General features: G+C 42.9%; 1 protein-coding gene across 1 annotated transcript; it reads right to left on the bottom strand.

Moving 5' to 3' along the window:
- Nucleotides 1-27,248: 27,248 nt before the first annotated feature.
- Nucleotides 27,249-50,457, bottom strand: LOC136450274 (homeobox-DDT domain protein RLT2-like). The gene is made up of 18 exons (XM_066450657.1): nucleotides 49,351-50,457; nucleotides 48,741-49,253; nucleotides 45,754-45,830; nucleotides 44,376-44,894; nucleotides 44,197-44,289; nucleotides 43,960-44,124; nucleotides 43,657-43,879; nucleotides 41,209-41,309; nucleotides 39,632-39,718; nucleotides 38,573-38,704; nucleotides 38,289-38,444; nucleotides 37,475-37,684; nucleotides 36,672-37,385; nucleotides 36,044-36,592; nucleotides 29,703-30,323; nucleotides 29,504-29,608; nucleotides 28,637-28,882; nucleotides 27,249-28,373 (listed from the first exon to the last, which is right to left on the bottom strand). Exons 1-18 carry the CDS (start codon nucleotides 49,595-49,597, stop codon nucleotides 27,549-27,551), a joined length of 5,583 nt encoding a protein of 1,860 aa, XP_066306754.1. The 5' UTR covers nucleotides 49,598-50,457; the 3' UTR covers nucleotides 27,249-27,548.
- Between the last annotated feature and the right edge of the window lie 21,632 nt (nucleotides 50,458-72,089).

The following is a 72,089-nucleotide window of genomic DNA, read 5'->3' as shown; positions in this document are numbered from 1 at the left end:
GCACCTCGAGCAGCGACACTACCTATGGCAAGGATGTCGCTCTTAGATCTCCCCGATGCACATCCTCGTCCAATGGCATCACAGTCGACACCACCATAGTGCGAGCCAACCAACATCAAGGTGGCATGAGCACCCTGATGAACCCCCTCAGAAATTAGGGAATCCACTTGGAGACGAGCCCTGTCAAGGCGAGACGCCAGCTGGGCACTCCCCCGACCGGCACCGAGCATGATGTCATAGAGGATCTATCTAGAAGCGGTCAGCATTGCTAGCTGGTTGTCCATCTCCAGCACCTTTTGGTTCGCTGCTGCCTTCTCTTCTTGGTCGGAGAGCGCCCTCGCGTGCAACCCTGAAGAAAGACATATCGGTTCACAAGCACATCGATAGAATAGAAGCACAACACAGAGTCGACAAAGACTCACCACTATAGGAGGAGCGTAGCCTTTGGCATTCAGCTTAGAGGCCCTGGTGCCCCTACTTGGCCGCATCCCGAACAGCACCTGTCGAGATGAGCTTTGCCTCTTGGGCAGCCATCATGTCCTACGCCTCTCGATGGGTCGATTCCTCCCTCAACCTCTGGGAGGTCTCCAACTCCCCACGCAAACATTACACCTCGACCTCCACCGTATCCAAACGGTCATGGTCAATGGCACCTCCCACATGCACTTGATAGGACAGGTGCAAGAATCAAGATTTCTCCATTGAAATCTCCATCAACTCCTACAGAAAAGAAAGACAATCAAATGATCATAGCAGGAGCAGAGCAGACACGACGGGGATAGAAGGCTAGGAGACTCACCTATGCTAGGACCGCCACTTTGTTAGCCATCTGACGTTGGGCCTCCACGCCCAGCCGAGCAACCATGATAATCGCATCGCACATCTTTGCCAAGATCACCTCAACCCCCTCACGGCCTCGAGAGGTAAGTTCCCCCATGGCTCGCTTGGCTACGTCATCCACCACAAATAGTGCCTCATCGGAGCGCACGGGATGAGGCCACATGAAGGAGTCCTCGTCTAAGTCAAGCCCTCCCCAAGGAGCGAGCGTAGGGCCACAATGGAACAGAGCCCAACCACTGTTCTAGGGGCAGCGCCGCCGCCCAACAACTATGGCCACATAGGAAGGCACACGCCACCCACCAAAGGTCTCAGGATAGAGGGCCCTAGAAGGGGCTCTCTATGCCATAAAGATCGATGAGGATTAGACAACCCAGCATCATCAACAAGCACGATGAGAAAGAAATCGAAAAACAACGTACCTAGTGGAGCGTTCCACAAAGGGTACAATGATCTGCCTTTCTACAAGCAACCAAGCGAGGCACAGGCACCAATGCCGACACCATTGGACCAGAGGCTAGCGAGGCATCCCCGGCAGCGTCAGCGGCATTGGTCTCCTCCAGGCCATGGCCTCCAGCAGCCATCGCATCCCCAGGCTCGAACATCCCCACGCAAAGCGCTAGGGACACAGGGCATCGCATTGATTCATGAGTATGGGGTATGCATAAAGGTACAATATATCTACTATGGCTATTCCTATTGCCTATAGAATCAGAACCTCGGGTGCGCAGTCGTGCGTTAAAACTTAGACAGACACTATGAGACTAATACTAGCAACTCATTCTTTACGTCTCCAGTTCATGGTGCTGCCTAGGCAAGGCATAGATGCAATTCTAGGAATGAACTGGTTGAGAAACTTTGGGGTAGCCTTGAACCTTAGGTAAAGAATTGTTGAGTTGAAGCTTCCTTCTTCTAAAGATAGAATGTCTCTCCTTATGTCTTTAGTTTCCACCCTTCTAGTTATTGCTCATGCTGAAGCTTCTCCTGATCTTGCTTCTATTCCTATGGTCTATGAGTTTCTAGATGTCTTCCCTAAGGATCTACCTAGGTTACCACTAGATAGGGATGTGGAGTTTGCCATTGAGTTAGAACCTGGTACTGCTCCTATTTCACGTCGTCCTTACCTCATAACTCCAAAGGAATTGGCTGAGATGAAGAAACAATTAGAGGAATTGTTGGAGAATGGATTCATCCATCCAAGTTCTTCACCATGGGGTTGTCTAGCTATTTTTATGAAGAAGAAGGATGACACTCTTTGGATGTGTGTGGATTATCGTCCTCTCAATGCGATAACCATTAAGAACAAGTATCCTTTACCTCGTATTAATACTTTGTTCGATCAATTGGTGGTGCCAAGGTATTTTCAAAGATTGATCTTTGTTTTAGGTATCACCAAATTAATATCTGGCCACAATATATACCAAAGACAACTTTCTCTACTAGGTATGGGCTGTATGAGTACCTAGTCATGTCTTTTGATCTCATCAATGCTCCTGCATTCTTCATGTATCTCATGAATTTAGTCTTCATGCCGGAGTTTGACAAGTTTGTAGTGGTGTTTATTGATGACATATTGATATATTCTAAGAACAATGAGGAGCATGAACAACATCTTCACATAGTCCTGACCTGATTGCGGGAACATAAGCTATATGCCAAATTCAGCAAGTGTAAGTTTTGGTTGGATCGAGTGTAGTTTTTGGGACATGTCCTAACACCCGAAGGCATACATGTAGATCCTTGCAAGGTGTAGGATGTGTTAAATTGGAAATCTCTAAAGTCAGTGCATTAGATTCGTCAGTTCCTTGGTCTTGCTGGTTATTATCGGCACCTCATCCTTGAGTTTTCTAAAGTAGCTCAACCAATGACCAAGTTGCTGTAGAAAGATGTTAAATTTGTATGGAGTCTAGCTTGTGAAGAAGCTTTCCAAGCCCTGAAGAAGTTTCTTACCTCTAGTCCTATTCTTGCCAACCAGATATTGATAGGCCATTTGATGTGTATTGTGATGCCTCTAGGATGGGACTAGGATGTGTGCTCATACAAGATGGACGTGTGATCACTTATGCTTCACGTCAGCAGAAAAAACATGAGTTGAATTATCCCACCCATGATTTAGAGCTGGCCGTAGTTGTGCACGCTCTAAAAATTTAGAGACATTACCTATTGGGAAATAAAATACATATTTTTATGGATCACAAGAGCCTCAAATATATTTTCACTCAATCTGAGTTGAATATGAGGCAATAGAGGTGGCTTGAGTTAATCAAAGATTATAACTTATAAGTTCATTATCACCCTGGAAAAGCTAATGTGGTAGCTGATGCCTTAAGTTGGAAGTCATATCAAGTTGTAGAAGAATCTTTGTCTCTCAACCATTCTAAGGTGTTAGCCCATATTGCTCTAGTCTCGGAATTACTTGAGCAATTTATTATAGAGCAAAGGCAAGATGCTTTGGAAATTCCACATATCAAGAAGTTAATTGCCAAATGGCGTGGTCCTCATTTCAATATTGATGATCAAGGTGTGGTAAAATTCAAGAACCGATTGGTGGTTCCCTCAAGTGATGAGCTTAGGAGAAAAATTTTGGATGAAGCCCACAACTCCAAGTTATTCATTCATCTAGGAAGTAACAAGATGTATCATGATTTGCGTCACTTATATTGGTGGCCAAATATGAAACAGGATATTACCAAATACATCTTAGAATGTGACATTTGTGGAAGGGTTAAGGCGGACCATATGCGTACGCCTATATTTCTACAGCCCTTGCCCATCCCTATTTGGAAATGGGAGGATATTTCCATGGACTTTATTGTGGGTTTGCCCCGCACGACAAAGGGGTATGACTCTATTTGGATCATTGTGGATCGCCTTACCAAGTCCGCTCATTTCTTTTCGGTGGATACAAGGTATTCAGCCAAGAAGTATGCCAAGTTGTATTTTGATCAGGTTGTGACCCTACATGGAGTTCCTCTTACCATTGTTTCTAATAGAGGGTTAGTCTTTGTCTCTCACTTCTGGGAGCAACTCCAGAAATGTCTTGGTACTCGTCTCCTTAGAAGTTCAGCTTATCACCCACAAACTGATGGTCAGACAGAAAGGGTCAATCAAGTACTTGAAGACATGTTGAGAGCTTGTGCCATTTCTTATCCAGAAAAAAGGGATGAATGCTTGACTTTAGCTGAGTTTTCCTATAACAATAGCTATCAAGAGAGCACTCGAATGGCACCGTTCAAGACCCTATATGGTAAGAAATGTAGAACACCTCTTAACTAGGGTTGAAGTGGGTGACCGTGGTTACTTTGGACCTGATTTTATCAAAGTGGCAAGAGAACAGGTCAGTGTTATTTAGAGTCATTTGAAAACGGCTCAGAACCAGTCAGAAAGCTTATGCCGACAAGAGGAGAAGGCCCTTGTAGTTTGAAGTTGGTGACCATGTGTACCTAAAGGTATCCCTGATGAGAGGTGTGCATCATTTTGGAGTCCATGGAAAGTTAGCTCCTTATTATGTTGGACCTTATAAAATTTTGGAGCGGTGTGATTCTGTTGCTTATCGTCTCTAACTTCCAAATATTTTATCAGCAGTCCATAATGTTTTCCATGTCTCCCAGCTGAAAAAGTGTTTGTGAGTTCCCGATAAAGTGGTGGAAATTGAAGGACTCCCTCTCCAACCTGACCTTTCTTATATTGAGCACCCTATCAAAATCTTGGATGATAAAGAGAGAGTCACTAGGAACAAGGTGGTAAAATCCTATAAAGTCCAATGGCAAAATCATTCGGAGGACGAAGCAACTTGAGAATGGGAGAGTTATATTCTGTAGCATTATCCCATTCTCCTTTCTAGTTCACCAAGGTAATTATGTAAATTGAAATTTATTTCTTATCTCTTTCCCACACTAGGCACACATGAAATCTTGGGACGAGATTTTGTTTAAGGGGGTAGAGCTGTAACACCCTCGGTGTTATGCTCTAAAAAAAATTACTAAACCATATCATGAGCATCATGTTTACGTGATAATGCATATAATGGAATGAATAGATGAATTATTGCAACCTAAAATGATCAATAAAAATGTTAAATGAGAAACTATTACATAACTCATGTATATCAAGTACGGGTTTAAAACCAATTTTTATTGAACAAAAATACTATAGAACATATATGTGGCACTTAAATAGAATTTAGAACATAAAATTTGTAGATGACAATAAAATACTTGTTGTGGAAAAATAACATTGCTAGCCAATATTTCTAATAGCCTAAAAATGAAACATGAAATCAAATTTAGCTCAAGGACTTAGAAGAATTTAAGTATATATAAGTAGCAAGACAGTGCAATGTTTGGTGATTTATTTTTTGAAATCGAGTTAGGAGGTGGTGTCATGTTTTAGCTTGGGTTGGTAGCCTCATAGGCCATCTTGAGCATGGTGAAGATGATTTAGGTTCTAGAAGCAACCGTTTAGTTGTTATAGGTGCTTTAAAATGTGTGCACGATACGTTCATGGCCTAACTCACCGGGTGGACGCGATCACCTAGCTCGGGCGCTCAGCGTCACCATGCTGGTCGCACGTGCATGCACTGCCATGCATGGCTAGCCATGGCTACCTCTAGCCTGGCTGTGGCCTGGCTGCCGCTGGCCCCGCCGCGCAGAGCTGCTGCTGCCACTAGCCCCCCGCGTGCGGAGCTGCTACTGCCGCCTGTCCTGCCCCATGCTACGACGAAGCCACTGCCAGCACCGTCACCTCATCGTCGTGTCCGCGCACTGCTACCATGCCTCGTGTTGCCGCTACCAACACCATCGTGCCGCCGTGCTGCGCTGCTGCCGCTCGTAATTCCACTATGGGCACGTGGGCTATCCCACCGCACCGCTGACCCGCCCTATGCTGTGACATAGTCACTACAGGTGCCATCACCTCACCATCACATCTGTGGCTTCCTCTACACCCTACCCCACTGCTGGCCCAGTTTGGTGCTCGCCGCAGCCACATGCACGTGGTAGCGGTCGCCATCGCCTTGCCATTTATGGCACTACAGTCGCGTGGGCCATGCCGGTCGTGGACGTGTGCTCTTGTCCTCCGCGCCTGCACATGGGCCTCCATGATCATTTTGACCGCTTCCTACCAAGGCGAGGCCGAGCCGAGCCCACCTACTACGCCCCATCTCTCTCTTTCTCTCTTTCTCCCTCTGCTGTCGCCGTCGAGCCACACCATCAAATTACCCAGCGAACGATCACCTCCATTCAATTTAGTGCATCCACGGTTTCAACATCACGTCCTCTCGCTGCCTGACCCCACCTAACCTTGAACCGTGCAAGGCCAAGCTCCTATTTGGAGTTTTTCCCACCACTGTGCCATTAAGGCCGCGCTCGGCCATGGTTGAGGGCAGCCCTCCTACCGCCCATCCTGAATCAATTGACCTACACCACTAGCATCACCTTGACTCCCTCTTCACCTTGCGTGCCTTAGCCAAACCGCTACCACCTCCCCATCATCACTGACATGACCGTGCTACCATGGTACGCCATCGCACGGCTCGGCCGCATGTGGCTAGCCCTTCTCCATCACTCTCTTCTCCAACCGTCAACTCAGCTTGGTCCATGGTAGTCTACTGATGCTCACTCGCCAGCCAATTAGGTCCTTAGGTGCCCTTGTTCATCGGAGTAGTCATGTCACCATCGTGGATGGTCGCGTGCCGTTGTAGCTCTCTCTAGTGCATCTTGTCGCCCCGCGTTGCTGCTCGGTGTAGGCGGTTGGACCATAGTTGAGTGTCGACCTGACCGACAAGCTAGTGCGGGTCTCTGGTTGCCGGCGTGTCCACCCCATTGTAGGGTCAAGATGGCGACTAGAGGGTGGTGAATAGTCATTTCTAAATTTAATCATGTCGGCTAACCGAAACAAATACGGAATTAAGACAATTCAGTCTAGCCAAGACTACACCCCTTTATCAAAGTTCACAAAGCACCTTATAAAGATTCTAGTTAGGCAACACAGGTGCCAGGCTAGCTAGAGCTCACCTATCCAATTCTAGGAGCAAGGTCACACAAACCTAAGCCACTAGTATTTCAAGCAACAAGAGAGCTCCTACACATGCTAGTAAGCAAAAGCACAAAGCCAACTAAGCTCACTAGCAATGTTGAATAACAAGGCAACCAATGCTAAATTAGAGAGCGCAAATTAGTTAACTACACAAACTAAGCAATGTGACTAACAAGGTTACACAAACCAAATTAGCCACACAAGAGAGCTACTTCTATGCTACACAAGTAAGAAGGTAACTAGTGAGCTACACAAGCTAACTAATTACAAGAGCAACTACACAAGCATAATGTATATGAAAGTAATTACAAGCTTGTGTAATGAGGATGCAAACCAACGGGAAGAACAAGGATGACATGATGATTTTTCTCCAAGGTTAACATGGTTGCCAACACGCTAGTCCCCGTTGAGACAAGCTCCAAGGTTGCCGTCAGTCCTCTTGCTAGTGGTGACCCGTAAGTCACACTCTCCCACATGGAGTGCTTACCACAAGCTCTAGCACTTGACCCGACCGGACCACTTGTCGCCGTTCACGTCTCGTTTTACTAGAGTTGCTCTTCACGGCTCCCGCGAGGCGAGCACAATGCCCATCACAAAGCTCTTCTCCGGAGCACCGCACAAGCTTCTTGTGGGCTTTGATGGAGACCACCACTAAGCCATCTAGGAGGTGGCAACCTCTAAGAGTAACAAGCACCACCGGCTTGCAAGACGACAACCTAGTGCCACTCGATGCAACCTCACGATGCAATCACACTAGAATCGCTCACTCACTCAATCAGATGAACAATATCAAGCTAGAGTGAGTTAGAGGGCTCCCAAGCACTCTCAAGCATGGAGACAAAGTCCCCTAAGGTGCTCAACACAAGCCATGGCCAAGACCCCTACTATTTATAGCCCCATGGGCTAAAATGTCGTTACCCCTTCACTGGGCGTTTTTTGGGTTGATCGAACACTGAAGGGTCGAGATGGCGGACTAGAGGGGGGGTGAATAGTCCTTTCTAAAATTAATTGCGTCGGCTAACCGAAACAAGTGCGGAATTAAAACTATCGGTCTAGCCAAGACTCCACCCCTCTATCTATATTCTCTAGCACCTTCCAAAGATACTAATTAAGCCACAAAGGTGCCAGGCTAGCTAAAGCTCACCTAACCAATTCTAGGAGCAAGGTCACACAAACCTATGCCACTAGTAATTTAAGCAATGAGAGAGCTCCTACACATGCTAGTAAGCAAAAGCACAAAGCCACCTAATGCTCACTAACAATACTCAATAACAAGGCAACCAATGCCAAATTAGGGAGCGCAATTACTTAGCTACACAAACTAAGCAATATGACTAACAAGGTTACACAAACCAAATTAGCCACGCAAGGGAGCTACTTCTATGCTACACAAGCAAGAAGGTAGCTAGCAAGCTACACAAGCTAACTAATTACAAAAGCAACAACACAAGCTCAATATATATGAAAGTAATCGCAAGCTTGTGTAACGGGGATGCAAACCAACGGGAAGAACAAGGTTGACATGATGATTTTTCTCCCAAGGTTCACGTGTTTGCCAACACGCTAGTCCCCATTGTGTCGACCGATCACTTGGTGGTTCGACGGCTAATTGGCATCACCCACCAAGCCCGCACGTCAGGCGCCACAAGAACCTACCCCAGAAGTGAGGGTAGCTCAATGACATGCTTTACTAAAGTTGCTCTTCGCGGCTCCTGCGGGGCGAGCACAATGCCTCTCACAAAGCACTTCTCCGGAGTGCCGCACAAGCTTCTTATGGGCTTCGACAGAGACCACCACCAAGCCGTCTAGGAGGTGGCAACCTCCAAGAGTAACAAGCACCACCGGCTTGCAACTCGATCACCTAGTGCCACTCGATGCAACCTCATGATACAATCACACTAGAATTGCTCTCTCACACAATTGGATGATCACTATCAAGTATGTGTGAGCTAGAGGGCTCCTAAGCACTCTCAAGCATGGACACAAAGTCCCCCTAAGGAGTTCAGCTACATCCATGGCCGAAGGGCACTTCTATTTATAGCCCCAAGGGCTAAACTAGCCGTTACCCCTTCACTAGGCAAAAATCGGGCTGGCCAGACGCTCCGATCGTGTTGATCAGATGCTGGACCTCAGCGTTCGGTCGCCCGATAACAGCCACGTGTCACCTACGTTCAACGGCATTCTTCCGATCTCAATGGTCATCTTCTGACCAGACGCAGCAGCTTCAACTGACCGGGCGCTGGACCCTTAGCGTCCGGTCGTTTACAGTAAGGTACCGACCCCGACCAGACGTGTTTGGTCAGACATGATCAGACACAGCCCTAGCATCCAGTCACTCTCTAGTGACATTGCTTCATCCGACAATAGGACCGGACACTGCCTCCAGCGTCAGGTCACTTTCAGAGCCAACGTCTGGTCGACTGACCGACGCTGCATGCTGACTGCCACCACTGACCAGGACGTTGAGCCTCAGCGTCCGGTCACTGCGTGACCAGAGTTCGGTCCACTCTGTGGGACCTTTCTCATCTCCGTTTCTTCATTGAGTTGATCCACATCAACTGCAACTTCATTTCCTTTATAAATGTGCCAACACCACCAAGTGTACACCATCATGTGTATGTGTGTTAGCTTTTCACAATTATTTCCCAAAGGGTTAGCCATTCAACTAGTCACGCCACTCAATCCTAGCGATGATGCAAAGTTAGGTCACTCGAGTGGCACATAGATGACTGATATGCAAACAAGTTTGCTCCTCTTGATAGTACGACCATCTATCCTAAACCTGGTCATCAACTTCTCTACACACCTATGACCGGTGAAATGAAATACCCTAGGTTATACCTTTGCCTTGCGCATTCCATTCCATCTCCAATATCGATGCAACACATGCACCAACACGATCAACAATGATATGATCCACTTCATATCATCACGTGATCATATTGTTTCATCGATCTTGACTGTCACTTGCTTTTCACCAGTTGCCTTCGTCCATCAGGCAGCCAAGTCTTGCTCAAGCTTCACTGCCACTGTGGTCCATCGCTCCAAAGCCTCCTGACTTGCCCTTCACGCTTGCAACCAGTCCTATCAAGCCAAGTCTTGTCTTGATCTTCTCCACCTTGATAACATGACTCAATGTCATGTCTCATGTGCAATGAGCTCCTTCATCATCACATGTGTGAGCTTTGCAACATCTCCAAGCCATTTTCACCTTCATAGCATATGTTGCTCACACACATGTACCTAGTGGACTAATCACCTATGTATCTCAGATAAACACTAATTAGTCTACCTAGGTTGTCACCTCAATTACCAAAACCACACAGGGACCTTTCAATCTCCCATTTTTGATAATTGATGACAACTCTACAAAGATATGGAAATTAAGCTATTTTGTATTCATGTTGCTTGCCCAAGCAATTTTACCATGTGAAAATGAATTTTAGGACAAGTACCACAAATCCCGAGATGGATAGTATTAGCTCCCCATACATATGTGCTAGAGTGTTTGATTTGAAAGGTCGCACATATGCATAGATTAAAATTATGGGAGAGTAATTACTATAAAATGATGCTATGGTGTATAGAATAAACCTTTGAAGCGTGTACCAATCAGGAGTTGCACTTTTAAGTTCATCCTTAGCACCATGGTTAGCTAGATATCACTTGGAAATAAAAGCACTAGATACCTTGTGAGATCAACATTAAAAGCAAGGTACTATCATTACTTGAAAGGACATACCAAGTGTCTAGCTATCATCCTATGCATGCTAGTTATCAAATCATCATTCAAGTTCTACAACTAGCAGTACACCACACAAGCATGCATATTGAATTTGGAAAGCTTATGCAATGCAAGCAAGCAGCATGAATATGCACACATCAAATGCAATCAATCAAAGTTCATGAGCTTGCTCCCCCTACTTGTGTGCTTCTCTTGTCCAAGAATTTTGATCCATCTCTTTTCTTCAATGTTGCTCCCTCTTTGTCCATGTCCATGTCCAACCTCTACTTCTTTGAGCTTTTATATCTTATCTCTCCCCCTTGTATAATCTCAATCTCAAAGCTTTCATATCTTTGTACAATCTCTCCCCCTTTGTCATCAATTTCTATAAAAGGTGAGCTTCTCATTGATGCAAAGGTATACGTTTGGGGTAGATGGTTGAGGCTTGAATCTTGCATTTTTTATGGACATTACTTATTTGTTGGAATGACACCACTTGTAGATACCACTTGTAACTTATACCCCTCGTATCTTGTGTAGGGCTTCTTGAGATACCACACATAGGATCTTTGATCTTGATATCAATTTGTGGGACACCTCCCCCTCCTATGTGATAGCATGGGTCATCTATTTGATACACTTGAGCTCTTGTAGGTGAGGGATGCATTCTTCATTTGATGATCACTTAAAGTTGAGGATCACTTGTGGAACCATCGTCTTTCATGGTTGATATCATATATAGATGTAATACCACTTGTATGAAGTAGATACCACTTGAAAGAATCTTCTAGTATGGAACCACTTGTTGGATTTATCAATAAAAACCATTTCTTGAATATTTGCTATCTTTATGAGTACCACTTATAGGATATCACTTGTGAGTTGATCTAGACATCACTTATGAAATCTTGATGAAATACTTGAGTCTAGATACCACTTGAAACATACAAACTAGATATCCATTTGCATTGTTGTCTTGTGCTTGTACTCTTATCACTATCATGAGCTTCTATGATTGACTTGAACTAAATTGATTTGCCTAAGCTTCCAAGTCCGGTTTGAACCAATGACAAGCTTCTTCACACCTCTTGCAAGGGTTATCTTGCCAAGTAGTTGTACTTGTCACTTGTTAGCAATCCAAATTGAGTCAAGTACTTGGGTTCACTAGCTCATGAACAAATTCATGTACTAACCACTAGATCAAGTAATCATTCAAACAATAGTGGTAGGCTATGAATTTAAGTATTTCATTTGTTATGCATGATCCTATGAAGCATGTACTATATGCACTAACCGCATACTAGTAAGGGATGAAATGATCATGCACATTACAATGATACCTTTGCTATGTTGGAGTAGAGGATAGTCACATAGATTCCAATTTATTACTCCAATAGCAATGTGAAGTCCAATTATAAGCTTAGTGAAGACCAATAGATACCATGTTGAATTTTTTTCTTCACCCATATGAAATGAATACCATTTATGATCAAGTGCACTTTCTTGTTGTGGTTGGCTTGCTTCATCTTTTGATCAATGCTTGTATGAGAGCATCAACGTGAGAATACCACTTGAAATATCATGATTAGCTCTCTTTTGAGTGTTGCTTGCTTTTCTTGATCAACCCTTTTGATTTCTTCAACTAAGAATCTCAAATGTTCCTCAGATCATCACTTCCATGTTAGCCTTCCAAGTACCATACTTGGTTCACCTACACATAGGTGGCAAGCCCCTACACTAGGGAGAAGTGACCTCTCTCCAAGAACCATTCTTGATACTCACTTGAAATGACTTGATTGATTGATCCAAGTGATGGACTTAACTTGATGAGTAACCTTGATTCATTCTTTAGGTCCTTTTCTTTCTTTTTGTTTAAGTCCTTTTCTTTCTACCAAATGATTTCCAATAGTCACTAGAACTTAAACTTCAACTTCATCTTGAGTTTGATCTTGATCTTCCAATTTGAGTACCAAATATATGCAAAGTACACTTACAATCAAATGGCTTTGTACTATTTTCTTGTCATGCTTCTAGATCATCTCAAAACCAAACTTAGGTACCTTAAACACTTGTAAACATGTTTCCAACTTGAGGACCTTTCAATCAAAGTGACTCTAGATTAATCCAACATTTGTCACTTTTCTGACAGATTTTGTACCCTTCAAAGAAATAAGCATATCTCCCAAAGTACAAATCCAAATTCCACGAAATTTGGTGGATATGTGATTAACTAAGTTATCTAGCAGACGTAAAAATTTGAGCTTCATTTGACTTCTAGATTGCTGCCATATATCAATTCTTCCACCACTGCTACATGTTGAAAACTACTGCACTATAGCTGACAAGATCCACTCCAAAACCGAAGCATTTCTTATCCAATTCTCATGAAAATAGTATAGCATCTTATACCATAAGTCTAGAGCATGTACACCAATTTTTATGCCAATCCAATAAGTTTTGATCACTCAAATATGGCTAAGATCATAGCTAGCTCAGATTTTGCAATATAGGACAGATTTCAAAAATTGAGCTATACTTCATCAAATATGAATCAAACTTGAAGCTAACTTGTTTGAATACTTCCATAAGACATATATCCATTCAAACCACTTACTAAATGTCATCTTATGAACTTATCCAACACAAATCAATCCAAACTTGATTACTAAGCAATTATCCATTCAATCAACTTATAGCAAGCAACTTTGCATATTTATCCAATTCAATCAACTCATATGCACCCAAATGAAATGATCAACAAGAGATATACCTTAGTTAGCTCATGATCATCCAACTTAGCAAGCTTCTACTCAATTATTTGCAAGTCATCAAATATATCCAATGAATCACCAACAACTTGAAATATAGCCTTGTATGTTGATAGCACTTGGACTTCACTCAATTTTCACTTAGTATTGGGTTTGGATGCGCACTAAGCTTCATAACTTGATTCAACATATGATGAATAATGTGAGATCAATTGAATCAAGTCTCCAATGCCGATGGTACCTACAAACAATCATCCACTTTTTGATGGTACCCAAACAAGTTTGGGTCCTCTCAAGTTAGGAGCAACATACTTAGGCATAGCCTTAGTATGAATAGCGGGATGTTTTGCAATTGCAACCAATGAGGTACCATTGCCATCCTTTCTAAGCATATTATTATCAACAATTGAAATAGGCTTAGAAATATCACCTAGGGGACATGAATGTGCCATGTGTCCCCTTTCCCGGCATGAGTAGCACTTTCTCTTTGCTTGAGCATTCTCTTCTTTGCTCATATGGTGCTTCTCATTACCTTGCCTCATGGATTGCTTGAGCCTTCTTCTCAAGCTTGGTAGGACACTTAGAGGCAAAGTGTCCCACACTTCCACACTTGAAGCACTTGATGTGAGCATAATCTTTCTTCTCATCTTTATTCTTGCTCATCATCTTGGCATCTTGAGTTTGTATTGGATGCCTTACCTTTCCACCCCTTCTTGTTTTCTTCTTCTTCTTCATCAAATCACCACCATCTTCATGGTTGATCTTGATTTGCTCTTGGGGTGTTTTCTCTTGCTCAACTTGTGGCTTTGGTTGAGGCTTCACTTGTTGCTTCACCAAATGCTTGGTTGGGCACATTGAGGTAAGATGACCCCAAGTGCGGAACTTGAAGCACTTGACATGCTTTAGCCTCTCTTCTTCTTTTATATTCTTGAGCTTCTCAATGTTAGGGCAACCATTTGCAAGGTGTCCCGCTTCATGACACTGGTAGCACATGGTATGAGAGAGCTTTCTTTGTTGTAGTTTCTTCATCTTTTTTCTCTTTTTCTTTCGCCCTTTGTCATCTTGTTCTTGAAGCCAAGGCCACACTTGTCACCAAAGTTTCTTTGAGCCTTCAACATGTGCTCAAAGGTGACTTTTGAGTTGTAGCACCTCTCTAGCTTGTTGCTCAATTTCTTCACTTCATTTTTGAGCTCATTGTTCTCCTTCAAAAGGTTAGTTTCACAAGGCATAGAAGTAGAACAAGCATCTAATTGTGAAGAGCATGGCATATCTAATAAATCATCACAAGAAGTGGATACATGCTTCTTGCCTACATCACAAGGGTTAGCAATAATATGTGATTAATCAATTGACCCATGTGATGAACTCTCATTATTTTTAAGTTTCTTTGTAAATACTTTAATGAGAGAAGCATGTTGTTCTAATAATTCATCATGAGATGCAAGTAGTGTCTCATGATTCAATTTTAGCTCATCATGTGAAGATTTATAAGCATCAAGTAATTTCTTATGTTCTTCACAAGAGTTCTTTAGAAATAAGTTTTCATTTTCTAATTTTAATGTTTTAGCTTTCTCATTTTCTAAAGACATGGTCATGCTAGCAAGTCTACTAACAAGCTCATCATATGAATCAACATGATCAACCACATTATCATTTGTTACCTTGGTGTCACCTTGTGACATGAAGCAATGTGGTGATGTAGTTGGAGAGCTTGTAGTAGCATCTTCATCATGGCTTGAGCATGAACCATCATCACCATCAAGTGTGCATGGGGTAGCATCATCACTTGCAACACTTGTGGCGTCATCATCAACCTTGTCAAGTGAACTTGTAGTTGATCGATCGTCATCATCATCACTTGACCATGAGGTGGAGCAATCTTCCACAATCACCAAATTGTGGTTATGCTCAACACACTCATACGCCTCCTTCTTGAATTTACCATCATCCCATATGGAGGAGTCACCATAAAAGGCTTGGAGTGCTAGCCACATATCATGAGCACTCTCCAAGTCCCACACACGTCTAAAAATATCATCATGTATAGCACAAGTTAGATAATAAAGAGCGCGATGATCAAGTTGTAAGCAATCCTCTTGCGCTTGGGTGAGGTTATCCTTATCCAAGGCATCATGAGAAAAACCAACAACTATGATCCACCATGCCTTAGGACCCAATTCACAGAAATGATCAAGAATATGATGTTTCCACCGTGCATAGTGTGTGCCATCAAAAAATGTGTGTGTCACAAACAACTTCTAGCCCAAAGTTCGCCATCCTCTCGGGTCGATGAAGACCACAAATGAGAGACCAGGCTTTGATACCACTTGAAGGGTCGAGATGGCGGACTAGAGGGGGGGGGTGAATAGTCCTTTCTAAAATTAATTGTGTCGGCTAACCGAAACAAGTGCGGAATTAAAACTATCGGTCTAGCCAAGACTCCACCCCTCTATCTATATTCTCTAGCACCTTCCAAAGATATTAATTAAGCCACAAAGGTGCCATGCTAGCTAAAGCTCACCTAACCAATTCTAGGAGCAAGGTCACACAAACCTATGCCACTAGTACTTTAAGCAACGAGGGAGCTCCTACACATGCTAGTAAGCAAAAGCACAAAGCCACCTAATGCTCACTAACAATGCTCAATAACAAGGCAACCAATGCCAAATTAGGGAGCGCAATTACTTAGCTACACAAACTAAGCAATATGACTAACAAAGTTACACAAACCAAATTAGCCACGCAAGGGAGCTACTTCTATGCTACACAAGCAAGAAGGTAGCTAGCAAGCTACATAAGCTAACTAATTACAAAAGCAACAACACAAGCTCAATGTATATGAAAGTAATCACAAGCTTGTGTAACGGGGATGCAAACCAACGAAAGAACAAGGTTGACATGATGATTTTTCTCCCGAGATTCACATGTTTGCCAACACGCTAGTCCCCGTTGTGTCGACCGCTCACTTGGTGGTTCGGCGGCTAATTAGCATCACCCACCAAGCCCGCACATTGGGTGCCACAAGAACCTACCCTAGAAGTGAGGGTAGCTCAATGACACGCTTTACTAAAGTTGCTCTTTGTGGCTCCCACGGGGCGAGCACAATGCCCCTCATAAAGCACTTCTCCGGAGCGCCGCACAAGCTTCTTGCGGCCTTCGACGGAGACCACCACCAAGCCATCTAGGAGGTGGCAACCTCCAAGAGTAACAAGCACCACTGGCTTACAACTCGATCACCTAGTGCCACTCGATGCAACCTCATGATGCAATCGTACTAGAATCGCTCTCTCACACAATCGGATGATCACTATCATGTATGTGTGAGATGGAGGGCTCATAAGCACTCTCAAGCATGGACACAAAGTCCCCCTAAGGTGCTCAGCTATAGCCATGGCCGAAGGCCACTTCTATTTATAGCCCCAAGGGCTAAACTAGCTGTTACCCCTTCACTAGGCAAAAATCGGGCCGACCGGACGCTCTGGTCGTGTTGACCGGACGCTGGACCTCAGCGTCCGGTCGCCCGATGACAGCCACGTGTCACCTATGTTCAACGGCATTCTTTCGATCTCAATGGTCATCTTCTGACCAGATGCAGCAGGTTCAACTAACCGGATGCTAGACCCTCAGTGTCTGGTCATTTATAGTAAGGTGATCAGACGCAGCACCAGCGTCCAATCACTCTCCAGTGACACTGCTTCATCCGACAACAGGACCAGACACGGCCTCCAGCATCCAGTCACTTTTAGAGCCAACATCCGGTCGACTGACCGACGCTGCATGCTGACTGCCACCACTGACCGGACGTTGAGCCTTAACGTCCAGTCACTGCGTGACCAGAGTCCAGTCCACTCTGTGGGACCTTTCTCATCTTTGTTTCTTCACCAAGTTGATCCACATCAACTCCAACTTCATTTCCTTTATAAATGTGCCAACACCACCAAGTGTACACCACTATGTGTATGTGTGTTAGCTTTTCACAATCATTTCCCAAAGGGTTAGCCACTCAACTAGTCACGCCACTCAATCCTAGCGACGATGCAAAGTTAGATCACTCGAGTGGCACATAGATGACCAATATGTAAACAAGTTTGCTCCTCTTGATAGTATGGCCATCTATCCTAAACCCGGTCATCAACTTCTCTACACACCTATGACCGGTGAAAAGAAATGCCCTAGGTTATACCTTTGCCTTGCGCATTCCATTCCATCTCCTCCAATATCGATGCAACACATGTACCAACACAATCAACAATGATATGATCCACTTCATATCATCACATGATCATATTGGTTCATCGATCTTGACTTCACTTGCTTTTCACCGTTGCCTTCGTCCATCGGCGCCAAGTCTTGCTCAAGCTTCACCGCCACGCGGGCCATCGCTCAAAAGCCTTCGACTTGCCCTTCACGCTTGCAACTGGTCTATCAAGCCAAGTCTTATCTTGATCTTCTCCACCTTGATCACATGACTCAATGTCATGTCTCATGTGCAATGAGCTCCTTCATCATCACATGTGTAAGCTTTGCAATATCTCCAAGCCATTTTTACCTTCATGGCATATGTTGCTCACACACATGTACCTATGGACTAATCACCTGTGTATCTCACATAAACATAATTAGTCCACCTAGGTTGTCACTCAATTACCAAAACCACACAGGGACCTTTTAGACACACCGGTCATATCAACCGGATGTAGGACCCCAGCGTCCGGTTACTTCTAGTAAGCTTCTAGAGGTGAAAATTCATGACTGGACACGTCCAATCGGTCATGATCAGAAACAACATCAGCGTCCGGTCAGTTCTCCTCTTCTCTGTGCTACCACGTCAATAGGACCGACAGCGTCCGGTCGAAGACCAACGCCTATGCCTTCACTACTGCCACTGACCGGATGCAGGACCCTAGCATTTGATAACTACGTGACCAGCGTCCGGTGCACACTATGAAACCCTGTCTTTTCTATACAGGGTGCCGGTGGAGTTTCGAACCTTTCTCGCCTTCGTTCCATCGCCGAGTTGATCCACATCAACTCCAACTTCATCTCCTTTGTAAATGTGCCAACCGCACCAAATGTACTCCACCATATGTATGTGTGTTAGCTTTTCATAAACATTTTCCAAAGGATTAGCCACTCAACTTGCCATGCCACTCGATCCTAGTGATGATGCAAAGTTAGATCACTCGAGTGGCACTAAATGACCGATATGCAAATAAGTTTGCCCCTCTTAATAGTATGACCATCTATCCTAAACCCGATCATCAACTTCTCTACACACCTATGACCAGTGAAATGAAATGCCCTAGGTTATACCTTTGCCTTGCACATTCCATTCCATCTCCTCCAATGTCGATGCAACACATGCACCAACACGATCAACAATGATATAATCCACTTCATATCATCATGTGATCATATTAGTTCATCGATCTTGACTTCACTTGCTTTTCACTGTTGCCTTCATCCATCGGCGCCAAGTCTTGCTTAAGCTTCACTGCCACGTGGTCCATCGCTCCAAAGCCTCCAACTTGCCCTTCATGCTTGCAACCGGTCCATCAAGCCAAGTCATGTCTTGATCTTCTCCACCTTGATCACATGACTCAATGTCATGTCTCATTTGCAATGAGCTCCTTCATCATCACATATGTGAGCTTTGCAACATCTCCAAGCCATTTTCACCTTCATGGCATATGTTGCTCACACACATGTACCTATAGACTAATCACCTGTGTGTCTCACATAAACACAATTAGTCCACTTAGGTTGTTACTCAATTACCAAAACCACACAAGGACCTTTCACCCATGCCATTGCTCGTCGTGCCGCCGGGCATGAGTTAGTCGTGGGTGCACGCGAGGGAATTTCAGGAAAGCCAGGGGGTTAAGTGAGAAGTCTTATGAGAAGGGGAAATAGCATTAGGACTTAGTTGTAATTCAGGAGAAGTGTGAGGTCTATTTTGCAAAAGCACCAGCACGCGTGGGATTCCCTCGCCTCGGGCTGTCTCGCGCGCGGTCTGGTGTCGCGTGGTCCACTTCAGCGGGCCACTATGCACTCGCTGGGTCGCCCGGGCCGCTCGTGTGGGCCACGTAGAGAGATTCGCTTTTTGTTTTCATAAGAATTAGAAATAGTTTTCTAATTTAATTTCTGAGCTGATCTTTGGTAATTAATATAAAATCATGTAGGTGTCCCAAAATTGTGAAACAAATTTTGTTAGGTTCCTAAAATTGTGCTCTATCTGTTGGTGTATTTAGTTCATGTTTATATGTGTTGACAATAGGGGCTATTAAGTCATTTGAGGTGCTTAATAATATTAAGTTAATTATTGTAGGAATTTTTGTGATAAATTGGTGATAGCTTTAGTTCTAAAATTTTTATAGTAGCCTCATTGTATTATTATGTGCTTACTATAATTTTTGTAGCTTTAGAATAGACTAAGCATTAGGGTAGTTAAATGTTCTTTGTTTCAATATACATTAAAACATTAGTAGAAATAAAGATATACCCTTAAATTGCAAAACCGAGTGTTTGTTAGTTGAATCCAACACCTTGCTTGATGAAGATGATAGTTAGCATAGTATCTTAGTCATTAGAGCTAGTTTAGTAGCTTGGTATGCGCATTCTTAGTTTAAGAGTTGTTGTTGCCTGAATACTAAGTGTTGCATCATCATCGCATACATGTAGAGAACAAGTTGGTGGAGATCATGACCACCGGCGATCATGAGTTTAAGGAGATCATCGAGGAGTATGAGGAGGAGATTCTCATGTAGGAGGAGGTCCCAGAGCCACCATTGACTGACTCAGCTGACACCGCGCCTGTCCAAGGCAAGCCCCGGTGCATAACCTCTATTTTATAATTCATCGTATATATATGTGTTGTGCATTTATGTTACAGGAATTTTATGAAAACCACCTACTTAGATATAACTGTCCTATGAGTCCTACTAGTATAGGTTCGAGTAGATGCTATGCTTAGGTCATCGGTAGCGTGAGTAACCTACCGTTGCTCACAATAGGGGATTATTATTACTCTCATAATAAAATAATGAAAGGAAAAATAGAGACAGGGCAGGGATATGGTATGGGTATTAGTGGGTGTAACAGGTTGTGTCCCATGGCCAACGGGGCTTAGCTTGGTTACACTATTTTTCCTGTTCATGTCGATTAAGGACCGTTCGTTGCTGTGGAGGTAGTCAGGTCATAGGCTTATTATTCTAAGCACATACTTGCTTATGGGAGCGGAAAGGCTCGTTACACTCTTGTTGTGGGTTCTGGCTCTTTTCGGACCGACTGATTGGAGGCGAGGAAAGATGTAGGTCTAAGCACCATATTGGGACCGGGTCTCAAGTGTGGGGGCTTGGAGTCTAAGTTTGGATGGGAACCTAGACCCCGTGATAGGAGTAGAATGGGTCAGTCTTGTTTGTGCCTAGGTACAAACGGGGCATGTGTTTCGGGGTACCTAGCTAGGATACATTGGTTCATGAATCACCATTTCCGTGAGATGGTACGACTTGGCTATGGTCTAGCACCGTAGTAAGAACTGAAAGATGAACGATGGTGAAATGGTTCTGATTGCTTAACCCCTGCTTGAAAGTAGAACATGTGCTTACCTAGAATGGTTAGCTAATGAAGTAATTGTGACTGCTAATAAAACTTGACTGTAAGGATGAACTATTAGTAATGCTTTCCGTAAACAAAAAGAAAATAGCAAACCCATATTGCCTATCATATCCTTGAGAGTCGGAAAACTATTCCCACTAGTCGAATAAGTCTTGCGAGTATATTGTGTACTCAGGGTTTATTTTATCCATGTTGCAGGTGCAGCTTGAGGAGTAGCTCTTATGTGGAGGATTCTTCTGGTGGGTACAGATGGATCCTTGTATCATTTTCGCTAGATGTTTAATTTTGTTCTGATGTTTAATTATCACACTCTAAACTCTGGTATTATAATAAATAATTTCTAAGAACCCTGTTGTATGAAATGGACTAAGTGTTGTAAGCTCATACTCATTATTGGATCCTAGCGATAAAATGTGGATTGTTTCTAGTTCTCCCTTGGGGTGGGCTCGACGGAACTATCCGATGTAGCTAACTTTTGGGGTGCTTAGTGTCTAGTGGAAGACGAGCGCCTTCGAAAGCATGTTATTTTAGGCAGTTCTGCCACAATGTTTGCTACGGGCTTCGGGCAATTCATGTGAGGATACAGGATCATGAATTTTGCAAAACGATCCAGACTCACTGCTGAATGGAGTGAATGGGCAATTCATGCTAAAATATTGAAAGTAAGGATTTACATAGTAAGCTCTTTTGCAAAAGGTTATGCTATCCAACTAGCTCCACCAAATAAACTATGCATATCCTTGGAGTCTTTATTTTTCCTCTGTCAGGTAAGTCTTGCTGAGTACAATTGAGTACTTAGGGTTTTATCCCACCCTATTGCAGGTGAAGTGATATGTCTCCTAAAGGTGGTGACTAAGTGCTGGTGGGCTCAGCTATTCTATATTTGCTTCTCCTCTATGCTTTTGTCAGAGGGTGTCATTAGAGCTAGCAATATGATTCAAAATTATGATTTGGTAATCATTTCAAAGTTATGTTGTTTTAACCTATTGGATTGGAAACTGAACTTGCATTAATTACTTGACCCTATTGCAATATTATTTCCGCTGCAAACTCTGTGTATGTGATATGTATTTGCTTAATCAAGTACGATCTTGGTTGTGAAGTTGATTTATCGAGGCCTCCACGATACTCGATGGACTACTAGGTTTATGTAAGTGACGGTATGCGTGTGTTAACATGTTTAACGAGGACAGTCATACTTAATCTTATATAAATTAGGCAGTTCTGTCATAGCTCCGACCTTGTGGTTATGGTGGACATGCCTCTCCCCACATGGGGTGAAACTTAAATTTGCCTATAGCGAGGCACCACGACCCCTCGGGTCACAAGGGGCGTCAAGGACAGAAGGAAGTGGGCACGAGTGGCCCCACTATCAAGACGAGGCCCAATCTCGACCGCTTCCTCGCTGAACCCTGGATTCTTGACCTTTGAATGAATAGCAATGCATGCACCGAGGATCAAAATCCAGATGGCGCCATGTCAAGACGCCAACCCTCGGTTAGGGAAGGTGTCTTAGAAACCTTGATGTCGCCCAAAAAACACGCCTTAAATTTCCACAAAAACACAGGATGACCCCAGGCCAAAAATCTCGGGAAATATAACTTAAAATACAAACAAACTCAACCGAGCACTATGGCATTCTGCATACAAAACTTTCCCCATTCCAACACGGTAGTAGCGACCCAAGCCCCAAAAGCTATGATGCTAGAAGGGGACTTGCGGGACGCTCCCCTCCGCCATTGCAAACGAACGCAATGGAGAGGAGCACCTCGCAAACCTCCTCCTAGCACCATAGCTCTCAGAGCATAAAACACGAGGAGAGAGCAGCGACAGCACCATAATCTCTCGAGGCCAGGGATGGCATGGTGGAACTATCCACAACAAGGACCACCTCACGTATCCTAGCCGAAGGGCCTTGGGTGGTGAGGAGGTCGCAAAGCTGCAGTTCCGATAAACAGCCGCCTCATCCTACCCTACTCGCAAAGACCCTTCTAGCATCCGCCACTGGAAGGGGCAATGACCACTGTCGGCCACCATGGACCGGCCTCGGTAGGACACATCACGAGAATATCACGCACCTTCTCACCCAGAAATTCTCTACTTCTCTCACTCTCTATTTGAACATCTAACCAATCGGAAACAACTCGTGACTGCCTCAAACGATAGGAAGGTATCTATTTATAGGCCCGAGGATGGACCAAACAGCCTGAGACACCCACATTATGTGGCGGGAGAGGTCACAACTAATGTTCAAATGGTCGCGTGAGGTCGAGGAAATCGAGACCCTCCAAAAGGTAGGACCGGTACAACATCAATGAGACCACCTACCAGTACAACATCGACGAACCCCAATACACAGCACAGTGACATGGCAGGGCTCAGTAGTCCCATGCCACATCGTCAGGGCATCCTAATGAGGTGAAAACACAGTGGCCACCTACCGCATTGAACGCACCTGCCCGCAAGGGATCGAGCGCCGAAGCTTGAATAAGCCAAACCCGCACTCAACGCAAACGCATCTCAGCGCTTTCACGATCACTTCATGATCATAAAAATGTCCAAGGGCTACTGTCGGGATTATAACCCTGGGGTGTCTTAAGGCACCGATTAATCAGAAGGCCATGCGATCCACAACACATCAGCTAGCGAAAGCCCAAACGGCTGAGGCCTAGCTAAGCCAAGCAAACCAGGCCAAACGATACAGCCAAGGTCAGCCATGACACCTCCCTCTTGCCTTAGCCACACGACACTAGAAAGACGCATGACCTCTCCCCCATCATGACCCCTGGAATGAACAGAGAGAGGTCGAGTGCAGCCAAGCGTGCCTCCTTTGACAAAAACAAGCACGCCGCACTGACCCCGCAAGGACCGAGAGGACAACAATCACCTCGGTCCGGTTAGATGCCTGTGCCATGCCATATAGATAAGACAATATCGCCCAAGGTGGTGACGATAGGTACGATGACCACCGGCCAGATATAGCCTGACAAGACATGTGTACGATCCCACCCATTACGGGATGGAATCCACGACGAGGGATTTAACTTAGAGGACATCCAGTCTGGCAGGAACCACGACCCTAACGATCGGGATCGTGCCCCCCTGCTCCTCATGACAATGAGGTGATCGATGATCTAGGGGCAGCAGCCAACTCTCGCACGGTACCCCTAGAAGCCAGAAGATGATGACAAAGACCGCGGTGGAAACCACGTCACACAGGACGGCTGGCGAACTACCATCGTGCCTATAGTGTCACCTCGGCTGACATGGTAGCACCACGCCACACCATGCTGCGATGTAGCCACAAGACCATGACGATAGACATGCCCGAACACGCTCTACAAGATGACGTAGCTTGCAACCAAGGTAGCTTAGGCCCTCCCTCAGGCTTATGACCCTTCAGTCGGAAAAATCTCCTGCTTTGTATGCGTCCTGTCCTCGAACTCTATATAAGGGCAACCAGGGCACCCTTTTCAGACATTTTGAGTCCCATACTCGTTCACTCACTCTCCATCGTAGCAGGGCTCCTAAAGCTTCCCTTCGGGCTACCCGTCTCCTAGCTTTAGCTCTTCTTCCTCTTCCACCATTCTTGCACCTCCATTGTTAGAACTTCAGAGCATTCAAGCGAGGAACACGCACTCGATCATCTCTGAGACTGGACGTTGGTGGTGTTCTTAAGATAAAATGTCCCTCCATCCCATGCAACTGGCCGCCCACATTGTCGTCCCTAGTGGCATTGGTGGTGATCCGTCGGTTGCCATCTCTCCGGTGGTGGTGGCGGCGGTGAGGGTGGCCAGTCGGGAGGGGAGGTTGGCGACGAGAGCGGCGGGAATCTTACCGTGGAGCGTGGACGACAGCTCTCGTCGGACTTGCCAGACCAAGGCCGATCGATGTCCTTGCGAGGCCAGGACCTGGGAGCAGGTGGGTGATTGCCTGGCTGGCCTGGCCCTCAAATGCACAAGCCACCACCGGCTGTGCGTGTACAAGATGACGCGACTTCACAGAGGAGGAAGCCCCCACCCGCTTTTGCTTGCCACAGCGTCGAGGCCCGAGCGCATGAGCTGCGACAGCTGCAGCGCTGCCGGAGTCCAAGCGCACGAGCCGTGCCGGCCACCGCATTGGGCCCGCCAGAGCCCGAGCGGGAGCCGTGCGCCGGCCACGGCATCGAGAGATTGAGATAGAGAGAGGAGACAGAGGGAAAAAGACGCTTTTAGCCACTGACCGGTGGTTCTCGCTCAAATAAAAGGATGGGTTTTCTCAATCTGCTGCAGCAGTATAGTCCCCTAAAAACATAAATTCAGTTTTCTCAATCCCCGTAGATGATTTTATTCTAAAAAATAGAGAAAACAATCCCCTGTAGATGATTTATTAAGGGAAAGGGGATCTGTGGAGTTGCTCTGATCATCTACACCAACCGCCGCCCTGACAACGACTAGACGACCCTGTAGATGATTTAAGGGAAAGGGGATCTGTGGAGTTGCTCTAATCATCTTTCATCTACACCTAGCGCCGCCCTGACAACGGCTGGACGACATGATCATACAAGTAGACAAGTACTCCCTGTTCATGGCCGATCCTGTCCTGTGTCCTCGATGGTAAATTTCTGAAATTCTGTTATTTCCTGGGCGTAATTCAGAAGCATCATGGCTGATTTGTTTTTCTTCTTTGTATTTTAGGGTGAACAGCTAAAAGCATAAGCATCACAAGGCGTATCAATAACAGCATACATGTCAATATTTGGACTTCTTTTGTTTCATTACCTTGAATTTTTTAGCCATTAAGCTAGAACTTCATGTACATATACTATTTGAATTTGTTACATTAAATTTTCTTGTTTATAATTGCACTTGAGAAATATGTTCTCAAGAAGATTAATTATGAAGATATAATGGTATATTTTATCTTAAGAAATACTAGACAGATGAGGTTTTTAATTGTAACTTGCTTGGAGTTAGTAATACTTTTCCTATTTTATAATTAATATATGTTTACATGTCATACCAAAAAACTCATATTAAGTTATATATTTGGGGCTCCGGATCAAAATGCAAATTGAGGCTCTAAAATTTTGAATGGCTAATGAAATTAAAACTTCCACTCATCAAATATATAACTTAATACAAAGTTGAAAATGTTTAATTTTTCGGAAAACGAGGAGGACATTGACGGAGAGAGTACCAGCCTACCCAGCCTCACGGAGTCACCGTCCGCGGCCACAGATCCTCGTGCACTTTGCACATTCCGCTCCCATGTGCCACTGCCACTATAGGGTTTTTGTTAATATGAACACGTTTAGTTCCCGGATTTGGGAGTGGCCAAATAATTAATGCGTTACTGTAGTGTTTCGTTTGTATTTGTGAATTATTATCCAAACATTAACTAATTAGGCTCAAAAGATTCGACTCGTAAAGTACAACCAAATTATGCAATTAGTTTTTGATTTCGTCTATATTTAGTACTCCATGCATGTACCGCAAGTTTGATGTGACGGAAAATCTTCTTTTTGTATAATGCATTTTTCAGAAGTTTGGTGGAAACTAAACATGGCCTATGTTGGACGAGACTCGAGAGAGAATCTACACTACTGACTACCGCCCTCTATCCCAAATTATAACTACCACCTCTGTCCCATTATAGATAGAATACATAATAATTTTTGTTATATACCTAAGTATAAGATATGTCTAAATATATAATAGAATTTGTATATTAAAAAACGAAAACAACCTATAAATTGGAATGGAGGGAGTACTTACTAACGATAAGAGATCAAACTACTAATGATAAAAGTTCACTATATATATATATATATATATATATATATATATATATATATATATATATATATATATATATATATATATATATATATATATATATATATATACTACCTTATAGCTAGCTACAAAATAACTTATTCTGTAGCCACTTTGAGTTACGATATATATATATATATATACATACTACCTTATAGCTAGCTACAAAATAACTTATTCTGTAGCCACTTTGAGTTACGATAATTACTATGTTAATTTACGATATTATAGTAACTCCTTACTAAATGATTTACTATAACGTTATGATAAATATCACCATGTATTATAGTAACCCAACTATCGTAAATATGTATTGACATTATCATAAATTAATATATAAAATTATCGTAAATGAAGGTGGCTATAGAATAACTTATTTTTGTAGCCAACTTACACACACACATACTTACTTTTGTAGGTATTTTTAAGATAAGGTGAGTAAGCAATTCGTTGAAGATGCTACATTCCAGGCAGATACTTGATTTTTGGAGAGCCGAAGATAGTACATGCATGGGAACCAAATTGCGATATGATAATATTTCGCCTTAGACACACTGTATAACTCGGGGAACTCCCCAGTGACATAACTAGCACGGTACAACCACTCGTCGAATGAGTAGGCATGCGTCAGAAAATCTATTAAAAAACCTGGGATGCCGAAAAAACAGTAATGCACAGCCCACCCATCAAACATCTATCGCTCCTTCATGCCGAGGGAGGATCTGGGATAAGGTCCCTTATTATGCTTTCTTATTCGCTGTAGTCAGATGAATATGAAGTAGCATCTGGATCCTCATCCGCATTCATCTCCCCTCCGACACCACCATCCTCTCCATCATCACCAATCTCATCATCTTCATCCATCTCAACATCGGCATCGTCAACTGCTTGATCTGCATCATCTTCTTCCACATTCTCATCACCTTCAGCATCTTCATCCTCCTCGTCAGTCTCATGATCCATCATGGACATCGTTCCATGGTGACTGGATCCACTAGAATAACCCATTGAGTAATCCGCAACTTGCTCTTCATAATCCTCATCCATGGGCTGTCCGTTTTCCTCGTTATCTTCTGACTGTGATCCAGAACTGTTCTCGTCACATTCGTTGTATGTCATTCTGGTCTCCAGGCCCCACTCATCTGCACCAGAGCTTTGTGGAGACTCCTCAACGGGGGCAGGCTTTGAGCTGCTAAGCATGCTAAAGCTTCCCAACAAATTTTCCTTTGGAATTGATCTAGCTCTGCCCGCAGATGGCTGCCGAGGCCTCACAGTTCGACGTCCTCGTCTAGTACCACGACCACGTGCACGCCCTCGGCGTGCGTTCTTCCTTGGCGCTTTATCAGAAGCAACAATGTCATCCTTGAATTCGATCCTTGATGAGCTGCTAACACCTCTTGGGATCCTTCCACCTCGACTTCGACCTCTGCCTCCCCTGCTACCTCCTCTACTTCCACGTCCACGTCCCCTACGACCACTACCAGGAAGCCACCTTCCATCATACAGATTCAAACCAGTTGGTTCAAGTATACCTTCTTGTTTGCTCTTAGCAACTGTATACCTTGATGGAAATTTCTGCAGGTAAGGAATAACATAAATACGTAATTATATAATTTTCATGGGAACTGATGATAGTATCATATATATAGATGAAAAGTCTGTCCAGATAAATAATCAAGCACATGAAAACATTTCACGATTTGAAGGTATATTAGCAGAGCAGTGACGTAAGTTTTGACCAAAACATGAAACTATAAATCTGATGGCATGTGTTAGTCCAACTCCAACAACAGTCATACCAACCAAAAAAGAAATAGTATTATCAAAATTTAACTTACCATGAAACTTCCATCGTCTCTCTCCATCTTTTGATTTTGCACGTAACAAATAGCTGAGTCAAGGTCTAACATTCGGAGCATAACAGCAGAAGTAGTGTCAGGAACCCATGGAAGGACAGAAGCAGATCCAGCCGGTAACACAGGATTCTGGGGTGTAATACCCTGTGAGTTTAGACATTCACTTGTTGTTTCAAAATCAGAAGAGAGGCAACCTGGTCTTATTGCACCTTCCAGAATAGTCAAAAGCTGCAAAGGGAATGAAAAAACAGTCTCAGATAGTCAGATGTCAAGTATCCAGCAGATATACGAAAGTCAACATACATGTGACTCAAAAATCTTTACAAAGGAAACTCATAACCACAAAAGCAGTATACACTTTGAATTACAGTTAAAATGAAGTTATTTAGTTATGCTAGTATTATTGGTCGCACCATCCTTTCATTTGGTAGTTCAGTTTAGGTCAGATGCAAGCCTGGGACTGGCAAACCAGAGCATAATTTGTGAATGAACTTCTAAAGAACACATTAATCAAGGCACCATGCTTGACCATCGCAAGTCGTCATCAGAAGCAGTTTCCCAAATTACATTCTAAATGATGACAGCTAAAGGTGGAGACTGGATAAGTTATTCCATCACAATAACTGAATAAGGTAGTTATATACTTCCAAAAAAATTTTAGCACAGTTTTGACTTTTGAATAAGGCATCCATGTGCTGCAAGTGTTCTAGCTAAAGTGCTGGAAACCCATTAACACTTAAAGTTATATATACATCTGCCAGGCAAATGAAACTTGAATGCATGTAACCAGAGTTTCAGTCCAGAACAGGAAACGATGGGAAGCCAGAATAGTGGAAAAAAATACTTAACCTGGAATGTTTCAGCAATAGATTTGGTAGTGTACAGCTTCACACTCCAAGATTTCCGATACACATCAGTCCAAAATGGTTGAAGTGCTTCTGATGGTATAGATGCCTGTAAAACAGGACTAATAAGTTGCTTAAGCAGCTCGGTGGCAAGATTAATTAAAAAAAAAGAACTAAGGAACCACCGAAACATGTGACTTTACCTCAATCGTAACTAACTGCAGCTTGAGTAATACCATTCCTATTGGAACAGAATAATCAGCGATTTGCATCTTCCAGTAAGGGTCAGTTCTCCGTTTCTCTTCGCATTGTGTTGTATGATCAGAAAAATTGTAAATGGATTTGAAAGTCTTATGGCAAGAAGGACAGTGCCTTTCTTCTGCTAAGTAAATCTGATAGCAGCAATTACAAGAATGCAACAATTCAGAGCATCTTTTCTTCCTGTATTTCATGGCACATGTCAATTCCTGATTGTAGCATTCCCTCCACATCCATTTTAAAAATCTATCTGCCCTTTTTGAGATAGCTGTCTTCTCAAAATCATTACGCCCAAGCTCTACTTTAAAAGAATCAGAGTATGCTATCACACTATCAGATGTAGCACTAAAAGGAGTACTGCTTGAGCTTCCAACCTCACTATGATAATTTGCCCGTATCATGTCAGTAGCTCCATTCTTTGGATACCTTCCAGCAGATAGTTCTATACTTGCACTTCTCCTCTTAATAGCTTCCCTAAAGGTGGGCTCGATCACTTGCAGCATTGAATGCAGCTGTGCCTCCCGGCTGCCACGTGTATCGAGGGCGGCCACTAAAGAATCAAAGGCCTGCATTTTAAAAAGACAGAATGTCCAACAATTACAGGTAGTTTATGCATAATGCTTGTCTAAATCCAGCTAGTAAAGTAATGATTGATGAACATTCAAATTAAAGTCAAGCAGGTTTCGACTTAATGAGCATACAACAAACTATACAATATCTGCTTAGCATCGTTGCTCCTATGCAATATGAGCATCAGGCTCTTAAAGCAACATCTATGGGACAATTGCCTTTTTTGCCATCCTAACCAGTGGCAACTTTCCCAAAAACTTCACCAAACTGCCATCCAGGGACCACAGGAACTCAGTGATTTTCCAAACAAAAATTGCTCGGGTTGAAACAAGTGGCAATGGGGCCCACAGCACGTGGTCAGCACCTCCAAAATTACCATGTTGCCCCCTCATTCCTCAGTCTTTTCCTTTCCTAGTCTCCTCCTTTCTCTGTCTCTGGCAAGCCACCACCTTCCACCATGACCACACTTCTCTGTCCATCGCAAGAACAGCGCCATTGCTGGAGCTCACTCTTCCTAGGGATGCGTGCTTGACGGCATCTATGAGCTACTGCTCCATGTCACCAGTTGTTGCACCGGTCAATGACTAGCTGTGCACCACCTCCTGCTTCTCTGCTCCTAAATCCTCCAAGGAGTGCTGCATCAGGACAGGGAGGCCACACCGTCGCACTCAGTGACCACGGGCTCGAGTGCGACATCACAACGCAGACTCCTGTGCCCGTGTTCATGTCATCAGCACCTGCCACTGCAGCCTGTAGCTCTTGTGCCTGCTCTGCCACCTCCCATCTTTTCCCTTCCTTTCCTACATCTCTCTTCTCTATTCGCCCCTCTCTGCAGCAGCCGACCTCAACGAAGATGGAGCAGAGCATGTCTACAAGTCGTCCCATTAGGTCGATCAGGGTCACCGAAGCAACTAGCTCGACTAGAAACCTAATTGTCCGACTAACCATCGCCTAACCACGATTGTTGTCCGACTAGGAGGGGGACGACGAGGCTGGATCTGTGACTGCCTGTCCAATTCACGGGCCAGCTCAACTGTGCTTAGAGGTGGGCTATTGGGCTAAAATTGCCACCAGTTATGTTAGCATAAGTGTGCCCAGACTCCACCAAAAACGCAGAGAACAGAGGCAGCATTGATTTCCTTTTCCCACGCCACCACAAATCCTCCCACACGCGATTCCTCCTCCCCCCGCACGCTATTCTGCCTCTCCCGCACGCCTTTCCTCCTCCGCACACCATTCTTCATCGCGTGCCATTCCTGTGGTGTGGTGAGTGTGCCCTTTCCCTCCTCCCCCATCCCTCACTCCGCAGCGCTAGCTCCTCCTCTCCCCCCTGCTTGTTTGCTTGCTGTTCCGCTGCCCCTCTGCCTGCTTGCTGGTACTCCATCCTAAGGTGATGTACTGCTGTTATGTATATGTGCAGATGTGGAACAGTGCAGAAATCAACCCTCACAAAGTCACAAGTCACCAACTAGCCACTAATGTAATCTTGATGCTTGCTTTATTGTGTATACAGTATAGTATATATAGTATGTATATGTCCTGAAATATATAGGGCGACTAGGCTCAACTAATCAGTCTGGTCGATGACTAATTGCGATTAGTCGCTTAGTTGGTCCCATCACAACTATGTTCAACTATATGATTCGTAAACATTGGAGCAGAGAGAGATGAGGTGGACAGGCGGTTGTGTGCTGGTGCTGGCCCTGGAATTTGGGGAAAGAAGAAAACGGAGAGGAAAGAGTAAGAGGAAGATGGTGGCTGGGATTTGGAAGAGGAGCAGCAGGATGTGGCCCTGGGGTTGCTGCTTGCTTGCATAAAAGGAGGAAGAAGGGGGCAAAAAGGTTATTTCGTATGTACCAGACAGGTTTGCTGTGGGCCCCATGACCATGGAAAATTGCAAATTCTTGTGGTCCCCAGATGGCAATTTGGCGAAGTTTTTAGGAACAGTGCCTTTTGAATGTGCCACTGGTTAGGATGGCAAAAAAGCAATTGTCCCACCCTTGAGCAGGCAAAAATATGAAAATAATGCTAATAACAATGGACATCTTGACACTGAAATGTCAATAACTGCATATGAAGTACAGGTGAAAAGGAAGTTTCATCTTCGGACGAAAACCAGTATAAGATGTAAACTTCAAAAGAGAGCTATGGAATATAAGCTTTCTGATGAAGTTTCATTTCCTTGATGGTATCAGAAAGATTTGGAACCCCCTGTTATGCTGGTAACTGGGCGGTAACCACATGTTTCCCAGGTGGACTCTGTTCTACTGTAATGCTTATTCCCCAACTTTGGATATTATACATCTGAAACAACATGCAGAGTCACCAAAACTTGGTGTTACTATAATTTCTATAAATCCAGGTATTAATGGGGATTCTGAGTGACCAACAGTGACTGCACGGTTACCGCCCAGGATTTGGAACCAAAGTGAGCATGGAACCATGGACAATGCTGATAGGCAGTACATTTCTAGATTCAAACCTTTTTCTAAAATCTAAACTAGTTGAAATTAATCCAAATATTACTTTAAACATATTTGCATCATTATCATTATATTAAGAAGGAATAAAGATTGGTCTCACAAAAAAACAACACAAACACACAGCACACCCCACCATACTTACATAAGCAAAAAGCAACAAAACACAACACAGAAACCAAAAAAAACACAGGCTAGAACCAAGAAGGTCCAGAAAACAATGAGAACAGAAAGGCCCACTTAAACGCCCCGGCGACTCTGATGGTAAAATCCCAATATTTTTTTAGTGTGAAGCACACTGGTATTTTCAAAATGGTTACCACCATTTGCCAGTCATAAATTGGACCAAGCAAGTCAGCAGTAAGTGGCCAGATTTATACAGAAAAATTAGTACTGGCAATTCCAGAGCCAAAAATCACTTACATCTTAACAGGTGGATTAGCACGTCATTTTAAAAATTTATAACGTACATGACTGGTAGCCTGATGCTAGCAAACATATTATCCAGCAAATAGCACGATTTGGCATCTGACTTTTTTTTTAGTACCGTAGTAAAATGAATAAAGTAGAAATGTAAAATGAATAACGTAATTAGTGCGTATGCCCCCCAAGTAGGCCATGATGAGAGTGCTAAGCAGGCTTTTCTGGGAACACTTAGATCGCTTGGTTAGAGCTGTCCCTAGTAGCGAGAAGCTCTTTATAGGAGGTGATCTTAATGGCCATGTAGGTACATCAAGTGCAGGTTTCGAGACGGTTCATGGGGGTTTCGGATATGGTAGTAGGAACCAGGAGGGAGAGGAAGTCTTAGACTTCGCCATAGCTTTTGATCTGATGATAGCTAACACTTTCTTCCGTAAGAGATAGTCCCATTTAGTGACCTTTAGAAGCGGCTAGTACTCTAGTCAAATCAACTTTGTCCTTACAAGAGGAGGGATAAACGAACATGCGTGGACTGTAAGGTGATACCTGGAGAATGTGTGGTCGCTCAACACAAGCTGGTCGTGGCTGACTTCCGCTTTCTGGTGCAAGCTCGTGGGAACAAACAAGCTAGGGTTACTAGAACAAAGTGGTGGAAATAAAAAGGGGAGGCATCAAAGGTCTTTAAGGAAAAGGTCATTGAAGAGGGCCCTTGGAATGATGAAGGCGATGCAAACAGCATCTGGGAGAAGATGGCAATATGCGTTCGGAAGGTTGCTTCAGAGGTGCTTGGAGTGACCAAAGGGAGTGGATGCGACTCGAAAGACACTTGGTGGTGGAATGAAGATGTGCAAAAGGCTATTAAGGAAAAGGAGTGCTATAAGCACTTGTATCATGACAGATGTGCAAACAACATAGAGAAGTACAAGGTGGCAAAAAAGACAAAACGAGCGGTGAGTGAGGCAAAGGGGCGGGCCTATGAGGGCCTTTACCGACGTTTGAGTACGAAGGAAAGAGAGAAGGACATTTATAGGATGGCTAGGGCTCGCGATAGGAAGAAGGGACTTTAACCAAGTCCAGTGCATAAAGAATGAGAGGGAGCAGCTCTTGATGAAGGAGGATGAGATCAGACATAGATGGCAAGAGTATTTTGATAAATTGTTCAATGGTGAGAACGAGAACACCACCGTTCAGCTGGACGACTCGTTTGATGACACTAACAGGCGCTTTGTGCGGAGGATTCAACAATCGGAGGTCAGAGAAGCCTTGAAAATGATGAAAGAGGGCACAGCGATGGGCCTCTGATGGTATCACAATCAAGGTGTGGAGATGTCTCGGGGATATAGCTATAGTATGACTAACCAAGATGTTCAACAATATCTTTCGATCGAACAGGATGCCTGAGGAGTGGAGAAAAAGCATATTGGTACCAATCTACAAGAACGAGGGAGATATCCAAAGTTGTACTAATTATTGGGGAATTAAGTTGATGAGCCACACTATGAAGTTATAGGAGAGTCATCGAGCAGCGCCTGCGAGGAACGACGCAGATATCAACAAACCAATTTGGTTTCATGCCCGGAAGGTCAACTATAAAAGCAATCTCCTTAATAAGACAGGTTATGGAGCGGTTTAGAGAACAGAAGAAGGACCTTCACTTGGTTTTCATTGACTTGGAGAAGGCTTATGACAAGATACTATGAAATGTTATGTGATGGTCTTTGGATAAACATAAAGTCCCATCAAAGTACGTGACCCTCATCAAGGACATGTACAACAATGTTGTGACTAGTGTTCGAACAAACAATGGTAACGTAGATTACTTCCCGATTAAAATTGGACTTCATCAAGGATCAGCCTTAAGCCCGTATCTCTTTGCCTTGGTAATGGACGAGGTTACCGGGAACATACAAGGGGATATCCCTTGGTGTATGTTGTTCGCTGATGATGTAGTGTTAGTGGACGAAAGACAGGCGGGAGTAAACAGGAAACTAGAGTTATGACGGCAGACCCTTGAGTCTAAAGGTATTGAGCAGAACTAAAACCGAATACATGAGATACGACTTTGGCGGAGTTGTACAGGAGGAAGGAGATGTGAGTTTGGAAGGTCAAGTAGTGCCTAAGAAGGATACCTTTCGGTATCTAGGATCGATGCTACATAAGGATGGAGATATTGATGCGGACGTTAGCCATAGAATCAAAGCAGGGTAGATCAAGTGGCGACAAGCTTCTGGCATTCTCTGTGACAAGAGAGGTACCAGAAAAGCTAAATGGCAAGTTCTATATAACGGCGATTAGACCGGCTATGTTGTATGGAGCAGAATGTTGGCCTACAAAGATTCGACATGTTCAACAACTGAGTGTTGCAGAAATGCGTATGTTGCGATGGATTTACGGTCACACAAGAATGGACCGAGTTCGGAACGATGATATACGTGATCGCCTAGAGGTAGCACCAATTGAAGAAAAGCTTATCCAACATCGGTTGAGGTGGTTTGACCATGTCCAAAGGAGACCTCCAGAGGCACCAGTGCATTGTGGAGTCCTAAGCCAAGCTAATAATATAAGGAGAGGTAGAGGAAGACCGAAATTGACATGGGGGGAGGCAATAAAAAAAGATTTAAAAGCTTGGGGTATACCTAGAGATCTATGTTTGAATAGGAGTACTTGAAAAGCAGCTATTGAAGTGCTTGAACAGTGACTTGAGGCTCTTGGTGGGTTTCAACTCTAGCCTACCCCAACTTGCTTGGGCCTGAAAGGCTATGTTGTTGTTGTTGTTGTAGAAATGTAGGATCTAATAAGTATAAATTAACACTTACCTCCTCTGAGTCGATAACTCTCCAACATCCATCTTTGGATTCAAAAAAGATTCTTCCTGAACCAGGGTCATTTGGTGATGCTGAAGTTGTAAACTGCCAATACCTGTTTCGCCTCCGATCCTGACCTAGGGGCAGGGATCTGTAAACATAGAGCTGTTCTGCCCGGTGACCAATGTACGATTTCAACTGAGATTGTGTTTTATCAGCATAAGCATACTGCTGAACATACGAAGTATCTGGGGTTGCAAGGATTTCCTGGCCTATGCCATTTCTCTCATAAGCCATACTGCCAGATTTACCCTGATTATGCTGATCAAGCATCTCACAACTGTTGATTGTCCCAACATGTCCATCATTCTCTTTATAAGCATCACAGGCTGGAGTTGAAGTAATCTCTGTAGCATTGTTTTCTTGATATATATCAGCCTTCAAACCCATGTCAGAGTTATATTGTACTCTGCTAGCAAATTCTTCTTTGGAACGCCTCTTGTCAAGTTGCGCTTCTGCCCACATTTGCTTCTTTAAGGCATTAGCTAACTCCAAACGTTCCTGCAAGACTCTTGATCAGATGTCTCCCAATGAGGAATAACAAGATAGAAGAGTAGTTTAGCAGGATCATAATATATACCTCAAGTACACCACGAATATAATTCCCTTCAGTGGCAACACCAACAAGGGAAACCAATGCGTTAAGGCGTTCTTCAACACTAAGATCGCAGTAGTCACCTTCGGCTAGTGCACGTACCCAAGGCTCAACTTGATTGCTTTCATCAATTTGTGTATTTTCAGAATCACCAGGGGCTACTTCATGATTAGCTGATGAGCCTCCAAGAGGTGAATCATTAGAAGTATCTGCTGCATTGGACTTGCCTAAAGAAGGGAGAGGAGTGCCTTTTGCTGATTTAGTATAACTACTTGATGAGTTCAATGCATTACCCACACTATCTAACTCGGACCTTATGCCAATAACTGTAGTTGTACTCAGTACTTCATCTTGTGCCTTGACAGCAAGAGGAGGATCCTTGTCATCTTCCACCTCAGTATTCACATCATCACCATCAGGGTCATCATCAGCATCATCACATTCAGAATCATCATCCCTCTCAGCTTCATCTGCCTCCTTTTCAGCTTCAGAGTCAGAAAGCACATTCTGAAAAGCCCTAATTTTTTCACGTGCTGCTGACAACACGGCCTCAGAATCAGCTGGATCTTTTCTATAAGGCGACTTCACGCAATATGTTGAAGGAGCAGTTCTCTCAAAAAGTTTTGTATCCCTAGACAAGGCGGCAGCTATGGATGCCTCAGGTGTCTTGCTTGTTGTGAGGTCTCTCAATCCAGATTTCTGAACAGGAAAATAGTCAGCTTACAAAATCAAAGATAGCCACTTAAGGGGGGAGGGAATTAAAGATACATACATATATGTGTATGTACCTGAATTTTTTCTGCTACTTCCAATATTGTGAGACCTTTACTCCCTTCAAGAGAAAGCACATGGAAAGCGGCAAATTTTACAGTTCCAGGAGTGAGACGGTGGCGGGATCTACGTCGATTGGTGTAACCTCTTTCCTTCATCTTAGCAGCAGCATTCACAGCTGCTGAACCATTTCGAAGTGTCGATATAGCATTCTCACCATCAGGACCCTGCAAGAAATTTTGCATCGACTTGTGAAAATACTTTTATATGTTTTTTCTTGTCATGCAGAAAACTGAGAATTTGGTGTAAACTCACTACGGAGATCGCTTCTGAGAACTAATATTTATACACATGGCTCAGATATATGTTTAATTTTTCATGAGAATTGTCATGATTTCCAGTACTTTTTCAGTTGACTTTTGACCTTCAGCCTAATCACTAGAAACAAGCAAACTTGTTATCTTTAAAATCAATCTATATTTGTGATTAATACTCATCATTTCTTTATAGCAATTTACCAGACTCATGATCATTCAGTAGCATAAACTGATGCAACATGATGTAGGTTAAAATTTGGAAGGACCTCAAACAAAATAAGACACAGCCTAAGTATCACTGGTAAGTTGCTGGCATCATCCAGGAGGTTATTTTGAATTTCATAAGTATCCCTTGACCATTTGTTTACAAGGTACTGTATCAGTTAAGGAGAAAATTATAACAGCATTCAAATATCTTATTGATTCAAGTGAGAAATACATAATAACATAACATTAGGAGATACTTTTAACTGAAATCATCTTAGAGGCAGGTGGGATGTATAGGAGCACAGACCTCATTATCATTCCGATAGTAAGAATCTTCTACCGTCCTTTTCTTTAATTGGGGTCCGAAACCAGCAGATAAAGCAAACTGTCTTAATATCTCAGGCCATGTAAGAAGATTAAGATGGCGTTGCCAACTACGTATATTGAATCCCCAGGCATATGCCTACCAGAAAGAAACATGATTGTTCAAGAATATATATTAAGAAAAAACATGAAATGGACAGGATGAAAAGAAAAGGAATGTAATATTTGAAATTAACATCAAATATGCATGTACAAGTATATACCCACCCCTTCAACAATTTGTGGATGGCCACCTGGATTTACCCCCAGTGCAATTGATGTTGTTTTAGCAACATCCTCGATATCCTTTATAATGGATTTCAGTAGAGCAACATGCAGTTCCCCCAACAACCTTGAATCCTATAAAAAGATAACAATTTAGGCTAAGACAAATATAAGAAAAAGGATTGTAGATTATCAGTATATTGCTTCAGAAGATGCTAGCTTCCAGGCCTAGTGACTAATTTTTCCAAGGCTACATAAGTTTTATAAAAGAATATATATATAATGGTACTGTATCGCATGGACATGTGAAGTTATGGATATAATAAACAACTCTGTATGGACACCAGCTAATACCCAAATCACCTGACATCTCCCAGTATCAAAAAGGTTGTAGATAAGATAATAAACACACTGGCAAGAATACCTTCAGTGTACCATGGTTTTAGTTATGTAGCACCTAGTTAAATGGAGCAAAGAACCCCAATGAGATCAAACAAAAAAATACTAAGAAAAAGCTTTCCCTTGCATATTCTGAGTCAACCAAATTCATGACTGAACTTGGAATTGTTTCAGCTTTGCATGACCACTGAGATCCAAGTTTGATTTATATTATTCAATAATATATACGAAGTCAAATTTTTAAATTGATATATTATGAATTAAACCCTTAATGGCAATATAGATAAATGCGCTCGTAGAACACAATCCAACAAGGAATATCAAATCTGACATAAGAAATGTTATAGGACCACTAGTAGTAACTAAGACAAACATAAGGATTGTGGTCACAGGTCACTCCTGTTCAATTTTCTCGAACACGCAGGAGAGCTGCGTATCCACTCCTGTCCAATTTAATATTTATTCATTTATTGCCCCAAGCCAGAGATAACCTTTGATCAATCATCCATGTCTTTCTTTGTGCCTGATCTTACCACTCAGAAAGTGTGAAGAACATAACCATACATATCTATTTATTCAATTTTCCTCCCTTTACCATTACTCTACCAGCAAAAGAAAAAGAAATAAAAAACATAAAGAAGTCCAGAGGAAAAAGGAACTTACATAATCATGAAGAGACTGAACAAACTCATCAAGTGTAACTGGACAAAGACCCAGAACATCAGTAAAAGTAATGAAGAATTTCCACACCTGCAATTCAGTTAGCAAAAATGTCTCTTGAGATGAAGTTATGCGAACACCATATATACTATAGTACATAGACAAACATAGAATTGATGCCAATGTATTAAAACATTTATACATGTGTAGTAGCATAAGGGAAGATAAACAGACATGAGCAAAGCATCTTTATAAATAAAAGAAACATAACAGTTCAGTTGTAATTTAATGTTTCTTAGGAACTTCTTTATTCTCGAACGACGCAGGGGAACTGTGTGCCATTTCATTAAGAATGAGAAAGGGACCGTACAAAATGTACAGGAAAACAGGGGAGGCATCAAGAGGTCTCCCCCTACAAAAACCCAACACACACCCCTGCTTGTGCTTGCCTTACTAGCCTTTGAACAAGGGAGATGACAGCGACCTTCACAGTTAATGTTTCTTAGGAACGATGTCCCCATGAATATAGTGTGGCCATTTATGAATCAAGGCAACCTTAAAATCTTTGCTAACAATACTAACCAAGATATGTTCAGGATCTCAACATCTCTTAAGAAATGTCCAAATAATAAAAAGAAAAGAGCAAGAATGTAAGATGAATACAGCATTACCATCAAAAGCTTTCCAACATTATCCTCGGATCCAGTCCAAGGCTTTATAGAAAATGGCAACTTCAGTCTCACCGTTGGAGGAGGAAATTGACTTAGCATGCCTGGAAAAGGAGAATAAAAAAATAAAAAACATGTAAGTTGAAATATGCAGTTAGGCTTCCAATGTCAGAAGTAAAGCCTAAAACCAAACATGCTATCATATTGTCACATGTCTGTTCCTTTGATAATAATGCCTTAAATAACAGTACATGTCAAATGAGTGAGTCCATTTTTCAATTGCAGAAAATTGGCATGCAAAATCTCTCCCAGCAGCTTGGAGGGACGTCCTCTCTGGGCCGGTAGGCTAGAATTAATAAGGTTTGAGGAGGCCAATGGATAAGCACGTCAAGGTTTGAATTACGTTATCATCTTAGGGGTTTGAACACTTTGGTTGTTGATACATGTGTAGTAGCATAAGGGAAGATAAACAGACATGAGCAAAGCATCTTTATAAATAAAAGAAACATAACAGTTCAGTTGTAATTTAATGTTTCTTAGGAACTTCTTTATTCTCGAACGACGCAGGGGAACTGTGTGCCATTTCATTAAGAATGAGAAAGCGACCGTACAAAATGTACAGGAAAACAGGGGAGGCATCAAGAGGTCTCCCCCTACAAAAACCCAACACACACCCCTGCTTGTGCTTGCCTTACTAGCCTTTGAACAAGGGAGATGACAGCGACCTTCACAGTTAATGTTTCTTAGGAACGATGTCCCCATGAATATAGTGTGGCCATTTATGAATCAAGGCAACCTTAAAATCTTTGCTAACAATACTAACCAAGATATGTTCAGGATCTCAACATCTCTTAAGAAATGTCCAAATAATAAAAAGAAAAGAGCAAGAATGTAAGATGAATACAGCATTACCATCAAAAGCTTTCCAACATTATCCTCGGATCCAGTCCAAGGCTTTATAGAAAATGGCAACTTCAGTCTCACCGTTGGAGGAGGAAATTGACTTAGCATGCCTGGAAAAGGAGAATAAAAAAATAAAAAACATGTAAGTTGAAATATGCAGTTAGGCTTCCAATGTCAGAAGTAAAGCCTAAAACCAAACAAGCTATCATATTGTCACATGTCTGTTCCTTTGATAATAATGCCTTAAATAACAGTACATGTCAAATGAGTGAGTCCATTTTTCAATTGCAGAAAATTGGCATGCAAAATCTCTCCCAGCAGCTTGGAGGGACGTCCTCTCTGGGCCGGTAGGCTAGAATTAATAAGGTTTGAGGAGGCCAATGGATAAGCACGTCAAGGTTTGAATTACGTTATCATCTTAGGGGTTTGAACACTTTGGGCGTACCCAGTGCAGAGAGCTCCCGCTCTGTGCGGGGTCTGGGGAAGGGTGTCAGTGGCAAGCCTTACCCTCGCCTGTGCAATGCGAGGAGACCGCGACTCGAGGGTTTGAACACTTTGGAACCATCGAAATCATTGTGTTTTTATGGAGCCCTGCCATTTGCCTGGAGCTTTGTTGCTACACAATGAGAAAATGAGGTTTTGCAGTTTAGCCAGGCCAGAGGTATATCTTACCTGGCTACCCTAGCATCCAAGTGAGTCTTTGTTCCTAGGTTCATGTCGGTTTTGTTCTGTAACCAAGGCAGGCCTGTAGTCTTAGAAACATTGGTGTGAGTAGGTGTATTTGCAATGTTCAAAACGGCGACGCTAGGCGTCCGCCTAGGCGCAACTAAACGCTAGGCGAGGGGTTCCGCCTGGCCTAGGGGGGTAGGCGGACTCCTAGGCGGGCGCGGCGCCTCCGCGGCGATTTGGCAGCGCGGAAGCGGGCGACTGCGTGCGCAGGCGAAAAATTTTGCGAGCAGTAGGCGCGCTCGAGAGCAGCGGGCGAGCGCGCGGGCTTGCGCGGGGGCGGACAGATTACTCGTGAAGAGATGAGAAGACGGCCGCCGGCTGCTCCCCTTCCGCCGGTCTTCGTCTTCCCCACCGGTCTCCCTCCCGACAGTTGCTCGCCTCTCCGCCCGTCGGTCTACCTCTGCCCGCCGGTCTCCCTGCTCCTGCCGGCCGCTCCCCTCCTCGCCGGGCGGCTGGACGCATGCTCCCGCCGGCGGCTCCCCCTCCCCGTTGGGCAGCTGCTCCCACAGGGAAGGTAAGCACGTCGGTCTTCCCTCCCCTGCTTGTGCTTGCCTGCTTGGATGCTCATCTCTCCTCTGCTCTGAAACTGAATCTGTATTACTCTGAAACTGAATCCCTCCTATCTTTGCTTTGTCTGAACTCTGAATCTCTGAAACCTTTTATCTTGTATTTGTATCAACTATGTTAGACTATTAGCTAATTGACTGAATGTATAGCTTGTTACTTGTTAGGAATGTATGCTTAGAGTCTGACTGAATATGAATGTATGCTTAGAGTCTGACTGAAATTTGTTGACTGACTGAATCTGAATGTTTTAGCTGATTGACTGAATGTTTTGGCTGATTGGCTGCATGTATGTATTGCCTGTATGTATTTTTATCTAATTTATTCAGCTTTTCAGCTCCTATATTTATATAATTTATTCAGCTATACACGCTGAATGCAAATTTAGGAAAACGCCTTGAAACGCCTAGGCTCGCTTAGGCTCTAGGCGGTGGGTCACCGCCTAGAAACTGCCTAGCGCCTTTTTGAACATTGTGTATTTGTAAGGGTATCTTGACCTTTTTCTTCTTAATATTATGATATGCAAACTCCAGTGTGTTCACGAAAAAAAAACTATTGCTAAAATAAACAACTATGTGGCGAAAACCTTTAGAGGCATTTTACCAAAAAGAAAGTTTCAAGTGAGTTGTGGGAAAGGGAAATTTAATTTGTGAACAGTCAGAATACTGTGAAGCGAAATATTAGGGGGAAACTGCATTTTTGTGTTATACTTTGAATTCTCTGGATTAAAAAAGCACTGGAGTGATTTTCCAAAACTCCAAAATCCTGCTAACTTTTTTTTTTACTTTTAGAAAAAAAAATTCTTATCATTATTTTGAAAACCAACCAAGGCATAACTGGAGATCCAAACAAGCCCTAAAATCCTCCTGTTAAAATGTGCTCTATTTTGAATGCACATGTGGTGACCCTAAAGCGGTAGGGATAAAGCATTCTTCAATGCTCAGATTCTTACCTAGAAATTCAATAGGCTTGTAACATAAAAGACTATAGATACAATGAATTGTTAGTCTATGTCTATTTCTATGCCTTTAGTTATACTCTGTTAGTGGATGCACAAGAAACTGGAATTTTGCCCGAGGAAGCCATTAGAAGTGAAATATTACTTGTGAAAGAGTATATATTATTAAGGAGTTTGGAACTAAACTAGACGAACATGTAACATACCTCGAAAGGAATCAAGCTGCTGCAATGTGTCACTGTCAAGATACAGCATTGAGGGCAAGCCTTTGTTTTGTGCAGCTAATTCCATTAGTTCCAAACGCTCATCTTCCACCAGTTCCATATACTCCCGTGCAATTCTGCGTGCAGTAGCCCTTTCATTGGCCGCCTTTTGCCTTGCTGCTTCTTTCTCTTTTCGGAGTTCCTCCTTTTGCCTTTGTTTCTCTGCCTGCACAGGTGTAGGCAGAAGGAATAAGCTATTTAATACACTACATTTACAGTTAACATTCTAAGAACCAGAAAACTAACTCGTTTAGATTGCTTCTGCAAAAACTTCTCCAGACGCTCATGTTCACGCCTTTGCTCTCTTTGGAACCTCTCTTCTTCTCTCTGCCTCTCACGCAGTAATCTCTCCTCTTCTTTTCTTCTCTCACGGTCAAGTCTCTCCATTTCCTTGCGCCTTTGCTCCTCTCTCTGCACAGACATCACATTGTAAACGAATTTAATGAGGAAGACATATCTACAATTATATAGAACCGGTAATACCTTTCTATTCAAGATATCTTGTTTCTCAAGCTCCTTTCTAATTCGTCTTTCGTGAGCTTCAACTTCCTTTGCAATCTTTGCTTCTTCATTATGCTGAAGAAAATCCTAGGCAAATTTAATATGTATATGACTATAAAGCTGAAAGGCAAGATGCGTATATGAACTCAAGGAAATCATACTTTTCGTTTTCTTTCCACTCGAGAAGTATCTTCATCATGATAAGCTCTTCTTTCAGATGATACAAGTGGGTTTTCAAATGCAGCAACCTGAGAAATATCAAACTGGCCTTCAACAGGAACAGGATTCAGGTTGCTATTAGACTGGGTCATCTCATAATCTGCTGGTGCTGCTGGAAACACCTGAGACCTGCTGGACTGGGGCAACAGGCTAGAACCAGATGTGTGGCCTTGAAAAGCATAACTAGGCGCAGCCTCCTCAGATCCATGGAGAAGCTGTGATCCTGATGTGAGAGAAGATATCCTAGAATTTGAAACTTCCACTGGAGTATCATAGTAGTGAGATCGGCTTGCCCTCTCATATGTATCACTTGGTTGCTCAGGAAGGAACTGATACTCATGGACAGCCCGTGATCCAACATGAGGTTGGACTATGGGTGAATTACCAACCGTTGATTTTCTCTTCCCAGTAAACGAGTTTGGAACAAATGGGGATTCCATGGTAGGTAAAAATGCTGAAGCCTAGGGGAAAAAAGAAAGAACAGGAGATTAAAAATGTGATACTTAGGAAACTAAAGAGGAGCATGGAACCCTTAATATGGTAACTATGGCACAGAGAGTAGTCTCACCCAGAAATCTAAGAATGCAGATTGATGCAAATATCATTAGGGGGACAAAGTTTGTAGCATGAATACTCACCAAAATAGGGATACATGCTAAAGGGATAACACTTGTAAAGGTAAGTAGCTCTTCTGTAACTACAATCATAGGAAACATAACCATCCATGCATAGCTTGATGTGCAGAACTAATGCAAAGAAAAAGGTGCCCACCAAGTACTACATGATAATCATGCCATGCCAATATTTGTTGCAACCAAGTCACCAAATCCTTAGTAGCCTCGCCATATTACCTACAACACACCTGCAGTGTATACTACTCAATGGTCAAGTCTTTAGTCTTGCCCACTTTGGGGGATGGTAGTGAAGGGGTGTTCATAAAACTGGTAAAACATGATTTACGATTTTGAATCTTCCTAGGCATTCTTACCATTTAAAAGATAGAAATACATGCCCTATTCTGAACTGACTTAGCAATCACCACATGAGGTATGATGCACACGCACTCATTTGAGTAGGGCACAATCGAAGTTTAGGGCTAATGAATCAGCACAGCAACCTTAATTACTCATAATCACATCACATATCAATAGGAGATAAATTAAATAGACCTCACACCACCATCATTTTAGCACTGATGCAATTTCACTTCAAAAGGTAAGCACATTCAAATAAAAAACCCAGTTTATGCAATGGCACAAATCCACCACAGATACATATAAGAGATACAAACTTACATTTAAAAGTTTCCTACAGATATACCTTTAAGAGCTTTTGATCATGCCTAGAAAATATCTTCGTATCATAAGATCGCACAGGCTGCTTTTGTTGCTCTGGAACTGCCAGAAAATAAACAGGAAAAGATTTTCAATAATTAGAACTTGTATTGGTAAGTGCACAGATGCTATTAATAGAATCCCCATATAAGAACTTTTATTCACCAAATAAAGAAACCTATACAAGACTTAGACGCATGCCATTTAGCAAATGCCCATCTAATATTTTGTTTGTAAAATGTTAAGGGGGTGTGCTCCAGTGCCAAACTGCCAATCCTTCTCAAGGTGATGTCATCCAAATCAAACTTTGGGCAATAGATGAGATCTAGTATGATTGGATTATAGATACATGGGACCATACAAAAGCAACAAAATGCTCATCTGCACTATTTTCCAATTCTCCCTAAACATAATCAACTCAAATCACGTCTATTGGATCTACAGATATATGGCCAATTCCCCCTAAACATAATGAACTCAAATACCGCCAATTGGATCTAGACGATATATGGCAATGTGTTATCTACCAGTAACCTGGTCCTAGAACATTGATGCCATATACTAAACTTCCATGTCGAGTGTGGTAAGTAGTCGTCGACTAGCCTTAGCTCATTCAGCGGCTTGCTTCCAGGCCTGATGGCAGGACATATGGAAAAAGAAATGGGATCTAGAGCGCAGGGGAGAGAAAGTAGAAGGGCCTGAGCCAAACCCTAGTGCAGCCCTACCGTTGCCATGATGTCGTCCCTTTCACATCCCAGTAAGTACCCTCCCTTGCTCTCGGTAAGAACCAACATGGATGGCGAAGAACAAATGGGAGACGGATCTAGTTGAGGCAGCGCTCGCCTTGCTGCCTCCCTTCAGATCCCTCCTTGTCTTCTGATGTGCAATGAAAATATTATAGCACAGGAGGTGGCGCAGCGTACTATTTCTAAGGTGGTTGATGCAAAGTTTACACTGCTCTCCCATGCCCTAATACTAATTGGGCCTCACCTAAAGCCCAGGTAGACTAGTTAGACATAAAAGGCCCAGCAATCGTCGTATTTTCAGTTGCCACTTGCCACTTTGCAGTAGATGTTAGTGGCAGCCACCGTCCACCGACCAGATTACAATGTCGTAACTGGATGTGCAAGACGACATTTGGGGCGTGATTCTTCCTCTTGGGAGTGAGGGAGGCACTAGCGCAGCTGTCTCCAATCTAATCCCTCCCTCGCTCCTGATATATGGCACAAATGTATGGAGCTGCTGCACTGCTCCACTCTGCCCTAAAACTAAATTGGGCCTCACAATAGACCCAATACCAGCTGAACATAACTCCAGGCAGTCAGCATACATGCTGTCACTTGATGGGTCTCTTTGGGAGAGCTCCAGCTCCAAGAATTCATGAAGCGGGGTATCCCTAGCTCTACGAATTCCACGAGTTTGTGGAGCTGGAGCTGGAGCTGGAGCTGGAGTAGATTGAGGGGTTTGGGTGGGTCGGTGAGGCGTCTCGTTCCTATTTTAGACTAAAAACAGAGACTTAAACCAATTTATTTTAACCCAGAAACTCCAAATTTGGCGAGAAACCAGGAGCTTGAGCAATCCCAAATAGGCTCCAAATTTCATCCTATGCCACATCTAACGAAGTGCGGATAGGGAATATAATACAGAAGATTCACACAGCATAAGAAAAAGAAAGTAATTGAATAAAGAAACAAGGGAACTGATCATTAAGCACTATAAGGAAGTGTACTAGAAAAGGAAAAAAATGCTATCTGGTGTCTACACAAACCATTGGTACAACTCTTTTTCAACCAAAAGATCAAATTGTTCAACTCCAGTTGGGTGGTTTTTTACTTCTAAACCAAAGGGACTAAACACCTACTCCCTCGAATACCAAGTTCAAGTCCATCTAGCATTCTTCCAAATGCACCTAATTTATCCATGACAATTCCAATGCAGCCTTTTGCTTCATTCTTCTATGTCTGCACATGCTTAGCACCCTAAACAATGCAATAAACTTGCCAGCTACCTTAACTTTTAGCAATAATTGGTGGGCACTAGGATCATGGTACGCCTTACCTTGACTCTTGTGCCCAAGTCCACGTACTTACATTTGGGATTAGAAGTAGTAGTTGTGATAGAGTTGTACAGATGGGACATATGTGAAGCATTTCCCAAAATGAAATGTAGAAAATGATATTTTTAGGCACTTCAGGTGTGCAGCAGGATGAAAATGCCAAGCTAATGTACAACAAAGACGATTACTAAACAAGGACAGATAATATTAAAAGAACTCTAATATTCTATATAATAGTATAAGTACAAGGTAACTCATATAAATAAGGGCTAGAATGGGCCATGCGTGTTAATAGGGATAGAATAGTTGCATAGTATAATAGAGATTATGGATCTCAGTTTTATTAGTAGGAAGTAAAACATGGCTGTGCTCAATGAGACCTTATGATGTGCAAATTTTACTTGATGATCCCTCACATTCAGAAATAATATTCAGCTCAACGCTCATCTAAAGAAAGAATACTAGTTTAACTCTTAATCCAAGGATGGTCTCTTACGAATAATAGACCTGTGGGATTTTCAAGCTTGCTCCCCATCTAAATTTTTCATCAATCAGTCATTCATATCTGTCGTCGTATCATCTACTCCAGCATACTGATAACATATACTAGTACCATATACATGTATCATTAAATTCGCCTCTCCAACCATATTGGATCAATCTACTTACTCGAATAACTCGAATATAAAAGGACTGACTAAAATCAATTACATGGTTCTTTTACCATATAAGCAAAGGAACAAAGAAGATTAATGACTTTAGAAGTCAGATAATTTAAAAAGGCGTTTGCAAAATCGATAATCATTCAGCCAGGGCATATGAAAAGCATGAACATTTCCACAGACTGGCCACCTTCAGCATTCACTAGCTTAAACCTTGGCTTAAAACACAATGACTTCAGATTTCAATATGCATACCAATCGGTGCACCAAAGGCACCAGGAGGAAGGGGATCAAATTCAACACCAAGCGCTGGACCATCCTCCCTCAATGGTTCCCCGAGCTGTGACTCCACAGAATTAATCACACGGAGCTCAGATTGTGTGAGCTGCATCGACTGGATAGCCGGCGTTATCATAATTGGTGGTGGCTCGTAATACCTCCTCCCAATATCCGGCATGGAAATCCTGGGAACTGCTGAGGACCGCCCAGCACCCCTTCGCGAGTGAACTGGGTGCAACGGCTCATCGTACGGCCCAGGAGAACCCACCATAAGGTCACTGCTTGCCAGTGGCATCACAGGTGCCGGTAACACTGGCGGTGGAGGCATCACTGGTGCTAGTGCGGACTCTTCCTCCCGCCGTTGCCGCTTCGATGGTGGCTTGCGGTCCTTGAGGCGGCGGTGGCAGAACCACATTTGCAGCTGCCTGTCCGACAGCCCTATCTTGGCCGACAGCTCCAGCCGCATAGCTTCCGACGGGTACTGCTCCACTGCAGCAAACCAAAACCCCCAGAAATGCTCAATCGATAAAAACACCCAAAAAATCAGGAAAAAAACACTCGAATGAATTCATCGAAATCCACGAACCCGCATAGGTCTTCTCGAGGACCTCAAGCTGGTAGGGGGTCTTCATCATCCGCTTCACCGGCTTCTCCCCCGACCCCGACGTCCCCGCGCCTGCCCCAGTCGCAGAAGCCGGAACCGGGACCGGGGCCGCCACTGGCGCCGGAGGCGGGGTCGTGGCCTCGGCGGGGGCCTCCAGCGCCGCCTTCCCGGCGCCATCCCCGTCCCCGCCGACGCCGGCGCCGCTGGCGCCGGCGCCGCTGGCGTCCATGGCGGCGATCGAGGGCCTGGAAACCTAGATCCGAGCACCTTCTTCTTGTGCAAAGCAAGGCGCAGAAATTTCCCAACTTTTTCTCACCCCACCTCGTAGCGTCTGCCCGCACCAAATGCCTCACAGTCGCTGTTATACCTCGCGTCGCGGAGCGAGGAGGAAAAAAAGGCGAATCGATGTGCGGCTGGATCTCCGTGGCTGAACTGGGAGGAGGAAAGGAATAATGACACCAACAATAACTTCAACACCACGAACACCGCCCCGCGGCGGATGGGTGGGTAAGGCAAGGCAACGAAGAAGGGGAAGGATAGGGATGTGGAGGAGATTGGGGGAAGCTGCAGGCCAGGAACAGCAACGGGCGGAGCGACTGCTCCTCGAACTGGGATTATTACCCACGCGCTGCGGCGCTGGGGATTGGGTTTGGATCGCTGCTGCCATTGTGTGCAGCTAATAAAAACCAAACCTTTTTTTCACTCCCCCCCTACCCTTTTCGCTCAGGCCTTTGTATTTCTTTTGTTTTGTTTTGTTTCGTTTCGTTTCTCTCCGTGGGAGAGTGGAGTGTGTTCTGTGTTGTGCGGTAGCTGCTGCCTGCTGTGGTCGAGCTGCTGGCCTGCTGCTGCTAAGCTACGAGGAAAAGAAATTTATAAAAGGAATATTTGGATCGATGGATGGGATGGAATAATTAGCAGCGTAGCTGGTGCCTGGTGCTCGGATTTCTTGGGGTTTGATCTTTACGGAGTGGTGGTGGGCTTTTGTGCTTTTGACTAGCTGGGGTTCTGGTGGGAAATTTGCGACCTGGATTTGGTGCTGGGGTGGATGGATTTGGACGTTTGGTCCTGCTGCCTGCGCGTGTTCATAGGATTGTTCCTCCTGTACGAGGGAGGAGGTCATTGGACGAAGCGCGCTAGAACTTGGCCGGATCCTCTGCGGCGTGGACTTTGCGAGCCTCCCTGTGCGGGAAGCAGGGAGCCGGGACCGGGAGGACGGAACAGGGGACACCAACCACACTCCAGCCTCTGAGCCTGTGGGCACGTGGGTGTGGGCCGTGGCACGCTCTCGTCCTTGGGCTTTTGGCAGCTTCGTTGGTGTGTATCAGACGGACAGACGGTTTTGTTAATGATCTCTGGGCCCATTTAGGAGTGGGATTAAGACCACTCTTCCCCAGTCTCCGAGTGGAGAAGGCACGGGTCGCTGAACTGCGACTGGTACTGATGATGATGAACAAAGTTCGGCCCTTGAATGCCCGACATGAGCCCGACCCCGGGTGTGCAATGCTGGATGGTCTTCGCCTAGAGAGAATTTGAGGGGGTTGCGCTAGCCTTATGGATGTATAGGATTTTTACAATATGGATACGTATATGGTTGAAAATTGAATATAATCACTGTTTTTCTGATTTTTCGTAGGTACAGGCCACACCCATTGCCATGAACATACATCCACCCATGGTCTTCAGTGCTAGAGTTGAAGACAAACCGGAAATTTTGTCAAACTAATGCTTTCAGTTTATAAGACGCAATTTGATATATTATTCATTTATTTTGTATACACTTCCTCTATAAAAAATAATAATTTTACCCTTATATAAGTGGATCTATCTCAGTTTTAATTAAATATATAAAAACAATATTCCCTCTATTTCCAATTATAAGACGTTTTTACTATTTCTAGATATATAGTTTTTTTATGCACTTAGATATACACTATGTAAGATACATAGTAAAAGAAATATATTTATAAAAGTTAAAACGCCTTATAATTTAAAACGGATGGAGTACTTTTAATGCTACCAACCAACTATAACTAAATCTATCATGAAATATATTATCATAGTAGTATATCTATTTGGAATCATCAATGTTAATAACATTTTCTATAACTTTAATCAAACTAAAGGAAATTCGACTCAATGTAAACTCAGAATTACTACCTCCCTTCCAAATTATAAGTCGTTTTGACTTTTTTTGTTTATCCATTTAGCTATGTATCTAGACATATTATTTATTTAAATGTATAGCAAAATAGATATACCAAAAAAAAGTCAACTAACTTATAAATTGAACAGGGTGGTACATTCTTTTTGGACGGGAGGAGAGCCAACCCCTACAAATTAACACTTTGGGTGGTTCTCTCTCACATCTCACATGGATTTACTTCGACAATAGATACTTGTTAATTCTCATCATGTTGCATCCCTCTTAAGGCTCTGTTTGGTTCCGCGGTCACGGTGCGATTGAGCAGAATAAGCCGAATAAACCCGCCAAACGGTCAGCTTGAGAAAAATTCAGGGTTTCCAGTGCAAAATTAAAAGCTCTAGTTTGATTTTGGTGAATTGATGAAATCCTAAGTACTAACCCTTTGCTCTAAGTGATCATGAGATAGGTTAGTGCTAATCCAAGTGGTGAAGCAAGTGAAGAATGATCATGATGATGGTGGAGGTCATGGTGATGATCAAGTGCTCAAAGCTTGAAAAAGAAGAAAGAGAAAAACAAAATGGACTCAAGGCAAAGGTATTTTTGATATGACTATTTTGTTTTGGTGATCAAGATACTTAGAGAGTGTGATCATATTTAGGATAGATAGCTATACTATTAAGAGGGGTGAAACTCGTCGTAAAATGTGGTTATCAAAGTGCCACTAGATATTCTAACTCATTGCATATGCATTTATATTCTAGTGAGTGCTAACACTCTTGAAAATGTTTGTGAAAAATTGCTAACATACATGCATAAGGTGATACACTTGGTGGTTAGCATATTTGAGCAAGGGTGAAGATGTTGGAGTTAAGGAGGCGTTGTTTCCTGCGACAGAACGCTGGACCTACTGTCCGGTCAGCAGTGTAGAAGGGCACTGGCCTCGGTCGCGTGACCGGACGCGTAGGGGGTGTGTCTGGTCATTGCTGACGTATGGTGACGTAGGGCTAGAAGCCGAGGCAAAGAGGACTAGACTCACCAGTGTGTCCGTTCATGCGTGACCTGACGCTGTCCGGTCGTCAAAATTCCTCTTTGCATGCTTACTGACTCGAATGGATGCTACGTTGGCACAGCGTCAAGGTGACTGAGCTACAGGATCTAAAGGGTCTTAGTGGCTAGAGGAGGGGTGAATAGCCTATTAAAAATCTACAACAACACTAAGCCAAGTGGTTAGACAAATATGAGATGAAGCAAGTTCTGCGCTAGCCTACTAAAAATGTAAGCCACCTATCATAATTCTAATTGCTATAGTCTCTAAGTACACAAAGGCTAGATCACTACCACTAAGTTAGTGAGCTCTCAAAGACTAACTAAAGAGCCTCACTAAATAAACTACACAAGCAAGAAAGCTAGCTCTCAAAACTAACTACACTAAAGAGCTTAGCTACACTAAGAAAGTAAATGCAAGGTAGAGTAGTGAAGATATACCACCATGGCAAGTGATCAATCAAGAATATCAATGAATACTAAGGAGACAATGATAACACAATTAATTTTTCCTTCGAGGTTCACTTGCTTGCCGACAAGCTAGTCCCCGTTATGGTGATTCACTCACTTGGAGGTTTACGCACTAATAGGCATCACACGCCTAACCTACAATATGGTGTTGTACAAGCAACATAAGATGAGGATCCACGAGCCACGCGCAATCCACTAGAGTTGCCTTTGGGGCTCCACCAGGGAAGGCACAAGAACCCCTCACAATCATAATGATCAGAGTCAGAGACAATCACCTTCCTCCGCTCGACGATCCACCAATCACCGGGCCAGTCTAGGTGTCGGCAAACACCAAGAGTAACAAGATCTTCACCAGCCCAAATCGTCCAACTAGTGTCACAAGATGCTAGACCACTAACCAATGCACTAGAGGCTCTCCAATCTCACTCAAGATGATGAAATCAAGTGTGCAAGTGAGTGGAAGTGGTGTGCTCAGCTCTCAAAGGGTGTATGTAGGTGTAAGAGGTGTCAAGAGAGCGGCCAAGGCCGGCCACCACCTCTATTTATAAGTCCGCAAGCAAATAGAGTCGTTACCCCTTTAGAGCAGCTTTTGTGAGGTCATCGAACATGTCAGAGAGGTCACCGGACATAGGGTGGCTGGTGCCTCCAATGGTCATCCAATGGCTAGTTTCACTAGCCATTAGGCACCGAACAGGCAACGGTGGCACCACCCCTAGGGTGGTAGTGACCACCCAGCCGAACCCCCGAGAGACCAAGTCTCTAGAAAAAAGTAACGGTGCACCGCCCTAGGGATGGCGGTGCCCACGGCGGTGCCCAAGCTCTACTTCCCTTGCTCTCTAGATAAAAGTGACGGTGCCACCGCCCCTCTAATGGCGGTGACTGAGGTGGTGCACCGCCCTCACCGAGGTGGTGTCCACCGGACACACCAGTGCCACCCTTCTCTTTGCCTCTTCTCTGTCGAGTTTAGGTGGGCACCATCCTAGGAGTGGTGGTGCCACTAGATAGGGTGGCGGTGCCCCACCAGAACACCTATCTCTTGGCCTCCTCAACCGGTCACCTGCCATAGGGGTGGCAGTGCACCGGACAGGGCATGGCGGTGCCCTCAGGGCAGCACCCCTGAGTCCGGTTGCGCCTCTTTTTCTTCACCTTTTTCACCACCTTTGCAAATATGCTAGCACTCCAAGTGATTCACCATCACGTGCAAGTGTGTTAGCATTTTCACATTCATTTTTCAAAGGTTAATCACTTTCTCACTGAATGTGTACTAGGCCTAAAATGCATATGCAAGTTTTTCAACACCTAGTGGCACTAGATGATCGAGTTGTCTGATAAGAGCTCACCTCTTAATAGTTACAACCATATATCCTAGATGTGATCACACTCTCTATAGTGTCTTGATCACCGAAAACAAAAGTTCCTATAGATATCACCTTTGTCTTGAGCTTTTTGTTTTTCTCTTTCTTCTTTTCCAAGCCTAAACACTTGATCACCATGGCCATCACCACCAACATGGTCATCATCACTTGCTCCACCACTTGGAATGTGCTACCCTATCTCATGACCACTTAGAGTAAAAGAGTTAGCACTTAGGGGTTCATTAATTCACCAAAACTAAACTAGAGCTTTCAATCTCCCCCTTTTTGGTAATTGATGACAACCCTTTCATAAAGATATGAATTGAATCTATGTTGCTTGCCTAAGCATATTTACCATGTGTAAAAGGATTTGGACAAGTTTCTTGAACCCCCATTGGTAGTATTTGCTCCCCCTACATATGTGCTAAGAGTTTGGATTGAAGCTTGCACATATGTATGAATTTGAGTTGTGGGAGAGTAATGTCTACCAAATGATGCTAAGGTGTAAGAGATGAACCTTTGAAGCATGATACCAATCGAAGTGCACCAAATATATCATCCTTAGCACCATCGTTAGTTAGATACCTCTTGGAATTACTTGCAAAACACAAACACTAGATACCTCATGAGATCACATTAGAAACAAGGTTCTAGTACCACTTGTGAAAGCAAAGTAAGGCATATCTAACTACCATCCTATGCATGCTAGTTTTTTATTTCATAATTCAAACTTACAACTAGCATACACCACATAAGCATGGAATTTTAATTTAAAACTTATGCCATGCAAGCAAACATATGAAATGCATCAATCAAGTTTATGAGCTTGCTCCCCCTACTTGCGTGCTCAAATTTTAATTGATCCCCTTACTTTCATATTTCTTCCCCTTTGTCATCTTTTCTTTATCTTTGTGACTCTCCTCCTATCTTTTACTTCTCCCCCTTTGTCATCAATGACCACAAAGATTCAATTTTAGATAGGTTAAGATTATCAATGTCAATGGAATGAGGATCATTTTTCCAAATTTGGTCTAATCTAGAACACTTGCCAAAGATATTTAACTCGGTTTGATCCAAGGATAAGCTTCTTCACACCTCATTGCAAGGTTTATCTTGACCATGTTGAGTTAAACACTTATAGCTCATTTTCTAGATCAAACACTAGGATTGCAAGCCCACAAATATGTCATATGCTACCACTAGGTCAAGTCAAGCATAGAAGCAATAGTGGTACCATACAATCATTAAAATCATTTGATTTTCATGAATGAGCCTATAAAACATGAGGAATGACTACATGCACTAAATAAGTCCTTAGCAAAGGATGTATGCATGCGAATCAACTTTTACCTTGGATTGCTCGAAGGAGAGGCATGCCATATTAGTGGGAGAGTGCATCAACATATATTTGAGAAATCCAATATGTTCAACTCATTCCTTAGCTTGCAAAATATTTTCTCATATAATGGCTTGGTGAATATGTCGGCAAGTTGATCTTCGATGCCCACACTCTCAATGCAAATGTCCCTTTTTTATTGATGATCTCTTATGAAATGGTGGCAGACATCAATGTGCTTTGTTCTTGCATGTTGAACCAGATTGTTGGTTAACTTAATTGCACTCTCATTGTCACATAGCAATGGACACTTTCTTGAACTTGATTCTAAAGTCATTCAAGGTGGCATTCATCCAAAGAATTTGTGCACAACAATACCGGCGAATATGTATTCGGCTTCAGCGGTTGATAATGCAACACTATTTTGCTTCTTTGATGACCTTGAAACAAGTGCTCTTCCTTTCAACCTTGCATCCCGCATAATCAAAGTCCGAATATCCAACTAGCTCAAACTTTGCTCCTTTAGAATACCACAAATCAATATTTTGCTGTATGCTTCAAGTACCTCTATATTCTCTTTATAGCCTTCAAATGACTTTCTCTTGGTGAGGCTTAGAATCTTGCCTTGACGTGGTCTTGATGTGGTCACATAGAGTAGGCTTCCAATCATAGAGCGATATAACTTTTGATCCACCATGTTGCCACTTGCATCACTATCCAAATTTTCATTTGTTCCCATTGGTGTACTAATGGATTTGCTCTCATTCATGCCAAACTTTTTGGGCATGTCTTTGATAGTACTTGCCTTGACTCATAAATGTACCATTCTTCAATTGCTTGATTTGAAGACCAAGGAAGTAACTCAACTCTCCAATCATGGACATCTCAAACTCATTAGCCATCATTCTTCCAAACTCTTCACAAAAGTTTTAATTGGTTGATCCAAATATGATGTCATCAACATAGATTTGCAACACAAACAAGTCCTTACCAATCTTCTTGGTGAAAAAGAGTGGTGTCAACCTTGCCCATCATGAATTCCTTAGAGAGTAGGAAGTCCCTCAACCTCTCATACCATGCTCTAGATGCTTGTTTCAAGCCATACAATGCCTTCTTCAACTTGTACATATGGTCGGGCTTCTTGTCATCTTCAAAATTAGGGAGGTTGCTCAACATATACTTCTTCATTGTTATAGCTATTTAGAAATATACTCTTGACAAACATTTGATAGAACTTGATGTTGTGGGCATAATCATAGGCTAGCAAGATTCTAATTGCTTCTAATCTAGCAACTAGGGCATATGTTTCTACAAAGTTAAGACCTTCAACTTGTTTATAGCTGTCGACATAGAATTTTGTCCCATGATGAGGATATACGAGCAAGCCAGAAGGGTCCGCTCAATGGAGCTAGAGATCTGCCTAGCTTCAGAGCATGGGTGGTCAATCCTGCACACTCCTCTCGAGACGTGCTAGTCAATTCAACCCTGCAATTGATAAGGAGAGAAAGTTTATCAGTAATTAAAGACAGGACGTGCTGGTGTTGTCAAGACAGTCCTGAAGGTGCGGCTCTGAGAGCCGATATGAAAGGAGATCGACTAAATAGTCAATTTCAGCATATTTATAAGAATAAATTAGTTAAAGCTCATGGGGTTATGTAAGAAGAATCGGTTATTGTTCAGGATGAATATCATTATTTAGATAAATATTGGTCACTAGGCAAAAGGATATCAATAGTAATTAATTCATGCTAAGCCAACGACTGCAAGTAACCGAACCCCGTTTATGTAAAAGAAATAGCTCATCACCATTCAACAATAAAGATAAATCTAATGAACATATTAGATCTCATCTATCACTATGACCAATGGGGCATGAGGCAGAATCATGCAGGCCTATAGAAACAACAATAGACTCAACGACCCTAACTTATTACTAATATCAGTAGGGCATGAGGCAGAATCATACAGGCCATAATACAATAATAAGATCCTAGGGCTAACACATCTTTCAACCTATCCTTCAACGATCTCGTGATGTGAACTATTCGTAAAAGCGCTCGATATCGGCTAAAACAGCCGATTCAGGCATAGCGCACAGTTAAGATCATGCCCACTAAGAAATAGATCTACCAAGTAACGATCCCCACTCCATAGTGCTAACAGTGGGGTGTGAGGTAGAATCACACAGGTCCGTGATAACAGGGCCATGGAATGGTTTTTGCTAGCTAATAGATCTACTTAAGATTAGACACGTCTTAATCGCATGCTATGCACGATTAAGATTAATATAAAACAACCGATAAAAACATAACTCATCATTTAAAGTGTAAATTAGATTAGTTTAGATTAATAAACGATGGGTTAAAGAAGATATAAGGTCGATCTAGATAAATCCCAATCGAGCGAAAGTGATATTGCTGTAATTAAATAAATAATGGAAGCAATAAGTAACATCGATAACTTAATGAATCTATTCGAAGGAGCACCACCCTTAGATAGAGCCGATAACTTGACCTTAATCTAGTTCGAGCAGTGGAGGTCGATCAGATCGATGCAGCCATACTTGAACTAGACAAGAGTCGATAACTAACTTATACCAAAGTCGTAGTGGAGGTCGACCGGATCGATATAGCCGTATGAACAGAGGTATAAGCCATGACGGTACTTACAAATAAGCAGTGGAGGTCGACCAGATCGATGTAGTCGTACTTGCTGAAGAACTCATTGATCTACTCTACTCCTACTCCTACTCCTAAGGGGTGGCCGGAGCCGAAAAAAGTAAATAACTGATATTTAATTGATTGTGTGTTCTTTACAATAGGCGGGGTTTGATATTTATACCCGGGACCTATGTATGACTCCTATCTAAGCATGACTCATCACAATATTTGGCCATAAGAGAAAACATTTCTAATTTAAGATAACTTGGACTCTAATCTTTCCCTTTTTATAGAGTCCATCATGTTTTGTCCTGGCACCGATCGTAGCCTTTATCGTTATCTATGGGCGCTGCCTGAAGAAAGCCAATTCCTGTGCTACATTTGAATCAGCTGATTCTGATCTACACGCAATTGATTCACTGCTGACATGATCTTGGGAGCTTTCAAGTCTCTTATGCCTCTTCTTCCAAATTTTGGTGTAAACACATGCCCTCCAATTTTGAAATAAAAGTAATTTTATTCCAAAATTATCACATCTATACCCTCGATAGGCCGACAATCATGGGTAGAAAATCTTGATCTGGGGTCTACCATTTGTCGTCGCCTATGTCAGCTCATGAGCCCATGCTTCAAAACTTTTTACGAGAGCATCATTGCTTCACGAGCACTTGGATTCATCTTTCCAGGCCGGCTATAAAATGTCTATTCGACCCTAGCGAGAGCAACTCAATAATTTCAGCTATGTTTCTCTTCTATCTGCCCCCTCGAGTGCTTCTGACTCCGCTAGACCCTCTATGGTCTATCCTTTTGCTATGAAGATCTTGAGTGGTTAGAAGAATTCTTGTGCATAGGGTGATTGTAGTCGCTCATTCTAGTGCCTCGTTGAGCAAGAAGACCAACTATTGTGGTTAGAAGAGTTCTTGTGATATCACCTAAGTCTTCTCTCCATGCTCAGCTAAGCTGTTCTAGTGTTTGCAAGGGATAAAATGTGTGTACACCTTCCCCTTGTTTGTTCCACCAAACGCCCACCAGGAAAGCCACAGGCTTCTTTCCCACTAGTTTCTTAGTTCACCAAGAAATTGGCTGGGCATCTACCAGGCGGGCGGCCTTTCCCTTCTCCAGGCACACTTTTATCAATAGGCCAATGTAATTCGGTTCATGATGACCTTCGACCTTGTGGGGACCCAGACTCCCTTCAATCCAAAGAAGCCATGATGGGTTGATCTCTAGTCAATGTAAATTCTTCGTATCCGTCCTATGATATTTTTTGAGGAAGCAATAAGTTTGAATATGTTATCTCTTTATTATCCATCCCCTGAATTTTTGAAGTGTCGATCTGCTTTTGTTTTTATTCCAATTTCACACCCTCGGCGAAATCTATCTTCTCACCTTCCCAGGCTATATATATGGGCTACAGGCTGTGGATCGAACAACAACCCGCTTCGTCTCAAACCTTCTGCATCCTTAGTATAGTTCCTACTTTTTTCGTAGGTTTGAGATCATGGAGAACAGTAAGAGGTCTGCTGAGGAGGCCCTCAACAGATCTGCACCATCGCACCAGCGCCTTCTTTGCCAAGAGGGTGCAACTTGGGCTGCTCCCATCATTCTAGAGTAGAGGACTGACTCTGTTTAGTCTTTGGAGTCACCTTCAGCACCCCCGCTGCCTGAGGAGGCAGATCAGCAATGACGATCTACTGGCCTCCATCGATCGAATTGACCAGAATCTAGCCAGCAGCCTCTCCCTCGCAGAATCAGCTTTGGCCATGATTCAAGGCTGATCATCTCTTGAGGCCAGCCCACTAGGGGAAAGGTTGGCCAGAGCTGAAGCCAGAATCATGGGTGAGACATCTACCACAATTTTTCTGTCTTCTTCTTAATTTTGTCTTCAAGATTTCTGATCATTCTTTCCTTAAATCCTTTTAGATCTAACTGCTCAGGTTGGAAAGCCTTCGATCAGCCACGGATCACGCAGCAAGATTTGTCAATGCCAAGGGCGCCGTTCTGATGGTCCGCTAACATGACATCCTGAACCATGTCAGGGAGGTCGCTCTTCATGGCGTTCGTCATGGTGCTGCCATGGCATTGGCTGCTGCACAAGCCTGTTCTAGCCATAATCTTTGTCTTCTTCCCCATGGTTTTCCAAACGCGGCGCACCCTAGGGAGCATGAGCGTTTGGTTGAGGATTTTTCTAGTGCCACCAACTCTATAGCCTTCAACACCCTGGCCGATGATATAGTAAGCAAAGTGTTTTTCGGCCTGTATCTTGTAATAGGTGATATTTAGCAAATAACTTCTTCGTCTTGAGTGATTTTCCTTCGTTTCAGTACTTCATACACATCATCTTCGTCCTGTGTTTGCTTTGCTTCTATAGGCGATACGCATCGTACCAACTTTTACCACTCCGGGCTTATTTTTGTACTAGAGGACGATACCTTTCTGATATCAGGCTATCAGAGTTGACGACCGAACAAGTTGGTTATTAAGTATTAATCTAAATGCTAGGGTAATATTTCTTTAGATATTTCCCATTGATTGCTTGGCCAAATTCTTCCTCTTCGCTTAGTGTTTCTAAAATATAAGCATTACCTAGGCGCACAACTGTTTGATCTAATAAGGTCCTTCCTAGTTAGGTGACCATTTACCAAATTTACTGTCCTTTGAACTTGATCAGCAATTTCACTTTCTAGACCAAGTCTCCTTCAGAGATTGCTTAATCTTGACCTTTTATTGTAATATTTTGCAACCCTTAGTTTGTTGGCTTTCGATGTTTTTCAAGAGCACACAACCAAAGGCAACTCAAGTCTTCTAAGTCATTCATCACAAAATTCCTATAGACTTCGGCTGATAAACCACTCTACAACATAACGCGCCTCGATCCTAGTTTGAACTTCCCAAGGAGGGACTGTATTATGGCTATACACTGAGTTCATAAGGCGATTCTATCAGCTCATTTGCTCTTGGTCATCAAGGGTAATTCATCCCCTAGCCCTCTCTAGAGTCTTGTCTCCCTTCTCCATTTTTGAAGATCAGGTCCTAAAGGTGACACAGGCCTCCGGGGAGTCTTTTGATCATGAAATTCTTTTGGCCAAGGGGAACTCGAACATGCATTAGGCTAAAGGACTTGTCATAGTCGATTGATCACCTTTGTTCCAGGCTAAAGAGCCGATTTTGAAAATAGCCGATTCCTAGACTCTTAGTTTTAATCCTATCTAGGTCTAAAAACACGACCTTTATTAAGAGAGCCCTTCAATCTTCTATCCTTAGTCATCTGGCGCCATATTCTCTTAAGTATTAGCGAGGTGACGCTTTGCATCCTATTAATTGCGGTTGCCTTTTATATGACCCAACACGTTCACCCCTTCGCCCTATGGCTTCAAATACCGGCCGAGGGCTCTAGCCTTGAACACATCCGCACTTGCAACCATTCCTGTTTCTCTGCCTTTCTCTGCCCTTGCAGAACTCTATAGCGGCCTTTCTCTCTTCCTGCAGATTCTATCAACTTCGTGGCCAACGAGGAGAACTATGGCAAGTGCACGACGGAGGAGGTCCCAGAGGAGAACATGCCAATGAACCAGTGCCTCTGACGCATGAGGTGAGATTAATATCCTCTGTTCATGATGATGATCTTTTCTGACTCGCCTATAGGTTCGTTGTGAGTGACAGTCTTCATCCCCTCCTTAGGGCTAGCAAGCCCTCTAATGCTACATCTTCTGCACCAGCTTCATCATCGGACTCTTCTAACTCATATGATGGTGACGATGCCCGATGCTTCTTCTGAGAATGGAGGGAAGCGGAGGACCACTATTCCAAAGTGATTCAAAAAATGGCTAGCTTGAGATCCATCTAGGGGTCTTCCAAGTGGCCCTTAATGCGGCTGAGGAGGAGGCCAGCGCCATTCGAGCACGGCTGGCTAAGTCCAACGCTGTGGTGGTAGGTAAGATGAGTTCCATGAATGCTTCTATTCTGGTTTCCACTGCCTTTGTCTTGATAGTCTTCTATAATCGCCAGCCCAAACGGTGCAGTTGGAGTCTCTCCAACTGGCGAGGAATGCGGTCATAGATGCCATCAATGCTCGGGGTTCCCTCATTGACACTCGTCTCTAAGACATCCCGGCCCATGTCCAGGAGATTGCCCTCCACAGCGTTCATCATGGCATGTCTATGGCGTTAACTACGGCATAGGTCCGGACCGAGCATGACCTCCACACCAGTTCATAAGGCGATTCTATCAGCTCATTTGCTCTTGGTCATCAAGGGTAATTCATCCCCAGCCCTCTCTAGAGTCTTGTCTCCCTTCTCCATTTTTGAAGATCAGGTCCTAAAGGTGACATAGGCCTCTGGGGAGTCTTTTGATCATGAAATTCTTTTAGCCAAGGGGAACTCGAACATGCATTAGGCTAAAGGACTGTCATAGTCGATTGATCACCTTTGTTCCGGCTAAAGAGCCGATTTTGAAAATAGCCGATTCCAGACTCTTAGTTTTAATCCTATCTAGGTCTAAAAACACGACCTTTATTAAGAGAGCCCTTCAATCTTCTATCCTTAGTCATCTGGCGCCATATTCTCTTAAGTATTAGCGAGGTGACGCTTTGCATCCTATTAATTGCGGTTGCCTTTTACATGACCCGACACGTTCACCCCTTCGCCCTGTGGCTTCAAATACCGGCCAAGGGCTCTGGCCTTGAACACATCCACACTTGCAACCATTCCTATTTCTCTGCCTTTCTCCGCCCTTGCAGAACTCTATAGCGGCCTTTCTCTCTTCCTATAGATTCTATCAACTTCATGGCCAGCGAGGAGAACTACGGCAAGCGCACGACGAAGGAGGTCTCGGAGGAGAACATTGCCAATGAACCAGTGCCTCTGACGCATGAGGTGAGATTAATATCCTCTAGTTCATGATGATGATCTTTTCTGACTCGCCTATAGGTTCGTTGTGAGTGACAGTCTTCATCCCCTCCTCAGGGCTAGCAAGCCCTCTGATGCTACATCTTCCGCACCAGCTTCATCATCGGACTCTTCTAACTCGTATGATGGTGACGATGCCCTGGTGCTTCTTCTGAGAATGGAGGGAAGCGGAGGACCGCTATTCCAAAGCAATTCGAAAAATGGCTAGCTTGAGATCCATCTAGGGGTCTTCCAAGCGGCCCTTAATGCGGCTGAGGAGGAGGCCAGTGCCATTCGAGCGTGGCTGGCTAAGTCCAACGTCGTGGTGGCAGGTAAGATGAGTTCCATGAACGCTTCTATTCTGGTTTCCACTGCCTTTGTCTTAATAGTCTTCTATAATCGCCAGCCCAAACAGTGCAGTTGGAGTCTCTCCAACTGGTGGGGAATGTGGTCGTAGACGCCGTCAATGCTCGGGTTCCCTCATTGACACTCGTCTCCAAGACATCTCGGCCCATGTCCAGGAGATTGCCCTCCACAACGTTCATCATGGCACGTCTGTGGCGTTAACTACGGCATAGGTCCGAACCGAGCATGACCTCCACACCATGGAGGTTGGCTTCCCAATTACCGATGGCCCTGAGGGACATCAGGACTTGATAGAAGAATTTGTCAGTGGCGGCGAAGGCCATCGTGGACATCACATCTGCTCAGGATGTAGTGAACAAGGTCTTCAATTAGTTTGTACTTAGGGTAAACCGATGAACAAAGACTCTTGTTCTTTCATGAATGTGTCTTAGTGCAATACCCTTGTGTATGACTGTTTTTGTTTTTATTTCTTGCTCTAGAGGACGATACGTATCGTATCGGCTTTCATGTCTTTGAAGATTTTCATCTTAGATCTCATTTTTTGAACTAGAGGCGATACCCTTCTGGTACCGACTATTAGAGCCTGATGACTAAACGAATCGACTATCAAGTATTGATCAAATGCTAGGATAACGTCCCGCAGAATTTTTCATACCAATGGTCAAACAATTAATCAACCCAGGTCAAGCATTTCATTAAGTGCCACAAAACATCATCTAAGAAATCCATTGATTCTGATCCGCACTTAGGATTCCATTTAGCATTCATACGTCAGCCTAAACCCATACTCGGAACTAATGCTTACTTTTCCTTAATCTAATGGCCTACGTGAATCTATGACTATTCACTAAAACAAACTCTTAGAGCCGATCGCTTGCATCAACTGTTGGCTTTCATTACTGATTTTAATGAAGCCTCCTTCCCATAACTTGCTAGAAAAGCACATGAAGTCTCCTAGTTCCCAGAAGACTGGATCGACTATTGCGATGCTCATAGACCCATCAGCGCGAACTAGTTCAACATCTTCTCCATGCCATTGAATCAAACATTGATGCATGGTCGATGGCACACAACAGTTCGCATGAATCCAATCACGACCGAGGAGCAAACTATATGACCCTTTTTTATCGATGACGAAGAATGTGGTGAGTAGAGTCTTACTCCCGATTGTTAGTTCGACGTTTATTGCCCCTGGGTCTTAGATGCATTACCTCCAAAATCCTTAAGCATCATGTCAGTCTCCATCAGATCTTCTGGTCCCTTGCTAAGTTTATGAAAAGTGGTGTAAGGCTTAAGATTGATAGAAGCATCTCCGTCCACCAACATCTTGTTCATCGGCTTCCCATCAACCAAACCTTTCATATATAAAGCCTTTAAGTGCCGATGCTTGACTGATTTATCAAATATTGATTGTTGTACAACTGTCAACTTCGCAACAATTTCTTCATACTCTAATTCATTAAAATCTGAATACACTTCTTGATTTGTCGGAGCTCTGAATTCTAATGGCAATAGAAAAGCCATTATGATATTAGCAGATGGTTGCTTTTTATCGGCTATTTGCTTAGTACGCCATACTTGAGGTTCACCGGGTGCCTAAGCCTGTTCCAACTCTTTATTCTTAAGCGTTGCACCCTTCTCTTCTGGCCTCTTGTTAAACCTCCTGGACACCATTGGCCTTCCTGCCAAATATATTTTCTTTTGCTGCCTTCTTCATAATCAGCCCAGTCTTGGTCAACAACTCATTTTCCAAGTCGATCATGAACACTTTTATTTTTTAAGCACCGATCTATGTTATTATGATGATATGCGTCTTGAGCGTGGATAGACCGGCGGTTGGTTTGAGATTGTCTAAACTCCCTAATATTGATTGCTGCATTCTGGACAGTCATGTCTAGGTAGGCAACTTCAAACCTTCATTCCAGCAATGTCTGAAGAAAGGACAATTTTGATGTGATTCGGCTTGCTTCCTTTCATCCCTCTCTTTTTCTAGTTGACACTGGTATTCTTGATCCTTTAACCAACACTAATAATCCTTTTCCTTCTGCCACTGCCACTTATTCAATAGAATTCGAGATGTAACTCGCAGGCCTTGTCGCCCCTGCTTTTGATGTCCCCCCTGCTCATTTCGGCTCTTTTGCTCATCGCGACAGTCTCTTAATTTCTCTATACTCGTCAGCCGATATTTGTATCTTGGGATCGACTGTTCCAGCTTCTCTCTGATTTGGCTAATGTTAGGACCTTAGTCTTTTTTTTGAGTAGCCCAACATCAACTATGTTTTGACCTCCTGGGAAAGGATTATCATCAACCTTGATTTTTTAAGGCAGTATCAAATTTGAGCCTTCCTTGCTGAATAGCCCTTTGTATATGCTGCCGGAAGATTCTGCATTCATTAGTGGAATAAGAAGTAGAGTTATGGAACTTGCAAAACTTCTTATTCTTCAATTGATCATGGAGCAACATAACATGACAATCGAGCAACTTGATCTGCCGCTTCTTAAGTAAGAAATCGAAGAGCTTGTCCTGATTTTAGTGACATCAAAGTCATAGCTCTCCTCGAATCCTCTTCCCCAAGGATTTGGTACCATTACTATTTTCTTGCCCCAATTCCATTCATCCGTAGCAACCTCTTCTTCTTCATCTTCATAGCCATCATCAACTAAGTATGGATTATAAGCTTCGGCCACTATGGTACTTTTATGAAATCAGGGTATCTTTGCAGCATACTCTGGAATTGGCTATTGAGCGCTTGCCACTAGTTGAGCCAATTGACCCAAGTTATCAAATTCTTGTCCCAACATCTTTTCTTTCCACATTGGTAGCATTCCCTGAACGACTAAAGCACCTAGTTGATCATCAGTCAAGTTTAAGGAGAAGCACAAGTTCCTAGTCTCTTAGAACCTCTGGAGAAACTCAGTGCCCTGATTCATTAGTCTTCTACCTTATAGTTGTCAAATTGGTTATCTTCTTTTCCCCTAGTCTTAGTGTAAAAATATGTATGAAACTTCTTCTCTAGGTCAGCCCAATTGGCAATGGAATTGACTGGTAGTGATGAAAACCAAGTGAAGGCTAGGCCCTGATAGGGACAACGAGAAGAAACAAACTCGATGGGCATCCTCAATTAATGCTTCGCCCAATTGTGTAAGATACCGACTGACATGTTCGATTAGTGCTTGTACTATCTTGGCCTAGTGAACTTAGCGAACTCTGGGAGCCTGTAATTTATGGAAAGAGCGACCAAATCATACCATTCTAGATATGGGTGTTTGTACGAGAAGGTTCAGCCCTTTTGGCTTCAGACTGAACTGATTCTTCATCATCTCGATCACCTTCAGCAGCAACTCATCAGCATTTGAATTTGGATTTCTCTACACTTGCTAACCCATCTATGGATTAAAATCATGTGTGTCTTGATACCCTAGATTTGGAATCATATGAAGGGTGTTATAATCTATGCCATAGTGATAACCCTATAGAATCTCCATCTGCTGGGTCCTTTGCTGGCTTGCTACTTGAAGTCTCTGATTATAGAAGTGAGGATCTATATCTCTACAGGATCCTTTGAATTGATAGGTCTATTTTTTGAGCCAATGATGGTTTGTGGCCTGATGTGCCAAAATTGATCATCTGGTTCTGACCTTGCCCACGTCCGGCTATTGCACATGCTGTACTGATGGTCCAGGATTATACGGTATCTGATTTGTAGTAGTTCCTTGAGTCTATTCAGATGAACTCTGAACTGCCTAAACATCATTATTACCAGCTGGTGTTGCTTCTTAATGGCTAGTACTAACTTGATTAGTCCTTTGGGTCGACAGATCTGGAATGTTATAATAAGTCAGCCCAACTTGATCAACTGAAAACCCATGAATCACTTCTTTCATGGCGTTGTGGAATGTGTACAAGGAAGGCTTCATTTTGGCTTGATATGGCATCATGAATAGATTTATCTACAACTTCTATAAAGAAACGCATGTCTTCAGCTTCAGTTATATCTGTCTATCCATGTAATTGAACTCTTGGTAGTGAAAATTTCTAAACAATTGTGTTGTCATATTTTTTGGTGTAGGACAACAAATATTTGCTCTGAAACTCTTTGTAGCTTTGCTGATAATATCTTTATCTCCATCAGGTAGATCTTCATAATGTAGCATAAGAATGTCTCTGAAACGCCTATCTTTAGCTTCAGTTATATCTATGTGTCGACATAGAATTTTGTCCCGTACCTGAGGACACAGGAGCAAGCCGGAAGGGTCCGCTCGATGGAGCTAGAGATCCACCTAGCTTCAGCGCAGGGGTGGTCGATCCTACGCGCTCTTCCCTGAGATATGCTAGTCTATTTGACCCTATAATTGACTAAGAAGAGAAAGTTTATTAGTAATTAAGGGCAGGGACATGCCGATGTTGCTAGACAGTCCCGAATGTGCGGCTCTAAGAGCCAATATGAAAGGAGATCGACTGAATAGTCGATTCCAGCATATTCATAAGAATAAATTGGTTAAAACTCATGGGGTTGTGTAAGGAGAATCGATTATTAGTTCAAGATGAATATCATTATTTAGACAAATATTGGTCACTGACAAAAGGATATCAACTAGTAATTAGTTCATGCTAAGCCAATGACTACAAGTAACCGAACCCTCATTTATGTAAAAGAAATAGCTCATCACCATTCAATCATTTAATAAAGATAAATCTAATAAATAGATTAGATCTCCTCTATCGCTATGACTAGTGGGGCATGAGGCAGAATCATGCAGGCCATAGAAACAACAATAGACTCGACAACCCTAACTTATTACTAATATCAGTGGGGCATGAGGTAGAATCATGCAGGCCATAATACAATAATAAGATCCTAGGGCTAACACATCTTTCAACCTATCCCTACTTCAATGATCTCGTGATATGAACTGTTCGTGAAAGCGCTCGATATCGGCTAAAACAAGCCGATTTAGGCATAGCGCATAGTTAAGACCATGCCCTCTTAGAAATAGATCTACCATGTAACAATCCCCACTCCACAGTGCTAATAGTGGGGTATGAGGCAGAATCACACAGGCCATGATAACGGGCCATAGAATGGTTTTCGCTAGCCAATAGATCTACTTAAGATCAGACACATCTTAACCGCACGCTATGCACGATTAAGATTGATATAAAACAGCTGATAAAAACATGACTCATCAGGTTAAAGTGTAAATTAGATTAGTTTAGATTAACAAACAATGGGTTAAAAAAGATATAGAGCCGATCTAGATCAATCCCAATCAAGTGAAGTGATATTGCTGTAATTAAATAAATAATGGAAGTAATAAGCAACATCGGTAACTTAATAAATCTATCTGAAGGAACGCCACCCTTAGATAGAGCCGATAACTTGACCTTAATCTAGTTTGAGCAGTGGAAGGTCGACCAGGATTGATGCAGCCGTACTTGAAATAGACAAGAGTTGATAACTAACTTATACCAGAGTCACAGTGGAGATCGACCAGATCGATGCAGCCAGTATGAACAGAGGTATAAGCCATGATGGTACTTACATACAAGTAGTGGAGGTCGACCTGGATCGGTGCAGCCGTACTTGCTGAAGAACTCACCTGAGATCTACTCTACTCCTAGTCCTAAGGGGTGGCCGGAGCTAAAAAAAGTAAATAACTGGTATTTGATTGATTATGTGTTCTTTACAATAGCTGGGGTTTGATATTTATACCTGGGACCTACGTATGACTCCTATCTAAGCATGACTCATCACAATCTTTGGCCCTAAGAGAAAACATTCCTAATTTAAGATAACTTGGACTCTAATCGTTCCCTTTTTATAGAGTCCATCATGTTTTGTCCCGGCACCGATCGTAGCCTTTGTCGTTATCCGCTGGCACTGCCTAAAGAAAGCTGATTCTAGTGCTGCATTCAAATTAGCTGATTCTGATCTGCACGTAATTGATTCCCTACTGACATGATCTTAGGAGCTTTTGAGTATCTTGCGCCTCTTCTTCCAAATTTTTGTGTAAACAATAGCCTTGTGCTACCAATCTTGCTTTGTTCTTTACTACTATCCCATATTGATCTTGCTTGTTTCTATAGACCAATTTCATTCCAATTACATTGTGGTTCTTTGGTCTCTCTACCAATTCCCATATTTGATTTTTTGTAAAGTTATTCAATTCTTCATGCATAGCATTCACCCAATCAACATCCTTGAAAGCTTTTTTCTATCTTCTTTGGTTCAATGGATGACACAAATGAGAAGTGTTCACAAAATAATGCCAATCTTGACCTTGTTTGTACACCTTTAGAAATATCTCCAATTATAGTGTCTAAAGGACGATCTCTTGTAATGTTGGTTGGTTAGAGTATTGGAACATTGCTTGCACTTGCTTGATCATTAGATTGAGATGTTGTATTAGCCACTTGATCTTGCACATTGTCATGAGGCCACTTGTACTTGCTTGATTTGTATCATCTTGCACATTTGAGTTAGAGAGCACTTGCACTTGATCATCTTCATCATCATTCACTTACCTAGGCCTCAATTCATCAATATCCATGTTCTTCATGGCATTTGAAAGTTGAATACCTCTCACATCTTCTAGATTCTCATTCTCATCTTGGGAATTCTTGATTTTATCAAATTCAACATCATGAACTTCCTCAAGAGTATCACTTGCCAAATTCCAAACTCTATTTTCTTTGCTAGTGGTTGAGTATCCAAGCAAGAATCCTTCATCACATTTCTTGTCAAACTTGCTCAATCTAGTGCCTTTCTTCAATATATAGCATTTGCAACCAAAGACCAAAAAATATGCAATGTTGGGCTTTCTACCATTCAAGAGCTTATAAGGTGTTTTCTCTTTCAATGGGATGACAATTAAGGCGGTTGCTACAATAGCAAGCCATGTTGATTGCTTCAGCCTAAAAGGATTGACTCACATTATACTCACTAAGCATAGACCTTGCCATGTCAATAAGTGTTCTATTCTTCCTGTCAACAAGGCCATTTGCTTGTGGAGTGTACTTGGCTGAAAATTGATGTCTAATTCTAAAATCATCACACAACTCATCAATTCTAGTGTTCTTGAACTCACTACCATTGTCACTTCTCACTCTCTTGATGGTTGTTTCAAACTCATTGTGTATGCCCTTGACAAATGATTTGAAAGTTGCAAACACATCACTCTTGTCCACTAGAAAGAATGCCTAAGTGTATCTTGAATAGTCATCCACTATCACAAAGCCTATATTTGTTTGCACCGATGCTAGTGTATTGTGTTAGACCAAACAAGTTCATGTGCAATAACTCAAATGCTTTGCTAGTGCTCATTATGCTCTTCTTAGGATGGGTGTTTCTAACTTGTTTGCCAGCTTGACAAGAGCTACAAAGTTTGTCCTTCTCAAATACCACATCTTTCAAGCCTCTAACTAGATCATGCTTAATCAATCTATTCAATTGTTTCATTGCAACATGACCAAACCTTCTATGCCATAACCAACCTATGCTAGATTTAGCGAAAGCATGTTGACAATTGAGCTTCACTAGCATTAAAATCAACTAAGTATAGATTCTCATATCTAAAGACTTTGAAGATCAAATTAGAGCCATCTACACTTATGATCTCTACATCATCTACTCCAAATATGCAATTGAATCTAAGATCACATAATTGAGCCATGGATAACAAATTGAAGTTCAAGCTCTATACTAGCAACACATTGGATATGCTCAAGTCATTGGATATTGTAATCTTACCAAGCCCTTTGACCTTGCCTTCGCCATTGTCACCAAATGTGATACTATCATAACCATCATTGCCATTTGTATTGATTAAGATGAACATTCTTGCATCATCGATCATGTGTTGAGTGCACTACTATCAAGAACCCAATACCTTCCTTTGGCTTTGTAATTAACCTACAAAAGAAGATTAATTTTTTAGGTACCCTAAACTTGCTTGGGTCCTTGAAGGTTAGTGACTAAGCCCTTTTGGACATCCAAATGACTTTCTTCTTTGAGCCCACAATTGGAGTTCCAACAAACTTAGCATGCACCCCATTAACACCCTTGGTGAGAGGAATGAACTTTTTCAAGCTTCTTGTGAGCCTTGCCAAGCTTCTCATGGGCTTCCTCTAGCCTCTCATGAGAATCATTGAGCTCATCAAAGGCTTGCTTTAGGGCTTTTAGTTCCTTACGTAAGTCTTTACATTCCCTTCTCTTAATGTCAAAATGTTCTTTAGCATCTTCCAACATGTCAATTAGTTTATTTTTAGTTGGTTCATCATCATCATCAATTTTACTTTCATTATCATGTTCCTCATTACATCCATCATTACAAGTTTATACCTTAGTGGCCTTAGCCATGAAGCAAGTCGATGGAGTGTCAAAGAGAGAAGGCTTCTCATTAATAACAATACTTGCTAGAGCCTTCTTCTTGGTGGTCTTGTCATCATCACTATCATCA

The sequence above is a fragment of the Miscanthus floridulus genome, chromosome 5 (genome assembly GCF_019320115.1).
Source record: "Miscanthus floridulus cultivar M001 chromosome 5, ASM1932011v1, whole genome shotgun sequence".
Classification (NCBI taxonomy): domain Eukaryota; kingdom Viridiplantae; phylum Streptophyta; class Magnoliopsida; order Poales; family Poaceae; genus Miscanthus; species Miscanthus floridulus.
Note: the sequence above shows the minus strand (reverse complement) of the source record. Positions and strands in the feature narration are given on the sequence as shown.

Bases quoted from the DNA above. Each gene is read 5' to 3' on its own strand.
- LOC136450274 (XM_066450657.1), bottom strand. From the start codon at position 49,597: ATGGACGCCAGCGGCGCCGGCGCCAGCGGCGCCGGCGTCGGCGGGGAC. The intron at 49,254-49,350 runs GTTCGTGGATTT...GGTTTGCTGCAG, and splicing joins CCTCGAGAAGACCTATGCGG to TGGAGCAGTACCCGTCGGAA. The intron at 44,895-45,753 runs GTATATCTGTAG...TTTTTCCCCTAG, and splicing joins ATGATCAAAAGCTCTTAAAG to GCTTCAGCATTTTTACCTAC.